This window comes from Leptonotus elevatus, chromosome 19 (genome assembly GCF_054856555.1).
Source record: "Leptonotus elevatus isolate MCC_2025b chromosome 19, RoL_Lele_1.0, whole genome shotgun sequence".
NCBI lineage: Eukaryota > Metazoa > Chordata > Actinopteri > Syngnathiformes > Syngnathidae > Leptonotus > Leptonotus elevatus.
Window position 1 is genome coordinate 17,038,106 of NC_141257.1, and position 72,089 is coordinate 17,110,194.

The following is a 72,089-nucleotide window of genomic DNA, read 5'->3' on the forward strand; positions in this document are numbered from 1 at the left end:
ATGCTGATGTTCCTCAAGGGATCTGGAAAATATAAAAATATCATCCAAATAGACGAAGCAGAATCATGTCATGGAGAACATCTTTTATCAAATTCAGAAAAAACGCAGGTGCATTAGTAAGTCCGAAAGGGCATTACCAGATATTCAAATTGCCCCATGGGAGTGTTAAATGCCGTCTTCCACTAATCACCTTCTCTAATCCTTACCAAATGATAAGCATTGCGCAGGTCTAGTGGTCTGGTGGAAGAGATTGGGCCTGGTCCTTACTAAAGACTAATTTAAGGTCATGATATTCAGTGGGCACAGAAGACAAATCTATTGGAGCTAACTCTTTCTTTTGTGAAATAGAACCAGTGGCATGCAAGCAGTTACAATGACAGAACAAGCTCCAACTGACTATTTTAGGTATCTGCCAATTTATGTTTGGATTATGAATCTTAAAACAGGTTAGCCCCAGTACTACAGGCGCGGACTACAGAGGCATAACAAAAAAAACGTCTAGACTCATGATGGATACCGGACAAAACTAACCCCAACAATTCGGTCTCGTGTGTAACAACAAAAAGCCCATTCCTGTTGAGATCATGCACCTCCTTGGCCTTGTCTAATTTGATGAGACTGCCCCCGAGTCTCTCAATGACCGAGAAGTCCACAAAACAGTCATCTTGACAAGAGTCAACCAATGCTGTAACCTCCATGCTGTTGCTGTTACTGGAAAAAATTCCAGGGAGTTAAAGTCTTTTACTAGAAGTATCGCCCTTTGTTCCTGTAGGAGCAGCATCTGCGTCGAGATACTCACAGTCTGTAGGCAGACGTTGGGAGGTGGATGGGTCAGAGGATGGGCCTTCGAACCACTTTGATGAATGGAAACCGAATCCTGATGATTGTTCCTGGGGCCCTGGGATGGTCTTGCAGAACAGGTGGAAACCCAATGACCAGGTTGCCCGCAGTACAGACAGATGAGCCCTCATGCACCGGATGCGTTCCCTTGAGCTCAGCCGTCCTCCCCCTAGTTGTATGGTATCCACAGTAGGTGGCACTGCCATGGCTCCCGCTGGCTGGCTCTGGAACTCCAAGTCACGTTCACGTCTCCTTTCACGAAGTCGATTATCAAGTCTAATAGCCAAACTGATCAAGTCTTCCAAATTAGTTGTCTCGTCTCGTACAGCCAGTTCGTCTTTAACCACGGGGCTTAACCCCCTGCGAAAAATACCGCAGAGGGCTGTGTCGTCAAAACCACTCTCTGCTGCAAAAGTGCGAATAGTAATACTCAGCAACTGAAAGTGTGTCTTGTGAAAAATCCAACAGGTGATTGCCTGCCTCTCTGTCTTTAACAGGGTGGTCGAACACTCTTTTAAATTTATTCGACAAAGGTAGAAAAAGCAGAACGAACCTCAGGACGCCGATTGCTGATTGCCATGGCCCATGCAGCTGCCTTGTCAGTAAGCAAACTCATAATAAATGCAACTCGCGAGCGATCAGTTGCGTAAGTCTGTGGCTTTTGGTCAAAAACTAATGAATATTGATGGAGGAATTAACGACATGAACCAAGTTCCCCTGTATATCGTGACGGATAAGGAATGGCTGGTGCGCCTGGAAAAGCTACCGACTTGCAAGCAGAAAGGTGAGCACAAACCTGATCTAGGCGTAAGCAGAGGTTGTTCGTCAACACTGACATGATCTCCCGGAGGGAGCGATCATGTAGATCAACAAGCTCTTGTTGGCTTGACAAAACCTGTAGCACTTGCTCAGTTTGCTGAATCCATGTTATGGCCAAGTTATTCTGTGAGGCGCGCGCAAAAGCGCAGGTGAATGATTCAAATGCAACTCAAATGGTGGGCAAGGTTTACAGTTTTTATTGAACAAAAGGAGCTTGACGCATAATTGAACACTAACAAAAAGTGACGTGACAAAAGCTCAACGTGTACCTACAGAAAAACAAAATAACTAACCAAGGAAGGTGGGCGTTGTAGCACGGGAGGAAGTAGGCTACTAACTAAGATTAAGAATGAAAACAAAACGACCTACACAAGGTACACACAAATCAACAACCAGAACAATCACAGCAGTACTTACAAGAAAAAACAGAAGAAAAAAAGTACTGCTGGCAGGAACTAGGGGATAACAGGTACACGCACGAGAGTAACAAAATGCTGAGGCAATGGCAAGCAGCAAGAACAATAACTTGGCAATCTTCCTCTCGTGAGTCCTTTATCTAAATAACCTGCTATTTAGGATTGCCTGAAGCTGAGACACAGGAACTCCGCCCACCGATACTCCAGGAAAACAAAAAAAAGACAGGAAACGAATGACCAGCAGAGGGCAGAACGAAACAAGACATGACAAGGTGAGTATTGGCTGGTCCGTAAAAGAAGACACGAGAGCTGTCCTTATTTTCAATGTTTATCCTTGTTTGAAATAACTTATTCATTTAAGTCATTAATTATGGTGGTCATCAAACACAATTGGCATTACCAATGTATTTTGAAATAGATTTTTGGTGTTAGGTGTGCAGCATATGATTTTGGATCCACAAAATAAGTTCATAAATCAAGTTAAACAGAGATTGGAGGATTTCTGCTCGGCGTCTCAGATCTGCGGCATATCAAATAATGCAATGTAGCCACCAACAACAATGGATCAAAGTAAGTATTATAAATTTAAAATTACATTCTTATCTTCAGAAATGGAGGTCTGAAGGTCTGTTTTATCTGTTCTAGCGTTGCACTGATGAAGGCCCTTGGAACATCTTTCCCTCTCCAGCCCTTCCACCAAAGAAGATATACCTCTTCGTCAAGTGAGGCTTTTCTTCATGTCCTATAGGTAACAATTGCATTTTATTTCCTTTAGAAACATGGACTTGAAACAGAATCACTCCAACTAAGTTGTGGGGGTAATTGAGGGTAGCAATTTAACTTAAAGTATGCACAGCTCACCTAAAAACTAAAAATAAGATGTTTTAAATAAAAATAAAAATCAATTTATAAGTTCTTTCAAACAACGATAAGCGTCCAAGATGAGGGCAGCTCTATTCTTTTTTCATCAAATACCTGCAAAAAGCATAATACCCCCAACCTTAAATGTGTCTTATGTTTTTGATCTGTTACAGCCTACTGACCAACAGGATGTCTTCATCCAGAAGCAAAGCTTGACCTGACCAGTCTTTGTTTTTAATGGCAGCAAGTGTGTCATTGCTGTTGGTAATTTGCAAGTTACATTTGACAAAGAAAAGTTAAAGGTGCACAGTGGAACTTGTCACTTACTTACTTGCGACTGTCATCTCTCGCCAAAAGCGTAATCACAGCCTCTGTGTCAAGTTAGTGTAGAGGTCTCGATACACCAATCTGATGTCGGCCAAATATGACCGACACCTCCCCCTGTGGCGTCAGCCTGGCCGTCGGCATGTCGCGTTAATTATGGAAGTACAACCCACTCTTCTCTATGTCCAAATACGAAATGTAATAATGTGCAAAACGAGCAATATAGTAACACTGACTTGCATATGCAAGGCCGTGTATTGGAAAGGTTTACACTGCTGGGGGTGGGGGGTGTCTGGGGGATTGGGGACCTGGGGGCGGCTGGGGCTGGGTTGGGGTGGGTGGCGGGGGTGGATGGGGGGCGGGGGGTCGTGGGGGGTGCGGGGGGTGCGGGGGTTGGGGGCCGGTGGGGTGCCTGGCGGGCCTACAGTGCCCCGTCCTGCTGCGTTGGGTCGGGGGCGCGGGCCGTGTTGGGGCGGGGGGCGCTCCTGCTCCTGGGTTTGCTCTCCGGCCGGTGGCCCTGGCGGGGCCCGGGGGTCGTCCTTTGGCGCTGCCGCGGCCTAGGGGGCCCTGAGGTGTTGCGCTTGCTCTGTTCCGGCGGGGGTCGACGGCTCCCCTCTTTGGTGGAGATTCTCATGCATGCCAGATCCACCACACCAGCATCTACCGAAACTCAGACACAATCTGTTTCCTCCTCAGGTCATTGAATCGGTGGAGGCTGGTGTCTGCGGATCTCACGCGGCTTCGTCTGTCCTTCCTTCCTTTTCTCGGTCTCTCCTGTGGTCTCTTGAGGCCTCCCTGATTTTATGTTTTTTGGATTTGTTGGGGTCTGGATGTTTCTTGGGCTGGGGAGGAGTTCTGGTGGGGGGTGTCTGGTCGGTGCTGGATTTCACCTTCTTTGGTTTTCTTTGGTCCCCTCGGGTCTCCTGGTGTTCGGTTTAGGTGAACGGTATGAGTTTTTTTTTCTAATAGGTTTTCTGGTGAGCTAACAAATACACGCACGCACGCACGCACGCACGCACGCACGCACGCACGCACATACACATTCTCACCCACACACACACACACAAAAAATAAAAATAAAAATAAAAAAATAAAAGAGCAATGATGATGACATTTCCGAAGGAACAATACTGAGCTCTTTAAGAAAAAAAAAGAAAAAAAAAAAAGGAAAGGTTTACACTGATTATCTGCATTCGTCACTTTACCATGCGCTGATTTGCTAGCTAACAGCCAATCAGCATGATCAATTGTCAACGGGCTGACATGATTCAACATGTGGAATCTGGCAAAAACACCTTCCAAACGCTAACCAACGGGATCCTACGTTTTATACGTTAATCAGACGGCGCACACCTAAGGTGACGCCTGGACGCTTTCGACTCATGAAGTCGGATTGGTGTATCCAGGCCTATTTGGCGCCAAGCCCCTTGTCCAGCCTTGTTTCACAGTCTTTTCATTCCCAAGCGGATCTAAAGGACCCCTTTGGCTGACGTGTGTGAAGTTGGCCAACTACCCCATGCAAAATGTGAAGGAAATAGTCTTTTGTCCTTGCCTGACCATAAGCTTCCCTGCTCCACCCAGAAACTCACCTATTTGCTGCCTGCCTCGCATTTCTCTCAGACTCTGGTCACATGCTCTGATTTTGTCATTAAACAATACCTCAACTCTTACCATTTGCCTTCTCTTCGTTTTAGGGTCTACAGGGGTGATGAAAAAAATAAGGTAACCCAGACTCACAGCAGGCGGAGGGGGAGTCACCCTGCTAGAAGAGACAGCAGGACCCTCCCAAACACATACAAGTACAGACGATGCTGCTAGCCCTACTGTCTGTGGAAAAAAACAGCAATTCAGGCAACAAAAATGAATTGTTTCATGATCAAAATGGGTATCTATCGAGGCTGCACCTCCTGCCATAAAGTAAAGCAACTTGGTGTCCAAGCAATTTTTAAAAAGTCAATGTTTACGTTATCTTCAAAGTATATTCCATTTCAATCTGCACAATGTAAGACTGATTTGGATTTATTTTTGTTAATTTATGTTACTTATTATATCCTTAAAATTCTAATGTTATGTTCTAAAGTAGTTTAAATTGAGGTTTTGCATTTAGACGTGAGGGAATGAGGGAAAATATTATTAGGAGATGGAGCTTGGGGTTACTGGTGTTTTTGTTAACTGTTATTTTGCACATCATTGAAAAAATAAAATTTTGAATGAAAATCATTTTATTTTTGCCTTGTTACAATCATGTTACAGTATGTGTAATGCAGTAACCTAATGCATGTGTAAGACCTGTTGTTTTATTGTGTGTCCTGTGTAACTGTACCAAAATGATTTATTTATTTATTTATTTTTGCGTGTCGGTGGTTTGAGGAGGAATTAAACTGCCCTCCCAAAATAAATAAATAAATAAATACTGCGATTGGCTGGCAACCAGTTCAGGGTGTACCCCACCTACTGCCTGAAGCCAGCTGGGAGAGCGGTTAAGAAAATGGATGGATGAGATAAATAAATAAAATAAAAAATCTGTCAGTCAGGGAGTTCTGGCAAGAAATTCTAACCACTTTCACCCTTGAGTCCAGTCATCTGTTCAATAAAATTCATCATTACCAAGTGGTGCCGTGGGTCAGTAGTAGAGTGCTCTTTTCTCAATGCAGAGTTTGTGGGCTCAATTTCCGGCCCTTGTGACTGTGTTCTGAGTGTCCTTGACCAAGATAAAGAACCTCCATTTCCTGATTCTGTCATCAGTAGGAAGAAGAATTGAAGAAAAAGAACAAGTGACTAAATGAAATAGTTTTGCAGTTAAAAATATGTTCGTTCAACTTAATTAAGCTTGTGGAATACAAAACAAATCATGTTCTCTGTACTTTCCTAACTAGAGATGTGTTTTGCATTTACGCAATGACTACGTTGAAATAACTTTAAAAGATACAAATTGTTACCTCTATATATTAAGTTGGTCCAGCACTATTTTTTACAGTATATAATTAAATTGAGTAGTATCAGAGAATACAAATTAAATTGTTAGTAATCTTGTGGCATTTATACAATGGCAGTTGAGTTGAAATAATTTACTAAGATTACCTCAGTTTTTCCAAGTTGAGTCAACATTTCAGTTTTTAGAGTGTACCTCCAAAATGTAAACCTTTCAGCAGACAAAAAAAAAAGGAATGTTTGTTCAACCATTAACATGGCATCGGCAAAAAGAGCAAGCCATTTTCAAAACTTGAATTTGAGTAATAATTTGTCAATAGTATCGACCTATGAAAAAAAAAAATCACCAATTTGTCACACAGAAGGCTTCATCCCAACACCATTGACATTGTCTTGGAAGGGAAGTCGGAGGTTTTTGAAAGTTATCTGAGTTCAGTAAATTTCAAATTTGAGATCTTGAATGTTTTTGCGTTTGTTGCAATGTCCTTTGTTTAGAATTAAATTTAATTGGCTTGAGTATTTCCAAGTAAGTATTTAGCATAGGTGCAATGCAAAAGGTCTTAATCTGTGACATGTCCACAGTCTGTGGCACATCAAGGATTTGTGGAGCATGCGATTAGGGCACTACGTCGTCATAAATCTCTACGTCCCAATTCAGCTGTGTGTGGCGGGTGGCCAGTGGCTTGCTGTGCTCTGTGATGTTAGTGGACATTTTTGTATACATACCTTTTGGTTCTTAGCTTCTCTTCTTTTGGTTGCTAGGTTGGAGTTTTTCCAGACCATTTTTTTCTGTTGTTTTTTTTTTTAGGATTAATGCAGATTTTGATTCATATATTGATTAGATTAGTTTTCTTTATTTATTTCTTTGTTTCTTCAAATTCAGATCTATCAGACTTTATTAGTGTTTGGATACTTTTCTGCTGTGGATTTCTAGGATGAATTACTGCATACCAGACTCTTATGAAATGTCTCACGCTGTGGTCGGCGAATACACAATTCAGGGTAGTGGAGACCACTGCCTCTACGCAGGTGAAGGACCAGGGTATAGACATCACTGTGAAACCCAACCTCTTCACCATCCGCCTTGCCTGGAGCAGGTTTGGCCATCAAGCCATCATTATAATTGTTTGTATAGTGGTGTCCCTTCTGGTTTCAAGACTGACTTTTGTAACATGGAGATCCCTCTCAATAATTTCCATAATCATCATGAATATTCTCCTGAGATGAAATCAGATCTCTTACATGCGCAATGGATGCAAGGAGCTCATAAAAAAGGTAGGATACCTGGATTATGATTGTTGGTATTTTGGTGTTAAAGTACGTAAATGTCATTTTCTCTTTGTTTGTTTGTTTTCTATCGTTATCAAATATTTTTCATGTTATTAATTAGGGGTGACCATTTGATCGTTGAATCAATGATGTCTGGGATTTCCGATTTAATTCTTAGCATAAATCCAAGTCTTGGCGTCATGCAGCAGGATTCCTTATTGATTGGATTATTATTGATTGGATGTAGAAGTGACAGAAGGCTCGTACAAGATAATCATTGGTTCCCCCTCACCCAACACACAATTTTCCTCAAAATATTACATTCATACTTTATGTCCCAAAGGGTGTTACACAACAAAGCATACAATGAGCAATCCAAAAATTGCCCACTTTCCATATTTTTAGTTTGATCCTAAACTTCTATTCCAAGTCAAGTCCTTGACCGAACTATTTCCACTCTGTTGTGTTGTTTTGCATCTGGCGGTGTCGCTACTCGTATTGATCAGATATGAATTTAAGCAGCTCAAGGACTTCAGTCTCCTTTTGTCACTATATGTATATCGCTGGCATTGGGTTAAATCTGTTTACCACCAAAATCATTACTTTTTAGGAGACCCCAAAAATGCTATGATTAAAAATTTGTCACATCATATGCAGTATAGTATAATGATATATTGTTGAATTACATTATACCCAAGATGTAGTGTATGAAACATCTTTTGATAGGCATAATACATATGTATGTGTAAGTGTTTGAATTAAAAACAGTAAAATAATGAAATGTCATGTGTGCTAATGATAGTCACATTGTAATTGTACCATCACAATGAAAATTTGTAGTCTTGTCTATAGTGCTTATTTATCCAATCAGGGCTTTCAGGATTAATTTTAAATTAATTGATTTCGCTATTGCTGTACATCCGTACAGAAGAAAGCAGGTCTAACAATTTGAGAATTGTAGGTAACTTTATGGCACAGGAGATAAAAAAAATTCTCAGTCTTGCACTTGACAAATACTCCATATATTTAAAAAAAAAAAAACTAAACCTAATACTAAAACTAATAATTAAAATTATTTTAAAACAAAAACAATTCAAACAAAGCATTAAAAAATAAAAAAATAATTAAAACTAACAAACATACTCAAAAGTCAAAACAAAATAAAAGCTGTCAGGAAAAATCTTGACTTGAAACACCAAATAGTGGTAAGCAAATGGTGAACAATTCATCAAAAAAGACGCTGTTTAATGTGAAAATAAACATGAAACAAAGAAACACATTGTGCATTTAAAACAAACACAGCTTTACATAAATAAATAAATAAATAAATAAATAAAGTAAAAACAAAAACAAGAAAAGATTAAACAAATTAATATAAAAATACATGTGGAAATAAATAATAAATATATAAATAGAATTAAATGTCAATCAATAAATAAAAATGCTCTGCTCTCATATTTATTTATTCCATGGTGCAGATGCTGTCAGCATGAAATGCGTCATGAAATGTTATTCAAATGAGGAGGCAGTCCTAAGTGTGACTTGGGTTGAACTATTCTTCTATTGGTTGATCGACATGTCAGTCTATGTCGGACAATGCCCATTCCACAGCAAGGGAGAATAGGCTTTTTGGACAAATCCACTACTTCCTGAACTCAATACCACTCCTTCATTTCTTGTCTTTCATGATTGGACACATTTATTAATCCAGGTATGTCTGGCCATTGTTGTTGTGGTTACTGAGGTCAGGCACACCTGGATTAATCAGTTTGTCCAATCATGAAAGACAGGAAATGAAGGAGTGGTACTGAGTTCAGGAAGTAGTGGATTTGTGCAAAGAGCCCATTCACACACACAAAAGAAACAGTGGACCTTGTTGTTTACAGCAACTTGTGGGAAGTTGTCATGCAACTCATGTCGCAAGTTGTGGTGACAGTGGACAAGATAGTCGACCATTGCTTGAGTTCTCCATGCAGGCCGTCAATACTTCCTTGTTCGCCTACCTGCTTGGTGTGCCATCGAAAGGCAGTCCAACCTAAGACATGCTTAGGACACACTTCATGCTGACAGCATCTGCAGCCTGAAATAAATAAATAAATAAATAAATAAATAAGAAAGCAGACAGAGCCTTTTTATGTATTATTTTTGTATTTATTTCGTTTTTTAGTCTTGTTTTTTATTTTTATTTTTACTTGTATTTATTTTTATGTACATCAATATTTTTTGTTGTTTTAGAATTATAGTTTTATATCCATTTTTAGTTTCACTTTTTTTTATGTGGCATTTTTGGTTCTCCATATTATACTGCCTCCTGGTGGCCAAGGGGGAATACCAAAAGGAATGAAATGGCAATAAATTGCAGCTTCATACTGACAGCATGTAACATTTAGCGCCATCTAGTGGTTAACTAATAATTCATTGCTCAATAAGCAAAGTGTGCATCTCGGCAGCGCAGTGCATTATGGGCAGGTCGGCTAGTAACCTGCTACCAACTTTTTATTAAAAACTAATGGAGTCTAACGGGAGAAGCTCTGATTTGGACCATTTCAACCATTGGAAAGTTTATGTTTTTTATTTAATCTTTTTTAAACATGCATAGCGTGTCGTTACTGACTGCCCTCTGCCGGGACACTACAGTTAAGCTTATTTAACTGATTAATATTTGGCTGAATGTGTGCACTTCACCGGCAGTAGGGACTGAGGAGGGACACCGGGACACGAAGGAAGAGACGGGTAGGATCTTTCTTCACTGAAGCGGTCAATTGGGGTGCTAGAAGCAGGTTCTCAACTCATTCACTGCCATTGACGGCTATAGACGTCAAAAATTAATTTGAACTATTTCTACTAGTTTAACATTTTTTCCCACTTTTGTTAAAAAGAGTATGAAAACCCAGAATTTTTTTTATTGTACATTTAGAACAGATATAAAATGATTAATGGTGAGTTAACTAGTGAAATCATGGGATTAATTATTTAATTTAAAAAAATTTTTTATTTATTTTTTCTTCTAAAAAAAGAAAAGATTATTAAAAATTAGGGGGGCAGGCCATTAACATTTTTCGTAATTAATCGCATGACTTCACCAGTTAACTCACCCATCCATCCATCCATTTTCTGTACCGCTTGTCCTCACAAGGGTCGCGGGGTTGCTGGAGCCTATCCCAGCTGGCTTCGGGCAGTAGGCGGGGTACACCCTGTACTGGTTGCCAGCCAATCGCAGGGCACACAGAGACGAACAACCATACTCACAATCACACCTATGGACAATTTGGAGTGTCCAATTCACCTGCCATGCATGTTTTTGGAATGTGGGAGGAAACCGGAGTACCCGGAGAAAACCCACGCAAGCACGGGGAGAACATGCAAACTCCACCCAGGAAGGCCGAAGCCCGAACTTGATCTCACAACCTTTGCACTGGGAGGCGGACAGTTAACTCACTATTACTCACAAATTGTATATCTGTTCTAAATGTACAATATTTGTTTTTTTTAGGTTTTCATATTCTTGTTAACAAAAGTGGAAAAAAAATGTTAAACTAATAGAAATAGTTCAAATGAATTTTTGACATCTATAGACGTCAATGGCAGTGAATGAGTTAAATGACCGTCACTCTATTACTAATTTGTTACTTTTCTTGCATTGTTTTTGAGTCCAGCCTTGCTGTGAATTTTGGTTGATACTTTCAAATCACTATTTACTATTGAATAAATCAGTCTTTTTGTGACTTGTGAATCAAGCTTTTGGGTCCTGTGTTCCATCCTTGTCAGTCGTTTGTCACTTAAGGCTGAAAGCTGTTTAAACAATGCTTGCGAGCTTTAAAGGTGTACAGTTATGCAAACACTTTCAGCACTCCAATCGCCGCCATTCAATTGACGGCTATTTTGGTAGCCACGCTTTATTTTTTTAACTTTATTTTCACGCATGCACAACGTCATGCGCACTTCGCTTATTTTAAAACCCGATATATATTTCAATAATATGCCAAATAAATATGTTCCATCATATCAACGTACATTTTTTATATAAACGTTGGTCTAATAATCACGAATGATATTAAATGGCTGGAATCTGACCTTACAAGAGGCTGACATGTTTCGCCACAATCTACCATCTACGGATGCCCAAAAGACAACTTTGTGAACGTAGTTAGCTCTCGCAGTGCTTGTATCTAGTATCGGACCCTAATATCTCTTGCTAGCCGCTCTTGTTAGCCACTCCAGCCTATGACTCCAACTAACTCTCGCTAGCCACTCTAAGTTGCTCCGGTTAAATCTAGCTCGCTCTGTCTTTTGGCATTGCTCACCGGACTTCACATCGGCTGCCAAGTCGCCATTGCCTCCGGGATGCTCTTTCGCTCACGTAACTGGTGGTCGGCTTGCGAAGTATGGTCTCTCTAAGCCACCGTAGTGTGCGTGCTTCGAAATGCATGTGCTTCAGCTGCATTTTATGATATAGCAACATCTAGTGGTCACTTATTACACACTGTCACTTTAAATTAAACTGTTAAATTATTTTCATTCTTATGTTACTACAGTTTTTATATAGTACAATTGAAATTTAACTTGGAAAACCTCTCTGCGGTCTTAACCAATCAACCACGACTGTTTCAGGCAAATCTACAACATTAAATTTCATATAAATTAAGTAAGTCCCAGGAATGTGTGTATATGTAGCCTATAGTATGTCCAATATACAATAAAAATAATTTTCTTCTCCCCCAGGGTACATACCAAGTTACCTGGACAAAGATGAGCTATGTGTAGTGTGTGGGGACAAAGCTACGGGCTATCATTATCGCTGTATTACCTGTGAAGGCTGTAAGGTAAGAAATAAGTTGGAATGGATTGTAGAAGTAAATGGAAGAATTTTTGAACATATGTTTTGCCATCTGCTATCTAGGGCTTCTTCAGGCGGACAATTCAGAAAAAGCTCAGCCAAACTTATACTTGTAAGTACGAGAGAAAATGTGCCATAGACAAAGTGACCAGAAACCAGTGCCAGGATTGTCGCTTCAAGAAGTGTATTGCAGTCGGAATGGCTACAGATTGTAAGTCAAGACATACATTCTTTCTTTTATTGTGATTATGATTCAATTCGATATCGTACGGTTTATTTCGAGAGGGTATGATGCAATAATTTTTTTTTTATCGTTTTACATACATTTGAAGGAACTTGTCAGTACTGTAAATGTGCCATTTCCCTGTAAGATACAGTATATCTCTCCGATAGAAGACAATTCAATATGTAGCTTGATATATTTCAAAGTAGAACGATTCGATTCGATACACTTGCATCTTTTAAATCAAAAAGTGATTTTCCGGTTCAAACCGGTTTTTGTTACACTCCTAATATATATACATACATATGTAGAGTGGGCAGCAGGAAGCACCTTCACACCTTCCATCTAAAGTTATAATGCACTTAAATTTTGTCATTTTGTCTTACCTCCTCCGCCATCCCTCAACCACCACAACCACCCACTCATTGGCAACCGATACCTCAAGTGGTGTTGGATGAGAGCAAGCGACTTGCCAAACGCAAGCTAATTGAGGAAAACCGTGAGCGTCGCCGCAAGGAGGAACAACAAAAAACAGTCTTGGATCAAAACGAGCCCACCCAGGAGGAGTGGGACCTCATTCACATGATTACTGACGCCCATATAGCCACAAATTCTCAAGGAAATCAATGGAAGCAGGAACGGAAATTCTTGGTGAGATACATTATTCTCCTCCCTCCTTTGCCAACATTGTGTTGTTTGCACTGCAGTGTTAAACTCTGCAGTTTGCAACATCTCTTCTATCCCGCAAACTGTCAGCCCCTAAACTCCTCTTCTGTATTTTGTTAGTCCCATGACAACGATAATGTTTAGATACAGTGTGTAACCCTTTCAGAACTCTGACTTTTGGCAATATTCTTTGCTTGAGTAAGTTGCCCTTGAGTGGACTCGTTTAAAATGATGGTTATTTTCCTGTTTTATACCACAGCAGCACATTTTCAAATTATGTTCTGACCTGTTTGTCATCTTGCATAATGAGCTATATGCCACGTACTTCCGGCGAAACTGACGTGTAGGTAACTTCCAGTCGTATTTCGTCCTATTAACATTAGTGTGTTTTCCCCTCGATCCCTGCGTGATTTACCTCACTTTTCTTTGAAGTATGCAAGTTGTATCATTCAAGCAAGTCCTGCACGTCATCTCCCAAGAACAACAAAAGGATTTAAACTGCACCCTTGTAGTTATATTCACAATTATGAGGGTAAGTAAGCCCGCTTTTACGTAGTGTTTACAATGCGTTCGGAGGCTAGCCTTAATGCTACCTATTCTCATGACTTGTTAGAGCTGCCTTGTGTTTGTGTTCCCTTACCAAAAAGAAGTATATTTAAGTATGCTTGAAGTATACTCAAAATTAGGAGAGTATACTTCCAGTTTACTTTTCTTGTACTTTTTGGAAGTATACTCCACCAAGTAAATGTGAAGTGTACTTGTAAGTATACTGAGTGTAACATATACTAAAAGTTTACATACTGTGTAGTATATACTTAGAATGTACTTGTACTTTTTTGAAGTATACTCAAAATTAGGAGAGTATACATCCAATTTGCTTTTCTTGTACTTATTGGAAGTATACTGCACCAAGTAAATGTTAAGTGTCCTTGTAAGTATACTAAAACATATGCTAAAAGAAGGCACTTGCCAAGTAAGGAACCAAAATTATAGGTTACATTTATTTATAAAGCCCTAAGGCTCATGTGGCTGGATAGCCTAGAGGTTAAGGTTTCTACCTTTAGTACCAGTGTTCGCTTCCTTAGGTTAGATTCATGTCGTTTTTTTACTGGGCTTTTTACTGTAAACTAAACTGTGGACATAAGTGTACCACAAAGTATACTTTCATGTACACATAATAGTGTACTTAAGTATACTATAAAGTATACTTGAAAGTATGCTTTAGTAAACTAATTAATATACTTTATAATATACTTAAGTATACTTTTAAGTGTATTAAAAAATTTCCAATTTAGTCCCAAGGAGTTAACTTAAAGTTTACTTTTAGTACAAGAATAAGTACACTCGAAAAATAAACTTAGGTATACTTAAGTATACTCTATATTATGTACTTAATGTATACTACTTTTTGGTAAGGGTTGCTTTGTCTCCCTCTGTGGTGTAACTGGTTTTGATAGAGCTAGAGATACGTGCGTGATGACGTCAGGGACAGAAAAGAATGCTGAGAAACAATAAAGACACTCATGCTAAACGTACAGTTGGACTCAACGCAAGTTATTGGATAAGTCGACATGGTGTCAGTATAGTGCTGTAGTTTGTTTGAGGTGAAGCCCGTGAGTAAACATAGTTTTGATTTCTGCGACATAAAGAAAGTGAAGGGGAGAAAATTAGTCACGGAGGAGACGGAGAAGACGCTAGCAACGGTGGTCGACAGCTAATGGCGGCAGCAGGACCATGTGCTATGTTCAATATCTAGCCACCAGAGTCCTTTTCAAAGCCACAAGAGTGGGACAAATGGATCCACAGATTCGAACGATTTCGCCTGGCAAGTAACCTAAATGCAAGTTCTGAGGAGAACCAGGTCAATACGTTGATATACTGTATGGGGGACGAGGCGGATGACATCTTACGAGGCCTAACGCTAACGGCTGCCGAAAAAGACACTTACCAAGGGGTGCGTGATGGTTTTCAAAATTTCTTCGTGGTCAAGAAGAAAGTAATTTTTGAGCGTGCTAAGTTTAACTTGCGCAAGCAGAGAGAAGGAAAGTCAGTTGATTCATTCGTTACTGCATTGTATGCGCTAGCCGAACACTGCTGCTACAGTGGGCTACATGACAAGCTAATCTGAGACAGACTCGTTGTTAGACTGCTAGATAAAGGGCTATCGAACACATGCAGTTGGATTCAGAACTTACCTTGAATAAAGCTGTCAGGATGGCACGGCAAAGCGAGGAAGTAAAAAAGCAGCAAGTTTCACTGCGAGATGGCTCAGGCAAGTGATGCTAAGTCTGTGGATAGAGTCAGAGAGCTAAAAACTAGTAAGCCTACTAAAAACAAACCTCAGCATGCAAATAAGCCACACAATGCTCAGAATAGCAAAAGAAAAGCTCAGTGTCATAAATGTGGCACTTTTCCATCACATCCACCACAAGATTGTCCTGCGAATGAGAGTAAATGTCACGCATGTGGTAAAAAGGGACACCACAGTCCTGTGTGCAGGACTCCTAAATCAGTGCATGAAGTCAAAGAGGAGGAGGTGGAGGATGCAATCTTCCTTGGCAGCATCACGTCGGATGGAGATCTCTGGTTGGTCAACATTGACATCAATGACAACAGTGTGCAGTTCAAAATCGACACAGGTGCTGATGTCACAGCCCTGCCACACACCGTGTTCCAGCAGGTATACAAAACAATCCACTAATACTCTGAAAAGTTAGAAAGCCACTTCTAGGGCCAAGTAGGAGTCCTCTTCTCTTGATGTTGTGGGCGTCGCCAAACTGTTGCTGAGAAGAGGGGAGAAAGCCGAGATGGAGAATGTACATATTGTGCGTCATCTACACACAGCCTTGCTGGGTAGGTCCGTGAGCTGTAAACTGGGGCTGGTTGCACAGTTGGACAGTGTCACTATAGAGACATTAAAGCAAACGTTCTCAAAAATATGCAGCGGACTTGGAGAATCGCGCCAGCCATATGAGATAAAGCTGAAACCAGGGGCTCAACCATTCTCACTGAAAACACTGAGGAGGATCCCATTGCCTTTGATGGAAAATGTCAAGCAGGAACTGTCCCACATGGTAGACCTTGGTGTGATATGCAGAATCGAGGAGCCGACAGAATGGTGTGCTGGTATTGCGGTGGTGCTCAAGAAGTCAGGTGCCGTTCGCATGTGTGTTAATCTCACCAAACTGAACGAATCAGTGTGTCGAGAGAAGTTCATCTTGCCACCAGTGGAGGAAACACTAGGAATGCTGGCTGGAGCCAGAATTTTTAGCAAGTTGGATGCAAGTATGGGGTTTTGGCAAATTCCCCTGACAGAAGAGTCAGTGAAATTGACGACCTTCATCACTCCCTTTGGGCGTTTCTACTTCAAGCACCTTCCTTTCGGCATAACATCAGCTCCCGAACACTTCCATAACAGAATGGTGACAGAGGTCACAGAAGGACTTGAGGGAGTGGTGCGCCATATGGATGATGTGCTGGTTTGGGGTCGTACTCGGGAGAGCATGATGACGGCCTGCATGCAGTGCTGGAGAAGATCCAGAAGGCGGGCATCACCCTGTGACCTGTCAAAGTGTGAGGTGCGGTTTCTAGGTCATGTGGTCTCCGCCAGCACCATCAGTCCAGATCCATGCAAGACCTAGGCTGTGAAAAGGATGCAAGAACCAACAACAGTAAGTGAACTGAGATGCTTCCTCGGCATTGTATAACCAGCTGGGTAAATTTATCCCACAGTTGGCGGAAAGAGATGCGTGATCTTCTATCGAAAAATAACTGTTGGATGTGGGGCATTGAACAGGCTAACGCTTTTCAAGATCTGAAGAATGCTCTGACATCGCAACCTGCGCTAGTTATGTATGATGCTAACCGAGAATGCCAGTGGAGGCAAATTGCCTACATGTCACGATCTCTCACTCCAACCGAGCAGAGATATGCACAAGTGGAGAAGGAGGCATTGCGACTGACCTGGGCCTGTGAGAGGTTCTGCAATTTCCTGATTGGGAACACTTCATTGGAGACGGATCACAAGCCTCTCATATTTCTTCTAGGGTCTCAGGCTCTGCTTTACCTCCGCGGATCCAACGCTTCAGAATGTGTCTGATGCGCTATTCCTACTCCATATCTCATGTGGCAGGGAAATGTCTGTGAACAGCAGATACATCGTCACGTGCGCCGGTCGAGAGAGATGAAACACCGGCTGAAAAAGAACCATTTGAAGACACCAACATCTACGTGGATGTGATTATGGAGAACCTGTCTGTGAGCACTGTCTATCTGGCTGAACTACGAGACCAGCTGCAAAAAGAGTGTGTGCAGACGTGTGATACAGCTGTGTGCAGAGGGATGGCCAATGCATTACTGAACCCACACTCAAGCTGAATTGGCCAGAATGAACGCTTCTCACGGTCCAGGAAGGGCAGCTGCTGAAAGGACAACAACTCGTTATCCCCTCAACAATGAGAAACAACATCCTCGTCAAGCTGCACAAGGCCATCAAGGGGTGGTCAAGTGTAGAGAGAAGGCAAAACAATCTGTTTAGTGGCCAGGGCTGAGCCAGCAGCTGAGCGAGGTGGTTCTTAACTGCCGGGTATGCTGTCAGGAGATACAGAACCACAGGGAGCTGCTGATGCCAACAGCATACCCAGGCCGACCTCGGGAAAAATATGGAGCAGATTTGTTCACGCTAGGAAGCAAGACCTACCTGCTAGTGGTGGACTATGCATCAAGGTATGTGGAAATTGCACTTCTAACTGTAATGTGATCCAGCACCTGAAGTAAATTTTTGCACACTATGGGATCTGAGAGGCACTCGTCACTGATAACGGGTTGGAGTTCTCGGGAGCGGATTTTGCTGACTTTGCTGAGGGAAATGCTGAAGCTGAACGCGCAGTGCAGACCATGAAGGGGCTCCTAAAGAAGTCAGAAAATCCATACCTTGCTTTGCTCTACAAAATTGGTACAGTGGAGCTGTCATCGGGAGCCACACAACACCTCGTTCATATTTGGTGGAGGGACTTCACGACATAATCAGGCGAAACCGTCACCATCTCTTTGCCATGCAACCTTCATCAGAGCGAGACAGCTGTGGTGCGGCTGAGCAGATCACAGGTGTTCCAGAACAAACTGCAGCAGCATCACCGAAGCAGAACGTTTCAGAACTACCATCTACTCCTACTCTCAGAACCAGGTCTGGGCACTAGGGGTTGATATTCGGATTCACGGCATGCCAGTGGGTTAATTTTGTGGGTGCTGTCCCCCCCTGGCTGGGCGTGGGCGGGTCTGCCCCTCTGTTGGCTGCTGGGTGGCGGCTGCGTCTTGGCCGTTCCCTGGGTCCCTTGGGGAGTGCTGCGTTGCGGGGCTCTCCCTGGTGTCTGGGGCGGCGCCGCTCCGGCGCGGTCCGTCGCTCTGTGCCCGGCGACGCGTTTCGGGGCCTGTGGGCCGCCGGGGTGCCCCGTGGTTCCCTCTCCCCTCCCCCTTCCTCCCCCTTGCTGCCTCTCCCTCCTCGCCTCTCCCCGCCCGTCCTCCGCCTCCCTGTCCCTTCTCCCTCGTCACCCTTCCTCCTCCTCTCCCCCTCTCTCTGCGGCCCTGCCGCTGCCCCCTGCCCTTCTTGTCGTCTCCTTCCCCCCTCCCTTCCCCCTCCCCGGTACGCCTTCCTTCCCCTCCCCTGGGCCGGGGGCTCCATCCATGGCCCGGGTCTTGGTGGTTGGGGGGCTGCCGGTTGGTCGGGGTGGGGTCGGGGGGAGGGCGGCTTTGTTGGGGGTGGCGGGGGGTGGGGGGGGGGGGTTCTGGGGTGGGGGTGTCTGGGGGCTTGGGGACCTGGGGGCGGCTGGGGCTGGGTTGGGGTGGATGGCGGGGGTGGATGGGGGGCGGGGGGGTCGTGTTGGGTGTGGGGGTTGTGGGCCGGTGGGGTGCTTGGCAGGCCTGCAGTGCCCCGTCCTGCTGCGTTGGGTCGGGGGCGCGGGCCGTGTTGGGGTAGGGGGCGCTCCTGCTCCTGGGTTTGCTCTCCGGCCGGTGGCCCTGGCGGGGCCCGGGGGTCGTCCTTTGGCTCTGCCGCGGCCTGGGGGGCCCTGAGGTGTTGCGCTTGCTCTGTCCTGGCAGGGGTCGACGGCTCCCCTCTTTGGTGGAGATTTTCATGCATGCCAGATCCACCACACCAGCATCTATCGAAACTCAGACACAATCTGTTTCCTCCTCAGGACATTGAATCGGTGGAGGCTGGTGTCTGTGGATCTCACTCGGCTTCGTCTGTCCTTCCTTCCTTTCCTCAGTCTCTCCTTCGGTCTCTTGAGGTCTCCCTGATTTTATTTTTTTTGGATTTGTTGGAATTTAGATGTTTCTGGGGTTGGGGAAGAATTCTGGTGGGTGGTGTCTGGTCGGTGCTGGATTTCACTTTCCTTTGTTTTCTTTGGTCCCCTCGGGTCTCCTGACGGCGGTGTTCGGTTTAGGTGAACGGTATGGGATTTTTTCTAATAGGTTTTTGGTGAGCTAACAAATACACGCACGCACGCACGCACGCACGCACGCACGCATACTCACCCACATACAATTTTTTTTATATATATATATATATATATATATTGAAAAAAATATTGAAAAAAAACAAGCAATGATGATGACATTTCCGAATGAAATATACTGAGCTCTTTAAAGAAAAAAAGAAAAAGAAAAGAAAAAAGAAAAAAAGAACCAGGTCTGGGAGAGCTGTGATAAAAAACAATCCGGTTTGGTCTTAAATTTGTTCATCAGACTTTATAGAGGCTGAGAGACAGAAACAAAACAAAAAAGAGAAAAACAACAGAAATTGTTGTTGCAATATTTGAATGTAAATGTTGAAGTTTCAGGGCTAGAGTGAAGATATATAGTACAAGGTGTTTTGTATTTTTGCAATTTCTTGTTCAAAGCTAAAGTTAAAATGTTGCGTGTCTGTTGAGTGTGCAAATGACACAGATAGGAGCAGACCTTCCAGACACAGGAGCAGAATAACCCCCTAAGGTCCTGCTGAATCATTGGTGGTCTACCCATTGATTCTAGAAAGGGGAGATGTGGTAATCTGGCAATCTGTCTGAGGCATGGCGCAGATGGGAACATAGGTTTCGGCTCCACGTGACAGCCACGGGTGCGTTGGACAAAGACGAGGAGTTTAAAATAGCTATTCTTCTTCACACTGTCGGCGAGGAGGTGCTAGAAGTGTATAACACACTCACACACTTATAGTGGAAGATGTTCTGACGGCGTTAAAAAATTACTGCAGCCTGCAGTATTGTAATTACGGTGAACAGGTACGTCACAGAATTACACCAGAAGAGCAAAGACTGTAAATTTGGACAACATGGGGATGATATGATCAGAGATAAGCTAGTGTTCAGTATAAATGACACGTGTCTGAAAGAGAGACTACTTCGAGATAGAGAGCTCACTCTGAACAAGGCCATTGAAACGTGCAGGTCAGCAGAGGAGGCAAGGTCGCAAATCCAGGCAAGCAACACCTGTTGTCCAAGATACTCCAGTGGATGTGTTGGGGAAAACACATGGACACACACGACCAAATCAAAAGAAGAACAAAAGTGCAACAAGCAGACAATCTGTACAAAGTGTGGCAACAACCATTTGCCTAAAAAATGCCCAACTTTTGGAGCAACATGTCACAAGCGTGGAAAAAGTAACCATTTCTCAAAAGTATGCAGAACTAATGTAGAAAAAACAATGCATGCAAAAAACCAAAGGATGTGAACATTGAGACTGGAATGGACACTGTATATTGGCATGGTGTGCAATGATAAAAATAAGACTAACAAGTGGAAAGAAAAGATCTTAATAAAAGGTGTGCCTATCAACTGCAAGCTTGACACTGGTGCAGATGTAAGTGTGCTTCCCATGCGCATGTACCGAAAGTTGCCAGGTCCCATTCAACAACAGCCCACAAAGACGGTGCTAATAGCTTTTGATGGTGCTCGCATACGCGCAGATGGGACTGTGATTCTTGAATGTAAAACCAACAAATTCAGTGCACCGCTTGAATTTGTTGTATCAAGACAAGCAGATAAAGGAATCCTGGGTGGTGAAGAGAGTGGATGTGCTCACATCAGCCACCAACCACATACACATTGATCCAGGCATCACACCTGTCATTCATGCATGCATAAATAAATAATATAATGTACCCACGAAAAAAGAGACTTGTGGACAGAGAAGTGATAACTCCAATTAATGAGCCCACTGATTGGGTGAACAAACTCGTCGCTACGCAGAAAAAGAATGATACACTAAGGGTGTGTTTGGACCCTTGTGACTTGAATCAAGCAGTCAAACGGCAGCACTACTCCATTCCCACACCTGAAGATGTCCGCAGCAAATTAGCAGGTAAATCAATCTTCACCATTTTGGATGAAAAGGATGCATAATGGTAGGTTAAACTAGACGAACCATCATCAAAGCTCTGTACCTTCAACACGCCATGGGGTCGGTACCGCTTCCTCCGACTACCATTTGGAATTAAATCCGCCAGTGAAGTGTTTCAGCAGAAGAAACTGTGAGACATTTGGGGATATTCCTGGTGTTTTTATTATTGCTGATGACATGATCATTGCAGCAGAATCTGAGGTGAGCATGATGAGATCTTACAAAATGTCATGGAAAGAGCAAAAGCTGCAAATGTGAAATTTAACAAGGACAAGATTCAATTAAAAGTGGACACGTATATGGGACAAATCATCACAGCAGCAGGTCAGAAAGCTGATGACACCAAGATCAAAGCTATTGTTGACATGCCCACCCCAGAGGACAAGCAAAGTCTCCAGCGCTTACTGGGCATCACAAAGTGTATACCAAATGAAGCATTGCTTACTGCACCGCTAAGACAGCTACTCAAGAAAGACACTGTGTGGCAATGGCAGCCACACCACAGTGAGGCGCTGCAGTCACTTAAAACTGTCCTCACACAAGCACCTGTCCTGAGGTTCTTTGATCACAAGAAACCACTAACGCTACAGGCTGACTCACAGACACTGAAAAAAGGTACGCACGGATAGAAAAAAGTTAGTTGCTAACTATCGTGTTTGCCACTAAAAGGTTCCATCAGTATGTGTATGGAAGACCAGTGACAGTCCAATCTGATCATAAGCCTCTAGAAGTGATTATGCGCAAGCTGCTCTGCAAAGCACCAGCAAGACTACAAGGGATGCTTCTCCAGCTACAGAAGTATGATCTTGTTGTTACATTAACACCATACACACATTTTGGTTGACTACCTCACAAAGTACCCCGAAGGGCTAAATCTTCCGTATAAAACAAGATGAAATCCGTCTTCGCAAGACATGGGATTCCCAAAGAGATAGTGAGTGATCATGTCCAATTCGCCAGCTACGAGATGAATCATTTGCAATTTCATGGAAAATCAAACTCACATTCTCAAGTCCAGGTTTTCCCTTTTCCAATGGAATGGCTGAGCGAGCTATAAAAACTGTCAAACACGCATTGAAAAAAGCAATACAGACTGGCATAGAGCCACATCTAGTGCTGCTGTCTCTGAGAAATACTCCAGTTACAGGACTGAACATGTCACCGGCACAAATGTTGATGGGAAGAGTTTTGCGCAGCACACTGCCATGTTCTAGTGCTGTGCTCAAACAATCCCCCCCACCAAACATCTCCAACAAGATAAGAGCCATGCAGTTTTGCCAGAAACAACACTTTGACCAGCGTGCAAAGCAACTACCAGTGTTGACTACAGGTAACACCGTGCACATGCAAACACAGCTCGGCTGGGAACCAGCAATTGTTGTCCAGAAGACAGAGGAACCTTGCTCCTAAACCATGCAGACTCCAGCAGAAATTAAGCTTAGGAGGAACCGGAGGCATCTGAGGAAGATACACCCCAGTTTGTTCAAAGATACATCAGTTGATGAACAGTTTGACTCAGAGGATCAAGTGGAACCACCACAAGGGCAACCACCTATTGATCCTCCATCTACAATGGACAACACACCAACCTGTTACACATGCAGTGGTCGTGCAGTCAGGCGCCCTGCTAGGTACAGGGCGGATGTTTTGAATTTATAGGTCTATGACACATTTGTTCATGTTGTGTTTAGTATGTTGTCATAAAAAAAAAAGAGTGTAAATAGGAATTAGTTAAAATTGTATTTGCATGCAACTTGAAATGCATTTGAATTCATACTCGACATGGTTTCTGTTAAGAATAGTAATACTAATGTTTGGGTGATAGATTTTCATACATTTAGCATTGCAAAGAATATTTGGCATTTAAAAAAAAAAAAGAAGGTCAAAAGGCACTTTTGTTGGAAAAGAGGGATGTGGTGTATTGTGTGTATTGTTATTAATGTGACCACTAGGCGGTGCCTTGGTATGTTGTTGAATATGGAAGTTGAGAGCAGGAGAGTTCAGTAAAGAGATCGCCGATGCCAAGTTGCCATCTCAGCCTCTTATTATACAGCACTACACAAAGAGCTGTTAACCCACGCTATAGTCAAGCCAACACAAGGTGAAGAAATACAACATATTTTAAGTTTTACAGGGGGAAAAAAACAAGAAAAGATTGGAGACAATATAAAACAAGTAAACTTTACACCATTTCCATTGTTCGCTATCTGCTCATTTGTGTTCAGACACACACTGCGACAGACTACTATCATTGAATTTGAATGTTTTCTCTGTATCGCACCGTTTTGAATTCTAATCTTACATTAGTTTCAAACAAAGACTCGGCAGTCATTACTATTTGATCTGAGTGCTTCACATTGAGTAAATAGATGTAATTATGAGAGAATTTACATCTACCTATTCGAGTTATGTTGAAAAAAAAATCATACAAGATTAGCTCTATTTACGTCAGAATAAATGCTCGATTTGTAAAATTCTTCTGGACCTGGTAATGTATACAATCTAATTACATTCTTCTCCACACTTGGGTAGAATCCACTTTGTCTTTAATTACTTTATTTTGTCATCACGGTAATCGCTGAATCGCATCACTGTATAAACGTGTCCTCGTGTATGTGTACCACAAAGTCTCACACCACTGGCATGGTGAATCTGCCAAAAGTAAGGAAGGGTATTGCGTGGACAGTAAGTGTCTTCACTGCTTATGATATATGGACAGTCCACATAACTTGTACATTTGATTACTCAAATTCAACATGACCAAACATTGGTTGTACCTTTGGATCATACACAACACCATCATAAAATGAGGGGGTCCGTGGGGCATCCCGCATAGATAGTGATTGACATACATGACACAGCAGCAGGCTCCAGTAATATCTGCTGTCTGGTGCGTGGTCCTGAGAATCCTGGACATTGAGAGCGGAGGGTTCCTCTATACAGGTTACATCTATAGAAAATTAATTAAAAAAAAGGACCAACAAAAAGAAAATTTAACTCAACAAATGACACAAATCTGTTTTTTTCCCTCTTCTATATAGACTTCAAAACTTTCTTGTAAAATATGTCTTAGTAAAAAAGTCATTAAAATTACATTTCAAAATTACTTATGTTTTATAAATGTCAGGTTTAAACGTGTACGCTTAATGGCAGTAAGAAAGAGATGATTTTAAAAGGCCGAAAGAAAAAGTAGATAAATGAAACAATACTATTGAATGGATGTTCATAAAGTCTATCTACAATTACTGGAGAATCTCAGTTGTCTGTGTATGGCGGCGCAGGCGGCCCACAGACAGACAAAAAAAAAAAACACTATAAAATTATACACAAGCCTGACATAAATGGACACAGCAGTGCTTGTTTTACACTGCTACTTAAATGTCTTCACTTTTTTCATTTGCATTGACTATATGATCTGTTCATCATGTATATACGCTCATGCCTCTATGTTTCAACAGTAACAGGAAAAAGCGTAAGTGCATGATTATTATTTTTTCGCCGGAAGTCTTGCCTCCTCCGTGGCATATACCTCATATTTTATCCATTCTCAGTTTTCATTTTTCTTTTTAATTGCCTTGCTCCATTTTCTTTCGTCATTTAAACTTCACACAATTCCTGTTTATTATCCAAACAGGACGAGGAAACTATGCTTCTTAATGAAATAACATGTAATTTATTCTATACCTCTGACCAGAGAGCAGTGGAGATGAAGGAAACGAAGGTATGACTTAACACTCTCTATGTCGGTCCCTGAAACAGAGTAGATCAGGCAGAAGTAACTACAATACACCTACAATGCATTCAGAAGGTCCTCAAACCCATTCATTGTGTATGTGGTGAGGGACGAACATGTTCTTTTCAAAATCGGTCAAGTCACAAAATCCAATCAGAACAACAAATACAAATAACAGCTGTCATTGTAATGTGTTATACAACCAACTGCATTTTGTCACACTGCAACACCATAGCAAGTGTGAATAGAGTGAAAGAAATAACCAGATTCTCAAATCATTGTCTTCACATCATGACAAATAACATGGCAGGGAGGTCATTGTTTGTTGTGCGGTCCACAGTCATGGTTTCATTAAGTGAAATGCATCAAGTGAAATACGTGTACAACAATCTTGTTCAACATATTCATAGTGCAGGCGGGAACAAGCTTAAAGTAAAAAGCAGCGTTTAAAATGGTTACGTATTAAGAGTTTCTTCTATCATTTAGCTTTTTATGCAAATTGTTTTGGTGACAATCACTCTGATTGGCTGTTAGCCAGGAAATGCAAATCAGTAGTTACTTTTCGTCCCCGGTCAAGTAATCTCCTAACTGTAGTACAAGGCTTTAACAGGCATATGTTGTTGTCTTAATGCACAAACTCTCTCCGAAACAAACATACAGTTTGCTGACTGTGAATTTTTCTTTTATGGAATCGTGACTCTGCATGGCGTGGAAATAATGACTTCCCAGTTATGCAGAGCAGATGAACCAACAGCGTGCATGCATGCGCGCGTTTAAACTGATCGCGTTAATTCAGGTGTTAACTCTCCCCATATTTGAAACGCCTTTACTGTACGTGAAATGCGTTGCATTACAGCCAGTCGTGTGTGCTTTCGTGATGTAACGTTCACTAAATTCTAGATTTGTGTACCCTGCCGTTTCTCTTGATGCTAGTGATTCCATAAGTAAGGACATTAATAAAATAATTGTTTATTTTATTTGGAAGAAGAAACACCATAATCTGAAAAAAAATCTAAATTAAAAAAACGTGTTATCTGCACAAAAAGTGGAAGGTGGTTTTGAACTATTGAACTTCATGGACATGAATGAATTACACATTTAGAGTGACGTGGTTAAAGGAATGTATAAAAGCTTTGGGATCTTTATTGTATTTTATTCTGTACAACATCCATACATCCATCCATTTTTTTAACCGCTTGTCCTCACAAGAGTTGCGGGGGGCGCTGGAGCCTATCCCAGCTGGCTTCGGGCAGTAGGCGGGGTACACCCTGAACTCTGTATAACATGTTCAGTAATTTAGGAGGTCTTAAATTTTTGTTATTGTGCAACTATAATGTCTCAAAGCTACCTGTTAAATTGTCAGCGTTTTATCACCAAGCGTTGTTGGCATGGACAATGTGCTACACCCATAATTTTTACCCCACATAATGCTATAATTTGGAACAATTATTGTATTCTTAAAAGGAGCAAATCATTATATTTGCAAAATTGGATTGATAATATTTTCGTGAAGGACTTATTTAATTGTAATGGCTAAATCCTTAGTTACTCTGATCTCTTACTGGAAAAGGCATTTCCTATCAAATTTAAAAGATTTCACTTTGTTATTAATTCCATCCCGAGTGTATAATAACCAAAATGATCAACCAGTGAGTAGCAATATTCTTGATATAAATGGTATGTATATCTTAAGCAGCAAATGTACTAATAAACACATCAGAGAATCTCTATACAAAGTTGGGAAGATAATGCCGTGTGGGAATTTTTTGGGGAATACAGTACTCAATTTAGGAATATTAGTTGGAGTGGCTTGTTCCTTTTAAGTTCTTCATTACAAATAAAGTTAGAGAACCACATTTGAAAATATAACACAATATTTACTTGTAAATTAAAACACAAGATTGTATTAGATGGTAAAACATTGTTAACTTTTTGAATATAAGAACAAAAAAGTGACAATCTTTGTTAATTTGTATGTTTTGTTGGGGAAATTTAATCCATAAATGCAAATCTCTAAATTTAAAACCTTTATTTAAAGTGTTTTTTTTAATTGGAATTGACTATTATTTTAAGTCTCTGAAATTGATAACGAACAAGAAATAACTCACTGAGCTAACTGAATGTTATTATTTCTGTGCTTTATTTATTTATTTATTTTTGTTTATTTATTTTTATTAATTATATGATACATGTACCCCTCTGTGAGTCATCACTTTATCGTAGTGGAGGAGTTAGCATGTCCCAATGATCCTAGGAGCTATGTTGTCTGGGGCTTTATGCCCCTGGCAGGCAAACAGGTCCTAGGTGAGGGTCCAGGTAAGGGATGCTGTCAAGCTGAACAAGGAGTCCTGGCCTTTTTGGCCTGTGGGACTCCGGAGGGAGCTGACAGGTATGGGCTGGCCAAGCGGAACGCAGCTTTGGCGGTCGCTGAGGCAAAAATTCTGACATGGGAGGAGTTCGGGGAGGCCATGGAAAACGACTTCTGGACGGCTTCGAGGAAATTCTGGTCCACCATCCGGCGTCTCAGGAAAGGAAAGCAGTGCACCATTAACACTGTGTATAGTGGAGATGGGATGCTGCTGACCTCCACTCGGGACGTCGTGAGTCGGAGGGGAGAACTTCGAAGACCTCTTAAATTCTACCGACACGTTTTCCTTTGAGGAAGCAGAGTCTGGGGAATCTAAGGTCGGATCTCCTATCTCTGGGGTAAAGTCATTGAGGTGGTTGGAAAGCTTCTCGGTGGCAAGACCCTGAGGGTGGTTGAGATCCTCCCAGAGCCAAGCTAAAGGTACAAGCCAAGCCAAGCTACTAAAGGCTGTGGATGTTGTGGGGCTGTCATGCTTGACACGCCTCTACAACATCGGGGACAGCGCCTCTGGATTGGCAGACCGGGGTGGTGGTCCCCCTTTTGAAGAAGGGGGACCGGAGGGTGTGTTCCAACTATAGAGGGATCACACTTCTCAACCTCCCTGGTAAGGTCTATTCAGGGCTGCTGGAGGGGAGGGTCCGTCGGGAAGTCAAATCTCGGATTCAGGAGGAGCAGTGTGGTTTTCGTCCCGGCCGTGGAACAGTGGACCAGCTCTACACCCTCGGGATTCTTGGGATCCCGCTGGAGAAGCTGGTTGATGTAGCTGGAGAGAGGGAAGTCTAGGCTTCCCTCCTAAAGCCGACATGGCTAAGTGGTAGTAAATGGATGGATGGATGATACATGTAAATTGGGTTAACTGATGTTTGTATTATTCATCTATGTTCAATAAATGTAAAAAAAAAAAAAAAAAAAAAATTCAACTCGAAGCGTCTTGCCGTTGCGGCGCAACGTTCCGTCATCCTCGCACCTCACCACAATGAATGGGTTTGCCAACGGAAGCACTGCACCCTGACGAGTGCAGTGTGAAAGCGATTCTACACATCTAAATGGGGAGAAACACACAATTTCATGATTTTCACATGTTTTTTAGATCCACTAATCACGGTTATCACGTCTTTTTTAATTTTGTGTGTGCATGTTCCATGACTTTTGCTTGCGAGTTGTCGAAAGTGCGTTTGTGGATCGTCGCACATGCGCATTTATTTTTAGACAAATAACATTGTTTCAAGATCTTCACACAAACACACACACAAGTCCTCTGATATTCACATGTGTCTAAGGCCCGTTCCTCCTTGCCTCCACGGGGAGGCAGTGTTGCTGTCTCCATTGAAAGGTAATGAGCCGTTACGTGTTTAAAATTGGAAACTGAAAAACAGAAATCGAGTCTTTATCTGACCTTCCATTATGTGTTTATTTTGCACAAGTCGGGAAACAAAATGCAAACTTAGTTTGTTTCCCTTGAGCTTGTTTTGCCTTCACTCGAAAGGCACTGTTCTTCTGCTCTTAAATGTTCTTCTTCTTCACCACTAAAGCAGCGAATAAACATAAAATAACACATACAATTTAAAAAGACGTGAAAATTGCTGATATATCTGAAAAACGTGATAATCAAGAAAATGTTTGTGGAGCTGAATAACACGTGAAAATCCCGGATGCATTTGTGGATCTCAAAAACACGTAAAAATCATGAATAATAATTTTGAGACAAATCTCTCCCCATAAAGCTGATGGCGCTGTTGACTTTCTGCAGGTTATGCATTTCACATTGGGTGCATGCAGTGTGAGAAGTGCTTTACACCAATTTTTCTCCAGCATGAAAAAATCGTCACATTTCTGTTACTGTGGTTGGCCTGTTGTGAAGCATAATGTACTGTGCTGTAGTTCTAAGCTTACCATGCCTTACCTTGCTATAGAATTTCAGTTTTATTGTTTCTATTTAGATGCACTAAAATGTCCTTCTTGTCCTTTCAGCCTGCAAATATTGGTCATCCATCCACGTTAAATACCCCTGAAGGAAATAAAGTGGATTTAGAGGCATTCAGGCAATTTACAACAATTATCACCCCTGCAATAACTCGAGTGGTGGATTTTGCAAAAAAACTACCTATGTTTTGTGAGGTACGTACAACTGCAGAATCAACAGGAGTTGTGAGCAGCTATGAAAGACCCTCACGGCCCAGGCCACTTTGGGGGTACTGGCACGCTTTGATACTGGTACATCATAATTAGATTTTTTTTTTTAAAGCCACAATAAATCTTCAACATATGGACGTATTTTTTGCTGGTCCTGATGTGTTTACAAAATTTCATATGCTTTTACACATGTTTAGACTATCGAAATCAGCGAAATTTTTATGGCAAACAATGCATCGCCACGACAACATTCAATGAAATAAAATGGAAAAAAATTCATAGCAAAACTGAGAATACATTTTTTTCAAACTTTTCCGATAGCTGAAACGCAGAGACAGCCTCAAAAAGTTTCACTTATGTCATTTACATGGTCAAGGTCAAGACATGCTCAACGCTACCACACCAGGTAGTGAGCAATGAGCTTCAGACAGCTAGTTAGTGTGGCTAAACGTGTTGCTGAGTCACTCCTAAGTCAGTAATAATCGTCTGGTGGCAAATAAGATATCGGTACACTTCGACAAGTATCATCCTCACGAAGGGTCATCATACCGTCGTGAGAACAATGCTAGGAGTAACAGAGGAGTTAAAGGTGTATCTTTTGTTGCTGCGTCTTCCGGGTGGATCATCTTAACAATTAGTTCTCGATCCCGTCAATCAATTTGCCGTTTCGACGTCGTGCATGCTCGTTCCTAGCTGCGCATGCACACTTCGAGTGTTTGTAGCATATAGCCGCTGAGCTTTAGACTCAGCCATTGGTGCTGTGGATTCTGATAGCCGGGGGCCTTTTTTTTGTATTCTTTTTTTTTTTAGAGCGAGAGCTCGTTCATTTGGTAATTTTACAGATTCAACATCTTAGTTGAGATTTTTATGCCTAAGTATTTTAGATTACCTATAGGAAAAGAGTAATGTGGGTCCTGGTTTGCAGGGTTGCATGAATTTTCTGTAATAGTTAGTAGTGTTGATTTTGTCCAGTTAATAGAATAATCTGATAAATGTGAGAATTTAGTTATTAAGTTAGATACTTCCCTTAACATAGCAGGTTCTTCTAAATAAAGTAAAATATCATCGGCATATAGATTAATTTTATGTTGTGTTACCCCGGAGTGAATTCCTTGGATCCTTCTATCCTGGCGTATAGCTAATGCAAGCAGCTCAATAAATATCGCAAATAATAAAGGGGACAATTGGCATCCCTGTCTTGTGCCTCTCTGTAGAGTAAAACTCTGAGATATAATCCCATTAGTAGTAACTGTAGCTTTACGAGAATCATATAATACTGACACCCAATGAATAAATTATTTCCCAAAGCTAAATTTATTTAGAACAGCAAAGAGGAATGACGGGTTAACTTTGTCGCAGGCTTTTTCTACATCCAACGATATAATACCTGCCTTTTTATCATGTTGCTGGGACATACTAATAAGGTTAAAGAGTCTCCTAATATTGTTAGTAGAACTTGACGGAAGGGTGGGGTCTTTTTCTGGCTTTAATAAAAGTTTAATTCCTGCTGTATTCATGTGTGGACGTACATGTAACCATTGGTTTTCATTTCTGTTACTACTCTTAAGAACAATGGAGCAAGCCTTAATCAAAAGTGCTTAAAAAATATATAACCATCCGGGCCAGGTGTTCTGCCATTAGGCATACTATCGAGAGCACTATACAGCTCGTTTATAGTCAGTGGCGCATCTAAGATATCTTCATATCCAGTAGATAACTGAGGCATATTTAAGCTACTGAGGAATGCCTCAATATGCTCAGGGTTAGGCTTGTTAGTTTCTGAGTATAGGTTGCGATAATGGTTATAAAAAATATTATTAATTTCTTCAGGTGATTGTATACACTCACCGGTTGTCCCTTTAATAGCTGTTATAAGAGATTTTTCCCAATTGCGTTGAAGTTGGTTTGCAAGAAATGTACCGGATTTTATATTATATTCAAAGTTGTTGTATCTCAATTTTTGTATTATAAACTCTGTCTTTGGATAATATATCGTCTAACTGTATTTTGTATTTTGTAAGTCAGTCCATATTTAGTTATTTGGGTTTATTGCGTACTCATCCGTCAGTTGTTTAATTTTATCTTCCAGGTCTTTTTCTAATTTTTAATCCTGTTTCTTTTTATAAAATGAATATGATATAATTTTACCTCTAATTACCGCTTTCCCAGCTTTCCAGAGAAGAAATGGAGATACGTTTGAAGCAGTAGCGTAAATATCGCCGGTGCAGCCGGTGCATCGCACCGGGCCCAGAGACAACGCAGGGGCCCATGACAGGAGGGAGGGAGGGAGGGAGGGAGGGAGGGAGGGAGGGAGGGAGGGAGGGAGGGAGGGAGGGAGGGAGGACGGAATGAAGGAAGGAAGGAAGGAAGGAAGGAAGGAAAATTAGGAAATAAACGGCCAGAGTTATTTTGTAAATACAATGTCGGAAATGATCATTTAATCACTTGACTTTGGCATCTGTCAGTCACGATGAGTCTCGATGATATGATGCGTGTTGAAAATAAAGTGGTATAGTGTGCGTGCTATCGCCGCAGTCCCCGCCGCCTACGCAGCCTCAGGGGAAGAATTTGACGCCAAATGCAAGCTAATATCGCATTTGGCTCAGGCGCTCTAAATCATTCTCCAGATACACTAAACAAGGAAACAAGTATTTTTCTGACAAATGCTACTTTGAACTTATAGGAGTATCGTAAATTACTTCGCTGAGCGCGGCGCGCAGATTAACTTCTAATGAGTGAGTATAGCTACAAATTATTTTTGTTATAAAGTGCAGTTAGTGGAATTAAAATCTATGGCAAATTACGTTATTGTTTTTTGGTGCCATAGTGAGCCTTTTGCACATGTTCAAACATATTTAAAAGTTGTAAAATAGAATATAATATATATTTTTTATGCATTTAATGTAAGGTATTTTTAATGTTCAATATAGATGTCACAATATTAAAATTGGAGGGCCTGACAAATCACACTTCTCTCCAATGGCTGTGCGCACGCACCTGTGTGTGTGCGCGCACGTGTGTGTGTGTGTGTGGGGGGGGTGCATGCGTGTGTACGCGGGAGTGCTCGTGAGTGTGTGCGTGTAGTGTTTTTGGGGCGGTGAATGGGAGGAAAATTAGGGGGGGGGCCCAAAAATGTTTGCATTTCTCGTTGGTCCCCTAGCATGGTGTTACACCACTGGTTTGGAGAGTCATTTATTTCCAGAAAGTCTGCCCACTCTCTTCTTATAATGTTGTCAAACTCTGCATCATTTAGCAGTGAAATGTTAAAACGGCATGTCGGGGTGGTTTGAAGGTATAATAAACTTTTAGGGTGAGGAAGACTGGTAGATGGTCGCTAATAGTAATAGGATGTATTTTTATACCAATTTTGTCAGCAATAGAATTATTTGTAAGGAAAAAATTAATTATTGAAAAAGACCAGTGCACCGCAAAAAAGAAGATAAATTCCTTCTTAGTCGGGTTTTTAAATCTCCAGCTGTCGACAAGGCCCAAATTATCCATATATTCCCTTATTACTTTAGCGGATTGTAATCGCCTTATACATGTCGTATTATTAGAACGATCAATTAATGGATTTAATACTGTGTTAAAGTCTCCTCCAATAATAATAGTAGAGTTCGCTGCTATATCAAACAGCTGAGAGAAAAAATCGTGGAAAAAGGCCGGATCATCATTATTAGGGGCATAAAAATTACCAAATGTATATACTTTATTAAATATAGTGACCTGAATAATAATGTATCGGCCCTCTGGGTCTGTTACTGTATTATTTAAAGAATACATTCTTATGTATGAGTATACAGACTCCTCTTTGTCTACTGTTATAAGAGGCAGAGTATACTTGACTGAAATTCCTGTCAATAAATATTTTTTCTTCTGATTTTTGTAGGTGGGTTTCTTGTAGGAGACAAATATCTGCTTTTAATTTTGAGAGATGGTCTAAAATTTTTATTATTTTTGCCTGTGGGCAAACGCCACACACATTCCAGGAAACCAAAGCAAATTTATACATACAGACAATATAAACTCAGTCCTGTGTGTATATATGTGTAAGCTGCTTGTTACTATTAGCATGTGGTTAGGTGGTTTATGTGATTTGTGTGAATGGAGAGGTAACGTGTAAGTAAATCTGACAGTGAAAAAATGGGGTGGTAGGTGGATGTAAAGGAAATTGGTGGGGGGTTAAACATAACAATACAGCAGTAAATGGTAACCTAAGCAAGATTTTTTGTTTAAATATATTTTAGATATAGTTATGTATTAATATTATATTTGTAATATAGCCTATACATAATAAGTATTCATATTCTAGGTTTTAAAACCACATATATATGTATACATCTAATAATCAAACAAAGTTCAGTTCCACCATACCAGTTAGAACAGCCAGGGAGTGGAGTTGGGGTTCCGGAATAGTTGGCGAATAGTTGGCCATCGATGTATAGCTTATCAACGACCATCGTAGTCCGTTTACTCGCCTGCCTATTCTGTCTCATTATGGGAAACAGTACCTTTCGCCGCTCATTAATCTCTCTCGGGAATTGGTCATTCATCCCGAAAGAGGTCCCTTTAAGCTCCCGTCCTTTACTTTTAACAAATTATTTCTGTTTAAAATGCTTTAACTTAGCTAACTTTTTAATCGTCTCCAACTCGGCTGAAACAGCCGCGAATGAAGAGCGTAACTCGGCATTATCTCGTTGGAGGTCACACCTACCTGTTGGCCGACGAATTCCAAACTAACCTTTAATTCCTTGACGCCCTCGCGGATGAGGCAGAAGATATTTAGTTTTTATACTGACCGAGATGTCCGTAGTAGCTAGACTATCTCGCGATAGTCACAGCATCTCGCAATCTCTATTATCTATTACTCTATTATGACAGTCTGTCGACTATTGGTCAGAAAGTCCAAGACTCAGTTCCCCAGTGATGGACTAAGCCCTAGAATGATCAGCTTTTGCAGCAGGTTCTTTAGATTTATTGTATTGAAGGTGGAGGTGAAATCTCGGAAAGGCGGGCAGACGTAGGAATTCCTGTGTTCCAGGTGGGTGAACGCTGTGTGAACCCCTGATGAGACGGAATCATCTGTGGAGTGGTTCTTCCCATAAGCGTACTGGCGAGGATCCACAGTGACGTTGATAGTTTTGTCTGTGCCATGATTTGCTTATCAAAGTACTTCATGACTACTACTGAGTGAGGACTATTTACCAATATTGTGAGTAAAATGCTGATACATCCAATGATGCAAGGGTACTCAAGTTGAAGATGTACTGTTGAAGATGAAGGTTTATACTGCTGGGTGTCATATGGAGCGAACCTTGTACAGTACAGTATCCTGCAGGTCCTGCAGGTTTTGGAGGTTTCTCACTTCCAACACAAGCTGATTCCAATCAACAGGATCGTTATCAGGCTTATGCAGAGCTTGCTGATGAGCTGATCATATATCAGCTGTGTCGGAGAAGGGCAACATGCAAAACCTGCAGGATTCCGGCCCTCGATGCCCATCTCTGGTATACGGGATATTCCCCCTCTGGTAGGGCTCGACACTGCGACCAGCTCACCCGCAAATGTGGCTAATTCTTTTTTTTACCAGCACAGGCTGTAAAGTTGCTACACTACATACAACCTCCTACCGGCCCGAGCAGAGCAGAGCAGATTCAAGCTTGTTTGACTCCAGGTACAGTCCAGTCCAGGCTTCAGGCCCAGAATAGGCTACTAGCTCACCATCCACTAGGCCAATTCTGAAGCTTATTCATATGCTTCACTCATCTCACTCGCTCAACGTTCAGTTTGACTCAATGCTCTGTATCGCTTGCTCAGCGCTCGGCGCTCAGTTGGTCGGCTCCTCAGTGAGCACCACTCAACTCTCATCTCGACCGGCGGTCAACTACAACCGATTTTAACCCGCCCGCACGTAACCGCGTCAGTACGTACTAGTCACGCGCATCACGTAATCACATGACACCGGCAGAGTGACGTCAATACAAAAAGGGAAAGCCAATAAAAGATCATATTGGTGCAATTGCTTTGTTACTTGTATTTTGACCCATGCAACGTGTGATAGGCGTCACGGCTTACTTGGCTCAAGGCGGCCAGTGTGACTCGTCCTCACGCGACTGTCGACTTCCAGCATGAACACACCATTTCGAAATTATATTTAATTGCTAATTAAGGACGCTAAGAACCCACTAGTTAATTAGTCTGTCATTGTATGATATGGCACAAGTCTTCGGCGTTAGCAACTAGCCACTAACAGGACGTAAACATTGACAGTATTACTTTCGGACATTTAAAAAGTCCATCAATGCATTAACCATTAATAATTGCAAATATCTAAACAATGTTGGCTATTCTATCAATCTATCAAAGCTGACTTACATTTCTTACTTATTTTCCTTTTTTTTCTTTATTACAATCAGTGGTCCATCTAGTCACTTCTGTTTACAATACCATAATTAAGTACTCGGCTTCCATTCTCCATTCTAGTTGTTGGTATGTCAATGAATAAAAATAAATATACCTAAAAAAAAATCAAAGCCCTGCTGTAGCAATAATTGATGTTGTCTTTTTGGACGAATTAGTAATTTGATCGGCGCTTGAGGAGATCGTAATTCCCTCAATCCCCTATAGGGGCACCATGTTCTGTTTACTTTCACTTTTGCAGAAACACAACAAATAAAATCAAAATCCTCATTTATTTATTCATAATCTGAAGTCGCCACATTCAATGTTCGTGGTTCTTTGTATTAATAAAGTAATTACTAATCCACTCTGGCACAAGCACAATTGAGATTGAATTACATTTTGAAAAACATGCATTTATTCACTACAGTTACACATACCGAATCAAAACACTGCCTACCTAACTATCATACGGTGAAAAGAAAAGGAATAAACATGAAGCTAATAAAAAGGGAACAATTTAACAAGGTAGAAAGGAAAGGTTTGACTTGCCAAATCTGTGAGATATTTGAAATGGAAGTTGCACTAGCGATATGTCAAATTGGCTATGAGGCGTGCAATTTACGAGAGTGAGTTGAATCGAGCTAGCAAAGGGAAGGTCAATTAAAGAAAAAAAATGCTCCCAAAAGGCAAGGGAAAAAAAAATATTCCACAGTTAGATGAGGTGCGACGCAGCTCGGGGCTCCCGGCAGATGAGGGGCGGTGCAGCTCGGCTCCCGGTGGATGCCGCTTTCAGGCAAGGTCGGGAGGCTTCAGCCGGAAATGTACTCTCGGCGCGCGAGGAGGTCTGAGTCTCAGCTGCCCAATCCAGCTGCTGAGGCCGAGATCCGCTTGCGTGCCTGTGTTCCAGGTGGGTGAACGCTGTGTGAACCCCTGATGAGACGGAATCATCTGTGGAGTGGTTCTTCCCATAAGCGTACTGGCGAGGATCCACAGTGACGTTGATAGTTTTGTCTGTGCCATGATTTGCTTATCAAAGTACTTCATGACTACTACTGAGTGAGGACTATTTACCAATATTGTGAGTAAAATGCTGATACATCCAATGATGCAAGGGTACTCAAGTTGAAGATGTATCCCTGGTTTATACTGCTGGGTGTCATATGGAGCGAACCTTGTACAGTACAGTATCCTGCAGGTCCTGCAGGTTTTGGAGGTTTCTCACTTCCAACACAAGCTGATTCCAATCAACAGGATCGTTATCAGGCTTATGCAGAGCTTGCTGATGAGCTGATCATATATCAGCTGTGTCGGAGAAGGGCAACATGCAAAACCTGCAGGATTCCGGCCCTCGATGCCCATCTCTGGTATACGGGATATTCCCCCTCTGGTAGGGCTCGACACTGCGACCAGCTCACCCGCAAATGTGGCTAATTCTTTTTTTTACCAGCACAGGCTGTAAAGTTGCTACACTACATACAACCTCCTACCGGCCCGAGCAGAGCAGAGCAGATTCAAGCTTGTTTGACTCCAGGTACAGTCCAGTCCAGGCTTCAGGCCCAGAATAGGCTACTAGCTCACCATCCACTAGGCCAATTCTGAAGCTTATTCATATGCTTCACTCATCTCACTCGCTCAACGTTCAGTTTGCTCAATGCTCTGTATCGCTTGCTCAGCGCTCGGCGCTCAGTTGGTCGGCTCCTCAGTGAGCACCACTCAACTCTCATCTCGACCGGCGGTCAACTACAACCGATTTTAACCCGCCCGCACGTAACCGCGTCAGTACGTACTAGTCACGCGCATCACGTAATCACATGACACCGGCAGAGTGACGTCAATACAAAAAGGGAAAGCCAATAAAAGATCATATTGGTGCAATTGCTTTGTTACTTGTATTTTGACCCATGCAACGTGTGATAGGCGTCACGGCTTACTTGGCTCAAGGCGGCCAGTGTGACTCGTCCTCACGCGACTGTCGACTTCCAGCATGAACACACCATTTCGAAATTATATTTAATTGCTAATTAAGGACGCTAAGAACCCACTAGTTAATTAGTCTGTCATTGTATGATATGGCACAAGTCTTCGGCGTTAGCAACTAGCCACTAACAGGACGTAAACATTGACAGTATTACTTTCGGACATTTAAAAAGTCCATCAATGCATTAACCATTAATAATTGCAAATATCTAAACAATGTTGGCTATTCTATCAATCTATCAAAGCTGACTTACATTTCTTACTTATTTTCCTTTTTTTTCTTTATTACAATCAGTGGTCCATCTAGTCACTTCTGTTTACAATACCATAATTAAGTACTCGGCTTCCATTCTCCATTCTAGTTGTTGGTATGTCAATGAATAAAAATAAATATACCTAAAAAAAAATCAAAGCCCTGCTGTAGCAATAATTGATGTTGTCTTTTTGGACGAATTAGTAATTTGATCGGCGCTTGAGGAGATCGTAATTCCCTCAATCCCCCATAGGGGCACCATGTTCTGTTTACTTTCACTTTTGCAGAAACACAACAAATAAAATCAAAATCCTCATTTATTTATTCATAATCTGAAGTCGCCACATTCAATGTTCGTGGTTCTTTGTATTAATAAAGTAATTACTAATCCACTCTGGCACAAGCACAATTGAGATTGAATTACATTTTGAAAAACATGCATTTATTCACTACAGTTACACATACCGAATCAAAACACTGCCTACCTAACTATCATACGGTGAAAAGAAAAGGAATAAACATGAAGCTAATAAAAAGGGAACAATTTAACAAGGTAGAAAGGAAAGGTTTGACTTGCCAAATCTGTGAGATATTTGAAATGGAAGTTGCACTAGCGATATGTCAAATTGGCTATGAGGCGTGCAATTTACGAGAGTGAGTTGAATCGAGCTAGCAAAGGGAAGGTCAATTAAAGAAAAAAAATGCTCCCAAAAGGCAAGGGAAAAAAAAATATTCCACAGTTAGATGAGGTGCGACGCAGCTCGGGGCTCCCGGCAGATGAGGGGCGGTGCAGCTCGGCTCCCGGTGGATGCCGCTTTCAGGCAAGGTCGGGAGGCTTCAGCCGGAAATGTACTCTCGGCGCGCGAGGAGGTCTGAGTCTCAGCTGCCCAATCCAGCTGCTGAGGCCGAGATCCGCTTGCGTGCCTGCGTCCCGAAGGAGACCAGCTGTTGAATTAGCTGGCACTGCGACAGGATGCTCGGAGGATGGAGCAGGTACGGGTTGACGTGTTGGAGTGCATGCTGCCAGAGTCCAAACTGTGGTCGCTGGGTGGTACACGGGGTCACAGAAAAAATTGTGTGCGACTTTGTGTCACCGAGGTGGGACGAAATACAAAAAGGAAAAAAAAGGAAGAAAGAGGACGAGCAGAAAGTCTGTCTGGCAGGTGGTGTGTGCCGGGGTTTGGAGCATGGCGGCGCGTTCGGTGCTATATCGCCAAGTCCGAGACACGAGATGCTACGTCGTTAAAAACGACACCGGAGAGTCCTTTTGTCAGTTTAGACGAGGTGCAAAAGGGGTAGGTAGGTGAAGCAGGAATGAGTAGGTGAAGCAGGAATGAGGGTGCCGGAACAAGAGCGCTGGCCAAGGTTCGCGCCAGCTGTTTTAAAGTTGTGGGGCGTGTCCGTCAAAAGGGGTGCGGGCGCCGTCCCTCTTTTGGCTCAACCGAAGTCAGAGACTTTTAAACTCCAAATTATCAAATAATTCATAATTAATTTTGGTCAAGCTGGCAAGTCAAGTTTTTCCAAGCAAAACATGTTATCGTTACACATATCAACTAATAACGCATCATAAAATAATTTCGTTCTTTCCTGACTATCTAAATAATCTCTGGGTTTACAATCATCATTCCTGTTGAAATACATATGACATTCTCCTTTATAGACATAACATGACGTGAAACATTCACTTGTGCGTAAGTTCACTATATGTGCCGAATTTCCTATGTGAAATGTGTAAAATTACTTTGTGGTGAAAATGGTGTATAAGTGTTCCATGTGAGGGCAATTCCGATCGTGACCACTTGGAGGCACTCTGGTCATGTGTAACCTCCAAGAAGCCTTGAATGTACTGACCAGGATTCCGACTGACTTTTGGCTCATGTTGTTTTATGGCTTGATAAGACTTAAGTTGCAGACTGCCAGTCTGGGCCCATGATCAGATGTCAGCAGGGGTGAAGATGATGCTTTCCGATAAAATACTTTGATGCCATAAAGTCGTGGTTCTGGCCGGTGACAAAAAAACATTCACATCCTGTGGTTGACTTCAAAAGAATGTAATCTCTTGGATTGTCTCTGGTTTAGGCAAAGGGGGAGAAACGGAGAGAGCTCACCCAACCAAGGTTGACTGAATGCACATTTCCAAGACAGACATAAAACATTCCAAAATGTTAAGGAAAGGAAGAGAAAAAAAATTGAGGGTGACTGGTCTATAATTGTTACACTGCCTTTCTTTTATATAATTCGTATAACATTTACCATAAACAATCGGAGCATCTTTACATTAGTGCCCTTTAGACAGGCATTAACTCTTTTACTGCTACACGTTATCCAAAAAACAACCCCGACGTGCCAGCCAATTTCAAGCATTTAAACTCATCTTTCAAGGCAAACAGAATATTGTGTGCTTTGACTACATGTACATGGTGGGTACCAAATGAAAGATCGCGTTCCATTCTTTCATTAGAAAGTCACCATTTGAAAATAGGTAACTTGAGTGACATTAAGCGAAAATTGAAAACATAAGGCGAAAACAAGCTTTTTGTGCAAAGATTTTTGTAAAAATATTTTCAACAACAGTGATTTTGACACTAATGTTTTTTGTTTAGTGACGCTCTGTGAATTTGATTTAATGTGACAAAGGCTTTGATCATTCACGTCATCCTTGAAAACGTTCTATTTCATCAGATTTGTTGTTTCATTGTAATTCCATACTACCAAGAGTCAATTGAAAATAGATATAATGCTGCTATCTGCTGGCCATAGTTAGTGGCTGTTTTGTGATTTTTACACCCATTCACAAAAGAAGCACTGCGCAACAAGTTCCACTGCCCATTGAGAAAAATAATAAAATAATACTCAGTCATAGTATGGTAGTTTTATTTTATTTTCATCTGTTACCTGAGTTTCCATATACCCCCTGCAATGTGCTCACATAATGCAGTGTTGGGAAACACTGCATCCGAGGACCTAATCCAAAGTTGTGTTGAAGGGCCAGTCTTGACTGATCATGATGCTGCCCACTGGCTGAGAAGCTTTGTTTTTCCCAAGGGGAAGAGGTTTTGGAGACATCGCAATAAGAGCTGGCCAATCTGCATTGAACAAACTAATGTTCACATAAAAGCAAAGCTTTTTTTCAATGTTTTCTTTTAAAGTAATATAAAATAATTGACCTGTTTTATTGCAGACAGATCTTGCTACAGTAAAATATTTTGCAGCTATATTTTGTCGCTGTCAATCTTTACGTCATCTGCAAAGTGAGACAACTATACATCAGCAAATATGGTCATGCTGTATCTCCTCCAAAAAAGCTGCGACCAAAACCTGTGTGGTGCGACAAACTGAAAAAGTTGGTAGCGCCAGTGCTACGACTGAAAGGCTAATGTAGAGAGAGCCCTGCCCCTCTGGTCATATGTGTTGTGTATTTTCTTTGAGAAGCGACTCCGTAGTAGCCACTGATCAATTGCTGGGTTGGTGATGAAAGAACTTCCTCTGACATAGCCATGTTGGTTTGAAAAATATTTTATTATGGACAATTGCTAATGTCAAAAGTGACTGCAGTCCCCCAAAATTGCGCATGCTTTAATTAAAGCAAAAGGAAAGCACTAGTTTTTGTCATTTTTGCAACAACTTTTTTAAACAAATATTGTTACTTATTTCTTTCTTCTTGTCAACAGCTGCCATGTGAAGACCAGATCATCTTGCTAAAAGGCTGCTGCATGGAAGTCATGTCATTGCGTGCTGCTGTTCGCTATGATCCAAAGAGTGAGACCCTCACACTTAACGGAGAAATAGCAGTCACACGAGGTCAACTGAAGAACGGAGGCCTGGGTATAGTGTCAGATGCCATTTTCGACCTTGGTGTCTCACTGTCCTCCTTTAACTTGGATGACTCTGAGGTGGCTCTTTTACAAGCAGTTATTCTGCTTTCATCTGGTAAGAACCGAATCTCGGTAAATTTGCAGAACATAATTTGCCTAATAATCCCCAAAATATGAATAGAATTAGTAATTTAGCATTCAATATTTAAAACACCATCAACACTTATCTACTTCATATTTAACAAAAAATAATTATTAAAAGTGGCGGCACAGTGGAGGACTGGTTATCACATCAGCCTCACAGTTCAGAGGTCGCGAGTTCTCCAGCCTTGCTGTGTGGAGTTTGCATGTGTGGTGTAGGTCTTATTGGTACTACCAATGAGCTACCAAGGGGATAACAATAACGCAGGAAAGCTTCTGAATGCAAAAGGACAGAGATGTGATATATATATATATATATATAACAATAAATAAAGTTTAAAGCGAGACTCAGCAACTTGACAACGTGTAATTTATTTAGATTGGACTTGCTATTTTAAACAAATTAAGCTAAAACTAGCTTCTGTACACTAAAAACCGAATTAAGATCAACAATTAAAATAAAGACAGCTAGCCTGGGCCACCCTGTGGTGAACTGCCTACATTAGGGAGTGCCACCTCGTACTTACCTCAGTTGTGCAAAAATGGTGCCAACTAAACTTGTGGACCCATGCACTAACTTGCATGCAAAGGTGCAGGAGGGAGCTCCCCCAGTGCCTAGCCCAACCACCAGAAGGCATACGGCTAGGATGGCCTCTTCCATAAGGTCAAAAAGGAGGACACATTTCAAAAAATTAATAATGTTCCTTCGCTATAACGCAGTTCACTTTTCACGGCCTTGCTGTTTTGCAGATTTTTTTTGTGTGCAATTTTGCTTTCCTTTTTTTTTTACAGTAATGTGCCTATTTTATAAAATTTCTGAAGGTTTGAACATTGAGAATGTTCAAACGAGAGAAATGTGAGAAAATGTAAATGCATCGATGAGAAATGTGAGAAAATGTAAATGTATCAAGGAGAAAAGTGTATAAAGAGGGGTTTTACAGCCTTAAAACATTTATAATAAATGTAAAATAAAGCTATAACTACTTCGCGGATTTCATTTATTGTGAGAATAAAACGAGGGGGACATCAGACTCACGGTGTATTTTAATCAATAATAAAGCTTTGCATGGTTTATAGATCATGTTTGTGCACTAAATGGTAAAAAAATATCAATAAAAAGTATAACTTATTTTTGACAATTTATTTTGTACAGTACCATGTTTTCAACTCATTAAGGCCGGGAGTGCGTGACCGCGCTTCTACCGTTAAAGCTCAGCGCTCTTCTCCCTTTAAAGCCGTGAGAGCGGATAAGTAATTTGGTTTTGTTTTGACCAATTCTTGGTCTCTTATTAGCCGTTTAAATTAATCAGACAATGCACAAGAGGGTGACGTGGGCCTCGTAGCATGTCCTGGGACGTCATTTATAAAGCTTACATACGGTCAAATGAGGCCAAAACTTTGCGTACGAACATTTCTGCGCCAAAGTTGGTATTTACAGAAAACAGACTGAACGTGAAACTTTACGCGTTGCCACGTCAAGTCTGGACCTACCGTACGCAATCAGCACATTCTGGAGACATGGGAAAACAGTGACATAAACAGCTTTGTGGTGCATTTCGATTCTTCAAACGCCATGTATGCTGGATGTTGGGTCACATTAATGTTTGTTTTGCTCTAGACTTGCTCCGATGACACAAGTACACCGCGGAGCAGAAAGCACACAAATGAACTTAATAAAAAATTTCAAACGCTCGTCTTCTCTCATTGATCACCTATCTTGAAAAGCCTCATGCAATAAATCATATTAATGACAACTAATGTAGACAAATACTGCACGCATTACATCCTCGCGCTGCGCAACAATTTACATGCCTACAGTAATTTCACCCACCCGTCGGCACAAATGTCATTGCAGTATAAAAGGCTACATAAAACTATTATATTATAAACTATTATACACAAGACCATACGGATACAAATTTGCTAGAATACAGTCAGGTACAAGCATCTTTGCTATGGAGCTTGACGCTTTGTCCTGCAAATAAATAAATAAAGGAAAAAAATGTGTCAATAAAGTCTGTCATAAGCGTTCACAATGCAGTCCACACAGCCATGGTGGTGTTCGATAAAGATCCATATGCAACACATTGGGAATAATAATAATAGATACTAATAATAATAAGTTAAATTGATTGCCTAATTTTTGCCTCTGCAGTGACAACTCAATTTCCCTATAGTACATTAAATAAAGACAATAAGATTGGTGCAATTATTTCTTTATGCTCACCTCTGTATCATACCAAATTATTATTATTGTTTTTTTGGGGGGAGGGGGGGTTGTTTTGTTTGTTTTTTTGCCGCTGTGCGCCCTGCGGCCAATAATCGCGGCCAATAATCACGGCCTTCTTTGTACATTTTTAATATTTTTATTATTATTATTCACACAAAAATTCAATGTAGCGTACATCATAGTGAAGTTAGCCTTGTTTCTTGCCTTTCCCTGTCCATCATCCATTGTTTTGATTTGATGATCGCCGTCACGTGCTGCTTATGAATACGCAAATCCATTAATGAGTAGATTTGCATTGCCTAATATGGGGGGAAATGGGCAGATTTAGAGCAGGGAACTGCGTTGAATCAGCTGCGCACACCGGTTGGGACGTGTGACATTTATAAAGGGAAATTGCGTGCAGGTGTGCGTAAGTGTGTCTACGCATGGTTTTATAAATCTAAATTTTTTTCTGCGTACGTGAAGTTTGGGTTTCGTCCGTAAGTACTTTTGTACGCAGGCGCTCACGCACAGTTTTATAAATGAGGCCCCTGGAATTTTATTCAAGCATTTATGGTTGACGCAGATTCGCGGGAGTTATGAAATAAATGGCGCAATTGACGACGGCACGGGAGGAATTCGAATCAGTGTAACGAGTCGACAGTGACATACTGTTATATGTTTGTAGACAATGAGGATGTTGAAAATTTTGACGGCCTTGTAACAGAATAGACTAATCGATCCGCGAGGTTATTTCAACTGTGCTCCAGTGTTGAAGGTAAATATAGGCTTATATGGAGTTATGTACCCGCAGACGTGACATTTGTTGATTTAAAAATATATATTTAAGGTTTATAATAATAGCACACCGGAACAATTCAGAAGCACTTCATGCTACGTTCACACCAGAATTGGGGGAAGCGTTCAGCTGTTCTCCCAAAAGTATTTACCCACGTACAAAAATTGCATCCCCTGCCGTGGGATATTATAACTTTTACTTTTACTTTTTAAGTGTAGTGTCTTCGAAAAGGTTCCTTGTAAACAGATATTTAAACATCTGAAACAAAACAGAAAAACACTAGAAAAACACTAACATTCAGTCGTCTGAGCTTTTTCTATGTATATCTGAGATTTCCTACTGCGTGCATGGTAGAGGTGCAATAGATCAGCATTGATCCGTAGTCGGTTTGGATCAGGGCCCACGGTTCGGATCGCCTACGATCCGCAGATTGGCTGGTGGGGGGAAAAAAACTACAACAAAGTGCACTTTCACAGTAGACACAGACAAGGAAGCTGAAACATACTCAACGTAACACACCGCTTATGCTCAGGGTAACTTCAAAATAAAATTTGCCAAATAATACATTGACGGCAATGCATAGCCTTAGTAGACATTTACTTTGAAAGTGGCCCATGTCACTCGTGACGTGATGGCTAGCTTGACTTCCCTTTTAGACTTAGTTTTGATTGACATTAAAGTTGCGACCAACATCAACATAACACTATCCCGAACTCGTATTCAATCGCTAATTTAGGATGCTAAGAAACCCCTAATTAATTACCCCGTCATTGTATGATACGGCAGAAGTCTCCGACGTAACTAGCTAGCAGCTAGCTGTTAGCATTACCAACGAGTGCCTGTGGCTGGTAGCTGTAAATGAGTTTGACAGCTTGTACCTGGCTTACTTAAATTATTTTTCAATTATCTGAACCAAGGCTACTTTATAATTCACTCTCCATGTTTAAAGGGAGGGAATGTGCCTTAAATTGCTTTTCATTATAATAAAAAAAAAGATAAATAGAACTTTGTCTTCATTTGTTTTATAAAAACACTTTTGCCCATTGTGAGGTTCGTTCAACCTAGAACATTTAATAAACTGACACGGAAGAAAGACAAGAGATATATATATATAATGAAAAGAGATGTGCAGATCACAACCTCCTGCCCATTCTGACACATTCTGTTGTTCTTCCTCTTTTTATTAGGTTGACCTATCACATGGATATTACTGCTATGAGGGGTTTGGGGAAATACGTAGCAGCAATGTGACAATCATTTACAGAAATGAGTCACTACACGAGCAACAATGCAAACATTTCAAACATTCCTTAACATTAAAAGCTTCTCAACCATAAAAATGTTCCGGCCACTTATCTTATGATGAGGGCACAGTTCCTGTCTTGTTATGAAGCTTCGTGACTCCAGTCAACTCCAACTCGCACAGTTCAAACAAAAGTCACAATGTTGAATAAATCCACAATGTTAAATAAATGCTTTGCAATTAATCCATCCATCCATCCATCCATTTTCTGTACCGCTTGTCCTCACAAGGGTCGCGGGGGTTGCTGGAGCCTATCCCAGCTGGCTTCGGGCAGTAGGCGGGGTACACCCTGAACTGGTTGCCAGCCAATCGCAGGGCACACAGAGACGAACAACCATACTCACAATCACACCTATGGACAATTTGGAGTGTCCAATTCACCTGCCATGCATGTTTTTGGAAAGTGGGAGGAAACCGGAGTACCCGGAGAAAACCCACGCAAGCACGGGGAGAACATGCAAACTCCACCCAGGAAGGCCGAAGCCCGGACTTGATGCTTTGCAATTAATAAAAGACTAAATATAGGATAATCAAGATACATTTATCTAACATTTCCTTCTTGTTTATCACATATTTGCTAAAATTATCATATCACCTATCAGTAACTTTAGTTGTATTGTATTGTATTTGTTAAATTGGCCAAATATTACCATCACAGAGCATAAAATATTTTTTCCTTTCCATCATAAAACCATATTAGTGAAATAATCATCAGCACAACAATATAATCAAAAGTGTTGTCCTTCAAGTGCAATCAATGTGTTGTTGCTCTTATGTGTGTATATTGTCCAATTGTCGTAATCCAGTGTGCACAATGTCTGGTGTTTCTGTATGTAATATTCAGCGTTTGTAGTTCAGCCAGCTGTCTCTCCTCCCCCTCAAAATGGCCCCAAAAACTAAAATAAGAAACAAAAGAAAGCCCCGAATGAGTCCGATCTCATCTTACCGTATCCTCCGTTCGATTCAGGAAAGGGATTTGATGTCTTCTTGATTTGTCTCTGCTGCAGCACAATGGACAGGCCCTAGACTTCACAGCGGTTGCGGAAACTTGTTGGGGAGTGGACTGAATGTGCTCCCATCCTCCTCACTGACTGACTTGGTCAGACTTTTCTCCACAGCTAGACTAGCTGCTTGTTTTCCCCTTCTCTGACCTTGATTCGGTCAGGCTTCGCTCCGCAACCAGACAAGCTGTTAGTTAGTCAACTATGTCTAATATTCACATTGTCTTTTGTTAAATTCAATCAAATCCATACACACTAACGGAAATTGTAGAATATTAGAAACATCAAATCAATATATAACCAAACTTCTACAATCATAATTTTTTAAAATTAAACTCCTATAATCATTTTAAACTATCTGTATTGTACTTTTGAGGGCAGTTTCTAGCCCAATGTCCTATAATATTACACTTCCATCAAACATCCTCATTTCTTGTGGACTGATTACAGGTCTTCCTATTGTTTTCATAACTATTTCTTTTTTGTTACTTCGACCTCTTCCTCTGTTTCCTGAATAACTTACTACCTCTTCTTCTTCTCAGAACCAAAATGTTTCTGCTTCCTTTCCTTCAGGTTTTATTCCACTGAACAATGTGTTTTTCATTTGCTGCTGATATACACCTCCTACCTGTCTATCATCAACAACACCACTACTTGTTCGAAACACTTTCTCTTGAATGTCACTGTGGATTCATCCACTAATTCATCTTCTATTGGTACAGTTACTCTAATTATACCATAATCAACTGTATCATCACGTTTGTCTCTTACTAATAACTAATGTTATTTACCATGCTTAAAACAAGCATACAGGATAATTTGCCACAATCTGAACAATTTGTCCCCAGGCACCTACTTCACTTGTTGAATAAATGCTTTGCAATTAAAAGACTACATATGGGATAATTAAGATACATTCATCTAACACCCATTAAAAAAAACATTTAACTTAAAATGTCAAACATAGCCGTTTAGATTGTAGGAACACAAGTTTAAGCCCTTAGTACCTTGATATTTTACACATGGACCATATATAAAATAAAAATGTTTCTGCCTCATATTGCACATAAAGTTGTGTTCCTAAATCCTAAACGGCTGTATTAGACATTTCAAATTTATTTTTTTATTTAATTTAAAGGGGAAAAGTGTTTTACTACATAAATGAAGACGAGGTAGTATTTCTTTTTTTCTTTTTTTTTGCTGATCCGAAAAACGATCTGATCCGTGGCTCAAATCCGTGATCCAATCCGAACCATGAATTTTGTGATCTGTTGCACCACTGGTGCGTGGTCATTGAATGCACCTAGAGTCCACTGCAGCCCGAGTGTTTGCTTTTCTTTTCGAAGCCAATGTGGCACATATTTCAGCCCATCAAGACGCGAGGCGAAATGCGAAGTAAGTTAAAAAAAAATTAACTTTGGTGAATATGCTGATTTTTGCTGCACCGCACCGTGTCCTAGCCATGCACATTATCGCCTTACAGCGCTAAATTGTCTATATGCAATCGTGCCACCTAAACGCTCCCCCTGCTTTTGGTGACTGTAAATCTGTCGTTAGTAGATTGTTTTTCTTCTTGTGTGGCAGGCTGGCGGTTTATTTAAAGGGATACTTTACTTTACTACTTTTTTTGGTGACATTTTCAGCAGTAAAAAGTTAATATTTTGTCCTTTATACCTTTATTGTTTTTTTTGGCTACAATTTAGAACGTTAAAAACAATTTTTTCCCTTGCTGTCAACTGAAGATGACATCACCTGTGCTGAGGAAGTAGGTAACGACCAATCATGGCTCACATGTTTTCTGGGTTTGGTCAGCAAACTGAGCCATGATTGGCTACCCACTTCCTCAGCACAGGTGATGTAATCTTCAGTCGACAGCAAGTGGAAAAATAGGTATTTAAAGGTATTAATTGTACTTGAAAAATAATGAAATTATCAAATTCATTCTGGACAAAATATAAACTTTTTGCTGCTTAAAATGTCTCAATGAGTCAAGTATCCCTTTAACATGGGGTTTTGACAGTTGCCGTCATATTTTCGGGACCGAAGCACCGTTCTAGATCGTTCCGATCCCGAATCTTTTATCGGAATGTAGTACCGGACCGTTCCGGTCCACTTTCACCCCTTCCCTTGACGGTAACAGCAACACATTTAAACCGGATCTGGCACTCACTAGCTTAGCAATTTATATTTTACTTTTAAAACAGGATGGGGGGGCATTTTTAATTTCTAGAATTTCAGCTAATAGCTAACACAGACACAGGTTAACAGGACAAAGTGAAGCACAGAGGGCACCATATGGGAAACAGGTGGCTTAAATAAGTCTCCTAACTAAGGGACGGGTCAAGGGGCAGGCCATCAGGATCACTTCACAGGCAGTGGGGAAAATAAACCCCCCACTACACATGTTCTCCCCATGTGTGGGTTTTCTTCTTCCTCCCACATTCCAAAAACATGAATGGTAGGTTATTTGATCACTTTCAATTGTCCCAAGTTGTGATCGTGTATGTGAATGGTTGTTCGTCTATGTGTTCCCTGAGATTGGCTAGCAACCTGCCCGAAGACAGCTATGGGTGGATGGATGGATGGATGGATGAAGGATGGATGGATGGATGGCTGGATGGATGGATGGATGGATGGCTGGCTGGATGGATGGATGGATATTAAAAGCACAATGAAAATAACAATTCTAAGACCAGGAGGCATCCTAACCTGAGCCACCTCACCTGGCTCTTCAATGCGGAGGAACAGCGACTCTACTCTGAGCCCCATCCGGATGACTGAGCTTCTCACCCTATTTCGAAGGGACTGCCCGATCACCGTTTTGAGTTAACTCATTTCTGCCATTTATATTCGTGATCTTGATCTATCAGCGATGACTCACAGTTTGCAACCATAGATGTCGGTGGGAACATAGATTAACCGGTTAATCCAGAGCTTTGTCTTTCGGTTCGGAAACAGAATCTGCATCAATGTAGATGCCTCACCAATCAACCTGTCGCTCTCAAGTTCCATTCTTCCCTCACTCATGAACAAGACACCAAGATACTTCAGCTCCTCTACTTGGGGCAGGGTTATTCCTGAACTAGAGAGGGCATTCTGCACTTTTCTAACTGACGCCTCAGATTTGGAGGTGCTGATTCTCATCTCAATTGCTTCATGCTTCATTCTTTTTTTTTCTCTTGAGAGCTCAGTATTGTTCATTCGGTAATCTTACCGATTCGACATGTCATCATCATTGCTCTCCCTCTCTTTTTTTCTCTTTTTTTTTATATGCGTGAGTATGTGCGTGTATGGGTGTGTGTGTGTGCATACGTGCGTGCGTGTGTGTGTGCTCATTAATTCAACTAAAACCTATTAAAAATCCCATATCGTTCACCTAAACCGAATACTTCAGAATCCCGCTAGAGTCATGAAGTTGTCAGGAGACCCAAGGCAGGATCAAAGAAAAGAAAGAAAAGTGAAATCCAGCACCGACCAGACATCACCTACTACCCACCGTGTCATCAATCAGAATCTTTCACCAACCCCAGAAACATCTCAATTCCAACAAATTAAGAAGACCTCAAGAGACCGAAGGAAAGACTGAGGAAAGGAAGGAAGGATAGATGAAGCAGAGTGAGATCCACAGACATCAGCCTCCACCGATTCAACGACCAGAGGAAGAAGCAGATTGTGTTTGAATTTTGGTAGATGCTGGTGTGGTGGATCTGGCATGCATGAAAACCTCCACCAAAGAGGGGAGCCATCGACCCTGGCCAGGACGGAGCAAGCACAACCCTCCAGGGCCCCCAGGCCGCGGCAGCGCCAAGGCACAACCCCCGGGCCCCGCAGAGGCCACCGGCCGGAGAGCAAACCCAGGAGCCCGGAGCGCCCCCCAACCCAACACAGCCCACGCCCCAAGCCCAACGTAGCAGAACGGGGCACGGCAGGCCCACCAGGCACCCCACCGGCCCACAGCCCCCGCTCCCCCCCACGACCCTCCGGATTTGTTCCTCCAAATTCTACCCTTCCAGGTCTCACTGTCATTACCCACATGAGCATTGAAGTTCCACAACAGAACGCAGGAGTCCCCAGCAGGAGCGCTCTCCAGCACCCTTCTCTAATGACTCCAAAGACGATTGATAATCTGAGCTGCTTTTTGGTGCATCGTCTCAAACAACAGCCACAACCTGTCTCTGCGCCCAATGGCGGTGGGAAGCTATTGGCTAATTTCATCCAGCCAGGTTTACCATACCGTCCAGGCACCAAGCCATGGGCAATAACTACCCACACATGCTCATCAGGGGCAACTCCAAAGGGGAATAGAGTAAAACCCTTCCCAAGAGGACTTGTACCTGAGTCCAAGCTGCGTGTTGACGTGAGCCCTATTATCAAACCGGAAATTCCTTAGTTCCTTATTGCAAATTTGTGTAGTCAGGGATTGGATGGCCAAAATCTCCTTGGTCCCATCACCAGGTGATGAACCCATGGTAAGGGAAACCCACTTACCTCTTTAGGCTGTGCCTGTGAGTGCAGGTCCGGCCACCAGGCACTCGCCTTGGAGCACCACCCCCACCGCCTGGTTCTTGGGGGCGGCCCTGATGAACCACATATAAGTGAGGGAACTCGAGGTCTAGTAATTTTATCATCATTGGTGACTTTCTGAGACATGTTTTATCTGGCTCACCTAGGACTTGTTTCCCCTGATCTAGCAGGGGCATAAACCCCTAGACAACTTAGCTCCTAGGATCACTGAGACACATAAACCCCACTTCAAACTCATCACAGAGTATTCTCACATTTGATTGTCAATATCATTTGTTCGTAATGTCTTCTTAACCAATAGAGAAATGCACTAGCTAGCAAATACTATAAATATAATAGCTTGTCTATTGTTACCTGTGTTAGAATAAAACTCTTCAAACTGTATAATGCCTGGTTTCTCTCATCAGATCGTCCAGGTTTGACTAGCGTGGAGCGGATTGAACGCTGCCAAGAGGAGTTCCTGCTGGCGTTTGAACATTATATCAACTACCGCAAACATAAAGCGCCTCATTTCTGGCCAAAGCTGCTCATGAAGGTGACAGACCTGCGAATGATTGGTGCTTGCCATGCAAGCCGATTCCTTCACATGAAAGTGGAATGTCCCACTGAGTTATTCCCTCCTCTGTTCCTGGAGGTATTTGAGGACTGAGTAAATGGTTTTGATGGGAACAAATTGTGTGTTCACTCCAACTGTATGTGTGAGCACTTAAATGCTATGTAATAGGTTGGACTTGCAAGTGTGTCACATAATGCACTACCGAGTGTCACTTCATTCTGTAGTTTATGAGTAGTTTTGTGATTATTATTTTGGGGGGGGGGGGGTCATTTCAATGTGATTAGCATTCATTTGTTGTTTAGTTTTGTTAACTTTGTGTTATTGCTGGGTAGTTCACCATAAATATCTGATCTTACCACAGATCCCGTTTGCCTTGTTGATTATACCGTAAGATAAACAAAACAAAAAATGTATTAGAGTATGCACAAATAGCATGATGGGAATCTTTAAATGGCTGCTCACTTGACATATAAACACTGTTTCACCCTTCCGGGACGCTGGATGGTGGGCCAGAATTGTATCAAAGCTGTCTGGAAATCATTCTGAATAGTCTAACCAAATTCCTCCACAGGTTTTGCCTCAAAGAGTCATTCTGCTTGGCCTGTCTAATCAACTTCCTCTGGAGTCCCATAGGCCAAAAGGGTCAGACAGGACTCCTACTTCAAATTGACAGCATCTCTCAACGGCCATAGCTGCAATTGACTGCCTCGACAATAGCGTTACAGCACATGGTCTACTCAGACTACCCAAGGATGTAGTCAAAGCTCTGTCAGAGGTGGAAGTTGAAACTTCTTCTGACACAGGAATGCCTGATGTTCTCAACTGACCCTCACAATGCGTTTGGGTCTGCCAGGTCGAACTGGCGTCTTCCTCAACCATAGGAGCCAACGTGGTGTATGTGGCGTACCTTTCCACTCTCATGTTTAAATGTAGTGAGTAAAATGACCGTTGGAATGTGCCATGCTTCATGGCAACTACTTGGCTGGCGTACACCATAGTCATAGAGGTGTAGATGCCTGGAGCAATTAGCCTGTTTCAACGTCCACCCAACTTGGGGATTAAACCTACGTCCTTACCACATCTCCGGCTTGGGAGCGCTGACTGCCAAGCTAAAATCCCTGGCCGCCGCTACCAAGTTTAAACCACTGTGATCACCGATGCCGCTTTAATAGTTTTTCAATACTTTTTTGTTTACCACCGTCTCCATCTCACATTTTTTTAAGTTCCTCCTTATTCATTGGTGAGTCATGGCTTTATAACAACTGGACAGCAAGCGCCAACTCGCGGTCCGCAAAATAATTACAATTTTCCACATATAAACCTTTGCTGTTGACAAGCCGATGCTCCGTTATTTAGCTTCCTGTCGCTAGGTTGGCGAGAAGGCATCAGTGTGTCATTTACCTATGCACATAAGTACAGTACAAGTAGGAGAAGAAGAAACTGAACTATCATTACATTTGTGACCAGAGGTAACAAGACAGAGCCAAGTGTGTTGAGCGTGGATTAACGTTATCCACTATCAGTGAGGTGCAATGGCTCTCAAGAGGACTCGTGCTTAATTATTTGTTTTAATTCAGGAATGAAGTATTCTCTTTTCTTATTGAGAAACGTTTAACCTTCCAACCTTTTAAATTTGTTATTGAATACGAACATAAGAAGTTAGTTAGTCCGAGTCACCTCATTTTAAGATCGGTCGATCCCAAATCACGATCCGATACCTCGGCTTTTTAACAAAACTACCCCAACACCTTTTATATGGTGAGTGGAGCAGTGGTTAAACTAAGTAAAACATTTAACCCCCCTTTTTTTTGGAACATCTATGAGTTACTCAAAGGGCTATTAATGACCAGTATATACATTTTTCACAAGAGCTTTATTTTTGAGAACCTACTGTAGCCGTTTAAAAACATGCTACTTAACACAAACTCATGGGCTAACCTAATGTTGTTTTACTTTAGGAAGAAAACAATACATGGCAGTTATGTCTTTTTTCAACCCACTTAAATGTTGTACACCAAGCGATGCCCCTCTCCTTCGGTGTGCGCAATGACCCTAGTAGCTGCTGCGACCAACCGGTGCAAACTCACACTGAAAAGCCAGCGAGAAGCGAGGCGGACACTCACCCCCGCATTTGCTGTTTAATTAAAACAGATGCTTGCTTGCAGCGGTTTTTCGCTTGCGTCACCACAACATCCTATTTCGGTCATATTCTTTTTGTGTACGTCGTATTGTCATGGGAAATAGTCACCCCAGTTTGTCTTTTTATTTCCTTAGATAACTGCAATGAACTTAGATGTCGATTTTTCTCCATCCTTCTCATTGGAAGACGCTGCTGTCGAGTTGTTAACATCCCTGGACAACCTTGACGTCTCTATGAGAGGGTTGCAGTTCCATCTTTTTAAAATTTTTGTACCACTTTTGCTACAGTATTCTAACTGATAAGTAAAGCGTTGCTGATCTTCTTATAGCCATCACCTTTGTTGTGCAAATAAATTATTTTCTTTCTCAGGTCCTGGGACATTTCTCTTTCGTGTGGTGCCATTGCTAACAGCATGAAATGGGAAAGTGCTTTCTTTAAGTAACACCCATTTATAGTCAACAGTCTGCTTGACATTTGTGTAATGAATAATTAGACTCAGCTGTAGACGTTTGTAGTCTAAAATTTTGGCTTTTTGGGCTTTGCTCCAGAGACTTTCAGTGGGGTGTACTCATTTTTGCATCACCCTAATTTGAATAAAACTGAAAATTCTGTCCTGTAATGTATATTATTAACCTTACTTTCATATTATACAAATTTAGTCTTGTCAATATTTTGAAAATTATTTTTGATTTCATTGACATTGTTATTTTTCATAGGGGGTGTACTCATTTATGCTGAGCATTGTAGATATATATATATATATACATATATATATATATATATACATATATATATATATATATATATATATATATAATTAATTTTTTTATCTATTCTATTTGCTATGATTGTGTTTTGAGTTGGGTTATGTGGTCATTGTGTTGTGGATATATTATGCAAGTCAGGGGCTCGTTATGGATGTACAGTGTTCCCTCACTTTTCTCGGGTGTTATGGTCCACGGCCGCCCGCGATGAATTTCCGCGAAGTACAGGACGTAAAATGTTTTTGGTGTTTTTGGGGGTGAGTCCTGGGGTCCATTTCACAAAGCATGTTCAACAAACACCGAGACTAACCCTGAACAGCGAGTTGACATGCCCTGAGACAGGAAACTTTACGTTTTCGGTTCCAGGACAGCTGATTTGAGGTAGTTATGTCAACGCAGAGTAGTTTCACCTGGCGTTGCCACTACACTAAAAAGTCCACATCAATGGAGCACCGATTCGTCGAGTCACCATGGCAACGGGGAAGCACAGAACGAGTCGCCGCTTTTTTTTCAACCCCTCAACTGAAAATCTTAATGCGATCATATGGCAAATTGTCAAAAGGATATGCCATGTTCGTGACAAAAGTGGACTTTAAGTTATAGACTATAGGCGTATTTACGCAAAAACTCGCTGCAGCGGACTTTATGAATGAGGAAATGAAATGCCATGTGTGGGTGAAAGGAGCCGGGTACAGAGAAAACCTCGAGCTTCATTGTGAAAAACCTGCAACCGATCAGGTTTGGTTCATGAGAACATGTTACTATGGTAACTGACCGAGAGCTTAAATTACCTCTTTTTATGAAACATTTTTATGTAACCTCTTTTTCTCTGGTTTCAGTTGCCTCCCTTTCTGAAACGGAAAACGCAGTTTCCCACATTTCAGGGTTGCTTGACCCAGAGTTCTCACCAAACCTGCTTTATGAAATAGACCCCTGCTTCTACTGAGCCATAACGCAGCCACCACACAGTTCAGACCCTTCTAAACACTTGTTAACTTTGTAAATATAATAAGAACTAGAGCTGCGAGCAGCTATAAAGGGCCCTCGCAGCCCGGGCCACTTTGGGGTACTTAGACATTGGGGTACTGGCACGTTGGGGTACTGGCACGTTGGGGTACAGGTACATTCAAAGCCAAATTTATTTGAAAATGGCATAATATACCTTTACATATGGATTGTTTTTATTTTTTTTCCAGGCATGATGAGTGTGTAAAGCTCAAAGAGTTTTAGTCAATGTTAAGACCCTAAAAAATCAGCGTCCGTTTTAATTTTTGGGCAAATTGGCATTTTTTAAAGTACATATATACACACACCATCGTTAGTTTTACACAATATTGCTTGTATTTTTCATAGAGGGCATCAAAAATAAATAAATAAATAAGAAGTACATATGTATTGATAGGTCTGATGCCACTCGGGCCCTATTAATTCTTACAAAAACAAGAGGGACCTCGCAGCACTAGCTGCTCGGGCCCTAATAATACAAACGAAAAACAATAGGGACCTCACAGCGATAGCTGCTCGGGCCCTATCAATATTTTTTTACAAAAAGAGGGACCTCGCAGCGGTAGCTGCTCGGGCTCTAATAATAATTCTTACAAAAACAAGAGGGACCTCGCAGCGGTAGCTGTTCGGGCCCTAACTAGAACTAAAAAAGGGCCCTTGTAGACCGGGTCATTTTGGGGTACTTGCACGTTGGATACTAATACATTGGCATCTGAATTTTTTTTAAATGGCACAACAAACCTTTACATTTAGATTTTGTTTTGCCAGGTGTGATAAGTGTGCAGAGTTTCATGAGTTTTCGTCCATGTTAAGACCTTCAAACTCAGCGTTCTTTTTTTGTGTTGCAATGGCAACAGCATATCACGAAAAATAAAAACACAAAGTTTGTGTGTAGACATTCTGATGGCCTGAACACTCTTCCGAGCAAATATGGTGTTGAGCTGGTAAGCCCGCTGTATTTCCTTTGATACTACAGTACCACTATAATGACAAATACGTTTGTAGATGTCTTCGGGCCTGTACTGTCATCAAATATGTGAAATCTCGAAAAGACAGGATTATCTGGGTGAAGTTACACCAGCTTTTATTTTAACAATAAAGCATCAAATTTTGCAGCAATTGGCCAGACCCTTTGCTGAGAAGTCACAATATGCTAAGTAAGCTAATGTCAGTTGTTTATCGGCTAATTATTGTTGCTAGCTGCGTAGTAAATGAGACTGTAAACTCACTGGTAACACGTTGCAAACACAGAAATCTGTTGCACCACTGGGTTCACTCCCTGAATCCCTGACTACTACTTTGATGGTTACCCCAACTAATATAATCTACGATGTTGTAAAAATGACTCAAAAGGACTTGAAACTCAAAGTGTAGGACTTGTGAATTGCTTGAGACTTGTCAGTCTTAACTCGGGACTTGTCAGTCTTGACTCTGGACTTCAGGGCAAAGACTTGAGACTTACTTGTGACTTGCAAAGCAATGACTTACTCCCACCTCTGGTACAGACAAGTAAAAAAAAAAAAATAATCATTTTGTATTAAGTTAAAAATGTTTCACATGAATATGCAGTTAAAAGGGACATGTGATGGGCACAAATTTGTCAATGCACAGCAAACATGCACAATTTTGTTTGAGCTGCAATGGTCATCTCCAGGTTTAGTTATTAAATAGTCAATTAGACAAATGCCGCCAAGAATGTCTTTTTGTCTCACAGTTCCAATTACGTACTCTCTCAACATGTATACTTCCAGTCACAATCTTCCTTGTCTCCTCAACCTCAGCAGCTGTAAGTTGTTCCTTCCCTTTCCTAAATGCAGGGTAAAATATCTCAGAACCAACCAGCGCTATAAATTCTCTGATGTCAAACCCTCGGTCTGCCAAGATCACATCTCCATGGGTGATGTTTCCCATAAATTTACAATTAGCAGTCAGATACTTCATTACAGCCGCTGTCTTTTCCATTTTTGCTTTTCTGTTTTGGAGACGCTTGTGACGCTGGACAGACTTCGAGGGGGATGCGCTTCGTGGACTGTAGCATAAGTCTTTGTTGGGTACCCAGTCTGGATGAGTTTCATCCCAAAGATGAGGTTTACCTGTTAATAAATGATAAAAATTGTAAAAGCATGGCACACTAGACATATCATGTACTAAATATTTCCTTGCAGTAACTCATGAGTAATTCATCAATTTAGGATTTCATTATAACGCACATATGTACACACACCTGCACACGTACATACTCACGCACAAACAAACAAAAAGAGAGAGAGAGAGCAATGATGATGACATGTCGAATCGGTAAGATTACTGAATGAACAATACTGAGCTCTCTCTCTTTAAAAAAAAATCATTATAAAATCAATCTAGGCTGCATGATAGATAGATAGATAGATAGATAGATAGATAGATAGATAGATAGATAGATAGATAGATAGATAGATAGATAGATAGATAGATAGATAGATAGATAGATAGATAGATAGATAGATAGATAGATAGATAGATAGATAGATAGATAGATAGATAGATAGATAGATAGATAGATAGATATGTGCAAAAAATGCAGCACAGCACGACCTAATAAAGAAATAAGATTCATGCAAGTCAATTAATCACTTTCCTGCATGGTTTCATCAATTTGCTTTGAAAGAAACAACAAAATTAGCAAAACATGGTTTGTTTGTTTTTGTGATGGCCTTGCTGGACGAGCTTGCTCTTGTTTTGGGCTACTCAAGATTCAAGATTGCTTACACATAGGAAATTGCTGCGACAGAGTCATTAAATAGCCTGGTTGCTGAGGGGAAAAAGCTCCGTCTGTGCCAGGTTTTCACCGCCTTGAGCAGACGGAAGACCTGTGAAGACCAGGGTGGGAAGGGTCGGCAATAATCTTCCCTGCCCTCCTTAACGCCCTGGAGTCGGGCAGGCACTTGAGGGAAGGCAGGGAGCAGCAGATTACCTTTTCTGCAGAACCACTCACCCGCTGCAGCTTGGCAAGGTCTCTTGCCGCTATGGCGGGGAACCAGATGACTAAACTAATCCCTGGTTTGTAACAACTTTCGGGAGTCGATAAAAACTCTTTCTGGCTATTACAGCCCACGATTACACAGGAATTGGGCATCACACACTCTTCTGCTTGCTGCTAGCTACCCTCAGGTTCTCACCTTTTCGAATTACCCAGAATGCACTGCATGTTGCCATACGGGTGGGGAGGGAGCAGCGAGCACCAGAGCCGTATATAGTAGTGATGGCAAAATCGAAACTGTGTTTTTGTACGTACCGGAACCCAGGTGGAACTTGTGACTCGAATCGCGTTCCTAAATCTCTCTCAGAATCAGGTTGTCACGTGATAGTGCCTTTTCTAAAATTAAATAAAATCTGACCATTGCACTATATTAAAATGTCTTAAATCTGAAATAAATCCAACCTAAGTATACTTCGTATGTAAAATTGCCCTGCTGATTCATCGCCCTACATGATAAAATGTCAACATCATCTTGAACGCTTTGAACGCGGTGGTTGGTTTAGTGGTAACTAGTGATTCACCGAATATTCGGCCACCGAAATTTTTCGGCCAAAAATTGCTATTTTGCCATTTTCGGCATTCAGCCGAAACAAAATTAAAGCCGAAAGAATATGGCCGAAATGGGATGTTGTGGTGACTCAAGCAAAAACCGCTGCAAGCAAGCATCTGTTTGAATTAAACAGCGAACGCGTGGGTGAGTGTCCGCCTCTCTTCTCGCTGGCTTTTCACCGGGCGGTCGCAGCAGCTCCCAGGGTCATTGCGCACACCGGAGGAGAGGGGCGTCGCTTGGTGTACAACATTTAAGTGGGTTGAAAAAAGACAGAACTGCCATGTACTGCAGTACAGGTGAGCCACTCTTTCTTCCGCAGCGCCTTACCTTTCTTTTTTTATAAGAGCCCCTCGAACACTTCCCTTTTTTTCCCGGTGGCCGTGCTAAATACTTTAGCTGATGCTAGCACTATTGCTATCAACAGTTTTAAACACGGAAACACTTACCACTGTCTCCAGGTGGCGGCAGACCTGTACAGGAGTCAACAGGAGGTTGTGTGTTACTTTGCAGTCCATTCCTGAAGCCGATTAGCTGATGCGAACAAATGTATTTATTTATTTTTAAACGTTGGTGAATATGTGAATGTGCCGATTTTGTGCGCCGCACCTTGTCCCGCCGCACGCATCAGTGCCCGCCTGTGCGAACTACATTAACTATAAAGTGCAATCGCACGGCCAGAAAATGCTCACCCCTCGTTTGGTGTTTAATGTACCATTAGCCAACATGTCTGCGGTCTGGGCACATTTCAATTTATATTGTGCTTGGTTAAAATGCCAGTGCTAAATAAATATTTTATAATTATATTATAAATTAAATTAATTATAATAAATGCAATGATAATAAAAATTGGCCTAACTTTTTTTCGGCTTTCGGCCAAGCATTTTCCATTTTAGGGTTTTAGCCAACCATCCCATCCCTAGTAACGTACCCGCACAATGGGCTGAGAAAAAGGTCCGTAACCCAGATTCAATTCTCGCTACGGAGGTTATCTTTTTGCAGGTCATTCTTTTTCCTCTCTAATACCTTCTGTCAAAACTTGATGCCCTGTCGCAAAAAAAGCCTTTCAAATGTAGCCTGTTGAAGTGTAGTTTTTGATTAAATGTGATAGCACTGGGGATTTCATCAAAGCATTTAAGTCATGTTGAGAGGCAAAATTAAAAACAAACCAAGTTTCAGCAACTAAAAGCTCATTTGTACTTCTCTAGTTGACGGGGTGGAGATTATTCAGTTTTTGTGTCCAATAATATTATTTCTCTCTCTTATGGCATCCATTACAATTATAGCCCAATTGCCAGTTGTGTAAATTAGGTGATGACAGACAGCCAATAGTTAGTTTTCTTACTGGGGAGCTGGCAACACTGATCTACTGTTTGATTGTAATATTTTACACTTGGCCACCAGATGTCGCTGAGATGTTTCGAACGTTCCAAAAGATCGATTATTTTTGTGAATCAATCGTTTCAAATGATTTAATTGTTTCATTGTTCAATTTCTGCCATCCCTAGTATATAGCACTAGCAGCGAGCAGAAGAACAAAACGAACGAACAAAGGGGGGCAAACACACACGAACAGCCAGACCCACGAACGAAGGGACAAACACACACAAAAAGCCAGACCACCCCCGACCTGACCTTCTAAGCTATGGCCACTGATGACCACAGCCGGTCCCGCACTTGAAAGCAGTGCGTCAATCAGCGCTCCTCCCTTGCCCTGATAGGTGGACAGAGTTGGAGACAAGGTCCACCAATCAGGGAGGAGCGCTCACACAGCCCGCATCCATCGCTCACAAATATACACAAAAAAAATGACCACGAAACATCGTGGACCATAACACTTTTTTTTTAGCAGTGTACTTTGTCGAACTCCCCTTTGCTTTAATTACAGCTTCAAGCCTTTTGGGGCATGTATCAGTTTTGCTCATCGGGGGGCTGAAATGTTTGCCCATTCCTCCTTGCATAACAGCTCCAGCTCAGCCAGGTTAGATGGAGAGCTTTTGTGAACCGCAATCTTAAGATCTCTCTACACATTTTCTATTGGATTTAGATCAGGACTATGACTGGGCTAATCTTAACACATTGATTTTTTTTTTTTTTTAACCATTCCATTGTCGCTTTAGCTGTATGCTTCGATCGGGTCTTTGTCTTGCTGATAGGTGAACCATTGTCCCAGTCTCAGGTGTTCTCTTCCAAGATTGCCCTGTATTTGGCACCATCCATCTTCCCTTCTATGCACTATCTTCCCTATCCCTGCAGAAGTAAAGCACCCCCAGAGCATGATGCTCCCATCACGTTTGACAGTAAAAATGGTGTGTTGAGACTGATGAATAGTGTTGTTCTTTTGCCAAAAAGTTCAATTTTGGTCTCATCTAACCAGAGCACCTTTTCCCACTTTAAAGTGGTGTCTCCGACATGGCTACCGGCAAACTGCAGACGTGACTCTTGTGGATCACTTCAAGAAATGTTTTTTCTTCTTTCTACCCTTCAATACAGGCCAGATTCATGCAGCACTTGGCTGATGGTTGTTCCAAGGACAGATTCCCCTATCTCTGCTGTGGATCTTTTCTTTGCAGTTCATTTAAGTCAGTGTTGTCCAAACTTGGTCCTCGAGGGCCGGAGTCCTGCAGGTTTTGGACAATGAACAGGATCACTAACAGGCTTATGCAGAGCTTGCTGATAAGCTTCAGGTGTGTTGGAGAAGGAAAACATCCAAGAGTTTGGCCACCAGGGGTGTGAATTGTCCAGTGCCTGGCGATTCGATTTGTATCACGATTCATAGGTCATGATTCAATTTAATTCAGATTTATCCCGATACGAATCTTTAAATTAATTATTGTGATTTTTTTAACTCTAATGTAGAAAATACTAATCAGTAAACTTGTACATGTACACTGTAAGCTTTGTATGAAAATTTATTTATCTGAAAATTCAGGTTGCATTGTTTCATGTTTGAACAGCACTGAAATCAAATATTAACTCTTTGACTGCCAGACGTTTTCATAAAAGGGATGCTGTGGGTGCCAGCCGATTTAAGCATTTTGACTGATCTTTCAAGGTCCACAGAAAATTTTGTGTTTGGACTATGGAAACACACATACTACCAAATGAAAGATTGAATTCTCATCTTTCATTTGTTTCTACCTTATTCCGTTTTTCAGTAATCAACAATAGAAAATGGTTAGTTTCACCCAAATGCTCTTGTTTTGGACCAAAATACGGAGAAATCAAGCTTTTAGTGAAATTATATTATTTCATGCACTCTAGTGAATTTGACACCTTTTTTTTCCATGAATGTTGCCACAAACATCTAAACAGTGCTTTACTTATGTAAAACACTACCACCAACAATGAAAAAGTGTTTTTGATAGCAAAATACGTTTATTTACATTCAACAGTGTAACAATTTGGCAAACAATTTACAAATGTGTGCAACTGTGGTACTATTTACAATTATGTGGATGTTTCAACTACAGTTTTTCTTTTTGTGTAACACTCCCCTGCGTGCAAGGAGACGCAACAGGATTTGCACAACAGATTAGTTTCACAGCGATTGCCCCTTCGTGTACAGACGCTACACTTTCTTGCCGGCTGTTTTTTCCGGGGAATAGCAAGTATATACTGCAGTGTGTGTTTGGCCATGTTGCCATCAAGTCTGCTATCAGGATCATGATACGGTTACGTTACGGTGGTGTTACGTCTGGCTTCCTCATGTCCTTCAGTTTCTATACCGGGTGGTAGATGTTCTGATCCATCTTATCCACTCCATTCATGGTGGCATCGTAGTCCAGAACCAGTGTCTTCTCCGTGATCAGACTGTACCCACTCCTCCGATGAATATGCATTGGACTCGGGGTACTCTTCATCGTCCGATTGAACGTCCGCCTGTGTGCTCGGTTGTGCTCCGCGTTTTCCGCCGTTAGCATCGCTAGCCGGTGAGGCTTTATGACGTGGTCATAGCCGCCGCGTCAACGCTTCCAACTTCGGCGTCAAGCTCGAAGTCACCATCATCATCATCAATGTGCTGTTTAGTATTGCTCGATGCTTTTCGTCTTTGAAAAAAATGCTCAAGCGTGAGCTGCTTGCAACCGGTCGCCATTGTTGCTTCATCAGCCATTGCTTTATGACGTGATTATAGTCGCGCGTCAACGCTTCCAACTTCGGCGTCAACCTCGGGAGTCACCACCATCACCATCACCATCACCATCACCATCACCATCACCATCACCATCAATGTGCATTGGTCGATGCTTTTCGACTACTCTCCATCGTCCGATCGAATGTCCGCTTGTGCAGAAGTGCTCGGTCGGTTGTGCTCCGCGTTTTCCGGCGTTAGCATCGCTAGCCGGTGAGGCTTTACTACGTGATCATAACGGCCGTGTCAACGCTTCCAACTTCGGCGTCAAGCTCGGAGTCACCATCATCATCGTCGACATCGATGCGCTTTTTAGTATTGATCGATGCTTTCCGTCTTTGAAAAAAATGCTCAAGCGTGAGCTGCTTGCAACCGGTCGCCATTGTTGCTTCATCAGCCATTGTCCCCTCAACACTCTAGCTCCGCCTCACGTCTTCTACTGACGCCCACCCAATCTTGTCCAAAGAGAGTCATCGCTGCCACCTAGGGGCCAAAACTAGTCATTATACTAACTAGATCTGCTTGATACTTTCAGCACAGCTGGCCAAGGCTTTCCTCCACCCGTTTCCAAAAAAAACATAGTGAACGTCTTTGGCGCCCCTCCGTAGGATTTTACTAACCGTTATTTAACGTTTTTGGCAGTAAAAGAGTTAAGGCTTAATGTTCCATTAATTTATCATTCTTCCATGCTTAATGTGTAAATCCTAACCTTAAGTAAGACGTTTTGTTTAATATTCCCATAAAAAAATTGATGTTTAAAAATCAATTCGGCCGCAAATTGAATCGATTCCAGAATTGCTGTAATATCGTGATATATTGCCGAATCGATTTTTTTTAACACCCCTATTGGCCACCACTTGGGTTCTTCTCTGAGTGCCCTCCTTCTGTTAGAAACATTGGGGAGACAGCCTTGTCTTGGTAGATTTGTGGTTGTTTGGTTCTCCTACTTACAGATGATTGAACAGTACTATGTGGGATGTTCAAAGCTTTAGAAATATTTTTGTACCCTTCTCTTGCTATAAATCTGTCCATAAATTTGTCCCAGACCAGCGTGGTGTCTTTAGTCTTCATAATGCCGTTTTCTGTGCTGTGTGCTCTTAACAGACCCCTAACACCATCACATAATAGCTGTATTTACAGCGAGACTTGATTACACACATTACATTTTTGTCATTAGGGCAACAGGTGATCAATTAATACATCACCTGGCAACTTTTTAAAACAACTGGTTGCTCTGAAGGAAGGGTGTTGAATAATTGTGCACACCCTACTTTTGTTTTTTGTAAAACAGGTTTGAAACAAGGTATGCAATTTGTTTTACTTCACGATTGTATGCTACTTAGTGTTTAACTTACACATAACATTTCAATTAAATATATTTGTGGTCATACAATGCAAAAAGGCTATAAAATGAGTATTTTTTTCAAGCCACTTGAGGTAGAATCGCTATGTGGTCAACTAATTAATTCTGACAGATGGTCAACGTTGTGAACTAAATGATTACATGGTCAATAGTAACAGCTGACGTGTGCTTCTGATGATATCTAGTTTATCAGTGTAGACCAGCCAGCAGCCAATGTTAGATGTGCTTGTTGCAGAGATGGGAGTAAGTCATTGCTTTGCAAGTCACAAGTCTTTGCCCTTAAGTCCCGAGTCTAGACTGACAAGTCTCAAGCAATCCGAAAGTCCTACATTTTGAGTTTCAAGTACTTTCGAGTCATTTTTACAACATCGTAGATTATATTTTTGGGGGTGACCATCAAAGTAGGAGTCAGGGATTCAGGGAGTGAACCCAGAGTGGTGCAACAGATTTCTGTGTTTGCAACATGTTACCAGTGAGTTAACAGTCTCATTAACTACGCAGCTAGCAATAATAATTAGCTGATAAACAACTGACATTAGCTTACTTACCGTTCTTTGTGCAACTTCAAATGTTGAACGAAGTTTGAAGTTGTTGCCTCTCCGTCAGTGATCTAATCTTGGACATACTGCAATTCATTTTGTGTTGACCACTTCATAGTTTCTGTACCCAAACAACTAGTGCTGCAACTGAATACAAAAGTCACGGATTGGTTTTTTTTAAAAAAAGAAAGAAATCAGATAAATAGAACTTTGTCTTAATTTATTTTATAAAATGCTTTTTGCCCATTAAATTTAAAAAAATATATATACTCAAAATGTCTAATATGGTTGTTAGGGTTTAGGAACACAACGTTAAGTGCAATATAATGCAAGATACATAATTATTTTATACATGGTCCATGTATAAAATAAGGTATCCTGCCTTGCGTTATATTGCACTTGAAGTTGTGTTCCTAAAATCCAAATGGCCAGGCATATTGGACATTTTAAATGTTTTTTGTTATGTTTTTAAAGCTCGTGTTTTAAAAATAACTTAAAATGAGGGCAAAGTTCTATTTATTTATTTTCAATAAGGAAAAATACATTCAAGTGCAATTAAAGGCACATTCCCGTCGTTTAAACAGGGGGAGTGGATTACAAAATAGCATAGGTCCACAATAAGAAAAGCAAGCGAGCCAAGCAACAACTGTCAAACTACTGTTGCTAGCCAGGCACTCGATGCAAATGCTAACAGCTACTAGCCACGAACAGTGGATTTGTACCGTATCGTGCAATGACGGCGTAATTAAATTGCGGTTTCTTCGCATCCTAAATTAGCTATTTAATATATTTATTATAATGGTGGTAGAAAATATGTAATTTCAATAAAAACAATAATGCAAGCTAAAATGTCAAAGGGAAACAGTCAAACTGGCGTTCACGCCACCATGCAGGCAGACTTCAAAGTAAAATCCACCAAGGCTGCTGCATTGGTGTCAATTTATTATTTGGTCAGCTTTATTTTGAAGTTTGCCTTAGCATAGGCGGTGTTTGTTTGCGCCTTCTCTGATATGTCAGCTCGCACACACGCGCGCACACACACAGAGAGAAACTTACTCGTTAACATACATTTTAATCTTTTTGTTTTGGTGGAAGAAGTAAGTCTTTTCAAGTCAGAGTGAAGTCACAAGTCATTGTTAGTCAAGTCCAAGTCAAGTGGCAAGTCTTTTTACATTTTGTCAAGTAGAGTCTAAAGTCATTAAATCCATGACTCACATGAATCCACACCTCTGGCTTGTAGCTAAAATACTGATTTTGTCAATCCCACCCAAAATAGGGATAGCCTCACCCTGTCATTTATAATAACATTTGTGGATAAAGCAAAAGACAATGTTACCAAACAAAGGTTTATTTATTTTTTTAAAGATTCAGATCATGAGCTTTAACGATAACGGTGCAGCTGCAGGGTGTTGCGCCTCTTCCAGGCTGCACGACGGGAACCTCCAATGGTCTGGTGGAACTTGTGACCCTTGCCCAGCCCACGGCTCTTCTTCCCTGCAGAGGTCAGGCCACGCATCTCTCTGTGCTTGTGCACAGCCTTTGTGATCCATTGGGTGTCTGGGTTGCGCCTGATAGTCTTATGGAAGGGGTCTATCAAAATCACCTCAAAGAACTTGTAGGTGGAATCCTCGCCCACCCAGTAAGAGTTCAGCACTCTCAGGGCGCCGCAGTGACGGCCAGCACGGTCCTGCAATAGCATAAATAAATCAATTTGGAGTGTTGTTTTTTTTATTTTATTAATTGCATGACTGATAATTAACTCACGATTAATAGCAAATAATCACACATTTTATATCTGTTATAAATGTACAATAAAATAAAATGTACCATTTATATTTCCAGTTTTTCATATTCATTAACATAAAAGTGGAAAAATGTTACCCTAATACAAATATGGTTGTAATTTTTAGTTCATTGATACAGAAGTACTATAATTCATTAAGTTAAATTTAAAAAGATGCACTGTACTGTATTAAAAAAAAGGTGTGAGATTTGTGTGGTTATTTTTTGTCAGATGGCAGAAGCATTTAACGAGGGGTGTGAATTGCCTAGTACCTGGTGATTCGATTCGATTAATGTTGATACAAATCTATAAATTGATTATTGCGATTTTTTAAAACCTCAAATTTACACACGTATATATATATATATACACACACACACGTATACATATATATATATATATATATATGTATATACACACACATACATACATACATACATCATAGTTAGTTTTACTCATAGCACAATATTGCTTTTATTGTCCATAGAGGGCATCATAAATAAATAAAAGTACATATGTATGGATTGTTCTGATGTCACTGAACATTTTGAGTGGTGGAAAGTACAAAAAAAATATTCACAAATGACAGTTATCACACTTACAAAGAGTATCCAAATTTGGGACAAAATACCTTTAGGTGTCGTCTTTTCTTTTTTTTTTGTCGACCCAAGGGCTAGGGCCGAGGTGGTGCTATATTTATAACTGACTATTGTTATAGAGATACCTTCAGGTCGTGACTATAAACATACAAGTGAAGTTTGGGATTTTTTGGAGCATATACCGGGGAGTTATGTATTTTGTCAGCCATAGCGAAGGAAATATGAAGCTCAAAATGTGATGCCCGCCCCTGTCATATAGTATTTTGAAAATTCAAGATTTTTTCCCATTTTGTTGACCTAGGTCTTGACTTGGTCCAGGCTAACTTTGAAATCAATCGGATCAAACGTGTAGGAGAAATGGGCAACAGAATGCCCTCTGTAAATGAGCAAAAAAACAAACGGACATTCAAAAATTCGTAACTCTCTTCTTGTTCATTTTAGCATATGGGTCCAAGAGACTTTTTTGTAGGTCTTAGGCTCCCAATTGCCCAGTACCTGGCAATTTGATTCGCATCACGATTCATAGGTCACGATTCGATACAGATTAATCCCGATACGAATCTTTAAATTGATTATTGCCATTTTTTAAACTCAAATTTAGAAAATACTAATCAGTAAACTTGTTTTGAATGAAAATGTATTTATCTGAAAATTCAGGTTGCAGTCTGTTTAATGTTTGAACAGCACTGAAATCAAATATTAAGGCTTAATGTTCCATTAACTCTTTGACCGCCATAAACGTTATAAAACATTTAGAATAAACCTACGGAAGGGCGCCGAGGACGTTAAGACGTTCACTATGTTTTTTTTTTTTGGGAAACGGGTGGAGGAAAGCCTTGGGCAGCTGTGCTGAAAGTATCAAGCAGATCTGGTTAGTATAATGACTCGTTTTGGCCCCTAGATGGCAGCGATGACTCTTTGCACAAGGTTGGATGGGCCGCCCACCGTGGGCGACAGTAGAAGACGTGAGGCGGAGCTAGAGTGTTGAGGAGACAATGGCTGATGAAGCCACAATGGCAACCGGTTGCAAGCAGCTCACGCTTGAGCATTTTTTTCAAAGACGGAAAGCATCGATCAATACTAAAAAGCGCATTGATGTCGACGATGATGATGACTCCGAGCTTGACGCCAAAGTTGGAAGCCTTGACGCGACCGTTATGATCACGTAGTAAGCCTCACCGGCTAAGCGCGGCTAGCGCTGCTAACGCCGGAAAACGCGCACAATAACCGACTGGGTACTTCTACACAATCGGACATTCGATCGGGCGATGGAGAGTTGTCGAAAAGCATCGACCAATGCACATGGATGATGATGGTGAATCCCGAGGTTGACGCCACAGTTGGACGCGGCCTTATTCTCACGTCATAAAGCATCACCGGCTAGCTCTGCTAACGCCGGAGCTGCACATGCGGACATTTTGTCGGACAATGAAGAGTACCCCGAGTCCAATGCATATTCATCGGAGGAGCGGGTACAGTCTGATCACGGAGAAGTCACTGTTTCTGGACTACGATGCCACCATGAATGGAGTGGATAAGATGGATCAGAACATCTCTTACCACCCGGTATAGCAACTGAAGGACATGAGGAAGCCAGACGTAACACCACCGTAACGTAACCGTAGCATGATCCTGATATTAGACTTGATGGCAACACACACTGCAGTATATACTTGCTATTCCCCGGAAAAAACGGCCTGCAAGAAAGTGGAGCTTCTGCACGCAAAGAGGCAATCGCAGTGAAACTGTTGTGCAAATCATGTTGCGTCTCCTTGTACGCAGGGGAGTTACACAAAAAGAAAAACTGTCGTTGAAACATCCACATATTTGTAAATAGCACCACAGTTGCACACATTTGTAAATAGTTTGCCAAATTGTTATCAAATTGTTACACTGTTGAATGTAAATAAACGTATTTTGCTATCAAAAAACACTTTTTCATTCTTGGTGGTAGTGTTTTATAGAAGTAAAGCACTATTTAGGTGTTTGTGGCATCATTCATGGACAAAAAGAAGTGTAAAATTCACTAGAGTGCATGAAATAATATCGTTTCACTAAAAGCTTGATTTCTCCGTATTTTGGTCCAAAACAAGCGCATTTGGGTGAAACTAACCATTTTCTATTGTTAATTACTAAAGAACGGAATAAGGTAGAAACAAACTTTTTTTTCTGATGAAAGATGAAAGTCCAATCTTTAATTTGGTAGTAAGTGTGTTTCCATAGTCCAAACAGAACATTTTCTGTGGACCTTGAAAGATCAGTCAAAATGCTTAAATCGGCTGGCACTGACGGCATCCCTTTTCTGAAAACGTCTGGCAGTCAAAGAGTTAATATATCATTCTTCCATGCTTAATGTGTAAATCCCAACCCTAAGTAAGACGTTGACATGGTCCAGGCTAAGCTCCCTTCATATACCAACATTTTTTTGTAGATCTTGCTTAAACATACAACCGGGGCTGCTTCGTTAAAAATTTCTAGGGGGCGCTAGAGAATAATTTTTGTTATATATATATATATATATTTTTTTTTTTTGTTTTGTTTTTAAACACACGATACATGATCAAATATTGCTCATTTTGCCAGGCCAGATGTGTGTGCCAAGTTTAATTAGTTTCTGTGAATGTTTATGCCCTCAAAATTGGCGTTTTCTTGGCGAGCAGTACCTTGCCACGCCCACAGCGATTCACGAAAACTCACAAACTTCGTGTTACGACATTATGAAGGCCTAAACACTCTGAGGAAATATGAGGTAGATCCAGTTAACGTGGTTGGAGAAAAAAGTAGAAGAAAAAACGTGGAAATAAAAAATAAAAAATGCCAGTAGGTGGCGCTATCAGTACGAATATATAAGTTTGTAGATGTATTCAGACGTGGACTCTCATCAAATGTGTGAAATTTTGAGATGATAGGATCATCTGGGTCAAGTTAACGCAGCTTTTATTGTCACGGTGAATCATCAGACTTCGCGGCGCCGTAACGGCCACGCCGTTTGGCGAAAAGTTACAATATTCGGTGTTGGGCATGATCAACATCTTAAGGCTTTTCTGACAAAATTTCAATTGGATCCCTCAAACGGGCTGGGCACAATAGATAAAAATGTAAACTATGACATTTCTTGTCACCACTAGGTGGTGCTACATGTATAATCAAATATCATATAGATGTTTTCAGGCCGTGGCTATTAAGATGCATGAGAAGTTTGGGATTTTTTGGAGCTTGTACAGCGGAGTTATTAAGCATTTCCTCTTTTTTGATGAAGGAAATATTAGAGGCAAAATTTGAGGCCCAGCCCCCATTCATATAGTATTTCAAAAAGGCAAAAAATTTTCCCCCAGGACTTGAGATGATACGTGCCAAGTTAGAAGTAAATCAGATGAAAACTGTTGGCAAATGGGCAA

At 41.3% G+C, this 72,089-nt stretch overlaps 2 protein-coding genes across 4 annotated transcripts in view; one reads left to right on the forward strand and one right to left on the reverse strand.

The window, feature by feature from the left end:
• Positions 1-6,865: 6,865 nt before the first annotated feature.
• Positions 6,866-55,247, forward strand: thrb (thyroid hormone receptor beta). Of its 3 annotated transcripts, XM_086062466.1 has the most exons (9): positions 6,866-7,466; positions 12,183-12,283; positions 12,361-12,508; positions 12,966-13,171; positions 25,218-25,304; positions 29,656-29,802; positions 42,121-42,379; positions 52,649-52,776; positions 53,369-55,247. In XM_086062466.1, exons 1-9 carry the CDS (start codon positions 7,127-7,129, stop codon positions 53,465-53,467), a joined length of 1,515 nt encoding a protein of 504 aa, XP_085918592.1. In that variant the 5' UTR covers positions 6,866-7,126; the 3' UTR covers positions 53,468-55,247. The 3 variants fall into 3 exon arrangements, with proteins under 3 accessions (XP_085918592.1, XP_085918591.1, XP_085918593.1); XM_086062465.1 differs by lacking the exon at positions 53,369-55,247 and having other exon boundaries at positions 52,649-53,052; XM_086062467.1 differs by lacking the exon at positions 53,369-55,247 and having other exon boundaries at positions 25,278-25,304; positions 52,649-53,052.
• A 12,394-nt stretch (positions 55,248-67,641) lies between these two features.
• rpl15 (ribosomal protein L15) overlaps positions 67,642-72,089 on the reverse strand; it is an 8,224-nt gene continuing 3,776 nt past the window's right edge. Inside the window, exon 4 of the mRNA XM_086062805.1 lies at positions 67,642-67,996. Coding sequence (XP_085918931.1) covers positions 67,691-67,996 — 306 coding nt within the window. The 3' untranslated portion in view covers positions 67,642-67,690. The remainder of the gene's footprint in view (positions 67,997-72,089) is intronic.

What these genes read in the sequence shown, in the direction of transcription:
- thrb (XM_086062465.1), top strand. Translation starts at nt 7,127, where the DNA reads ATGAATTACTGCATACCAGACTCTTATGAAATGTCTCACGCTGTGGTC. An exon ending in AGTCGGAATGGCTACAGATT is followed by an intron (nt 12,509 to 12,965) that starts GTAAGTCAAGAC and finishes CGATACCTCAAG; the next exon opens with TGGTGTTGGATGAGAGCAAG. An exon ending in AGTTATTCTGCTTTCATCTG is followed by an intron (nt 42,380 to 52,648) that starts GTAAGAACCGAA and finishes TTCTCTCATCAG; the next exon opens with ATCGTCCAGGTTTGACTAGC.